The sequence below is a fragment of the Somniosus microcephalus genome, chromosome 12 (assembly GCF_052327205.1).
Source record: "Somniosus microcephalus isolate GS21.2 chromosome 12, FLI_Smic_1.0, whole genome shotgun sequence".
NCBI classification, from domain to species: Eukaryota; Metazoa; Chordata; class Chondrichthyes; order Squaliformes; family Somniosidae; genus Somniosus; species Somniosus microcephalus.
Window position 1 is genome coordinate 168,793,609 of NC_140998.1, and position 72,089 is coordinate 168,865,697.

Here is a 72,089-nt window from a genome sequence, read left to right on the forward strand (position 1 = left end):
ACGTTTTACTACGTTAAAGGCACTATATAAATGCAAGTTGTTGTTACTTCCATGGGGGGGGGGGGGGGGGAAGTTTCATTTCCAGAGACACGTTTCAGAAACTAAAAATTGACTGGCAACTTTTCTTTTATAAAAAAGACACACATTTTCCAGTGAGGCTAAAATCAGAACTGAACACTGAACAGAAACTGGATTTAAAATGACCAGCCAGACAGTGGATTAGCACTTTATTAACAACACTACCATGTAGTGGCAGGAATACAGTACTACAAGAGTACATTGTTTTCAGTTTCATATATCTTGCTGTTTGTTAAATTGACTCGGAGCACATTCACAATACAACCGCCCTGCAAACATTTGAAGCGATTACGCTCCACCCTCGACTGAAATTAATGCCAGTACAGGGTAAATCTTGCTGGTTTAATCTGGGAACGCCTGCAGCCTACTGTGACCCCCCCCCCCCACCCGGATCAAAACACAAACCAAGCCAACAATTTAACCAGTGCCTGGGCTGGGCAGACACGGGTCAATGTAGCTCCAGTCTCGGAGTTTAAACACAAACGAGAGGAGATTTGCTGCAGAACTAAACACAGAAAACGCTGATGGAAATGCACAGTGGGTCATTTGAAGGAGGCAAACAGATTAACGATTCAGGCAGGACATGACCATGCTCACTCTACCTGAAATACTCACCTGGGTTTCTCTTTCAGATGCTGACAGATCAACCGCACACACTCAGTTTTCTGCTTCCCAGGTTTTCCTTGTATTATTCTTTTTTAGAATAGGGGCTGGAAGTGAATGAAAACCCTATCTGGTTTAAGCAGCCAGGGGGTGGTGCAGGGTTCGAAGCTGGGGGGATATCTTAATTACACAAAAGGAGATATTTACAGGGCTCGAGTGATACAGTACTTACACAGCTCTGTGAATGGCAACGGACCCCTGGTACAAACACACGGCTCACTGGGTTACCACTGCATGGATCAGACAAAAACGTACTCTCGGCCAAAGTGAGCCCGAGTGCTGGTGTCACCATCTGAATTCATGAAGTGTTGGCTGCCTTTGTCACGCCTCAATGAGAAGCAGGGCCTGGGGCTTGCTTGACTTGTTTAAACACAGTCCCCTCAATCCAACAGAAACTGCCCCAGTGGCTGCCGCCGCGTGACCAACACCTTATTTACAGAACGGGTGAGCCGACCCATGGAGACTTCTGAAAGAAAACCACCAGGCAGCTCGTGGGAGGGGGTTAAACGGGTGACGGGAATCCGACACTGAAACTGGGAGGAAAACAATTACTTACCATCATTTACAGTGGCCAACAGGCCACATACACTAAACAACCTAGCAGCCAAAACAGGTGTGGCGGGGTGGGCCTCTGTATCCAGCTGTTCATAAATGCAGCTGGCCACCAGATGTTTTCTTCTGCTATGCACTTAAACTACATGTACAAAACACAGCTGTAGAAAAAAAGGTTTCCTGTATACAAGATGTTCTATTGGGAGAGCACTGCTTCAAACAGAGCTCATCAAATGCACAAATCAAACTGTCCCCTCAGATGAACTCTAGTCTCAATCCCCATTTAAAATTTAAAAAAAGACTGCAGACCTACTGAGTGGGATCACTTTGCAGCCAAGCACTAAAGAATGACAGAAAGCAGCACTCAACTTACTTTTACTAAAGGAAAAAAAAAAAAAATCACCAGGAGTTTTTTTTTATACAATGGCCGTCCTGCCTGATCAGAGACGGGCGGCCGGGCTCAGTCTTTCAATGTCCGCTTGCTGCACTCATCTGCTACCAGTGAGACACATGCAAAGAATTGCAGCAGCAGTCTGGCCATGCTCAGATCAGCCCTCGACGCTTCTTGTAGTCCTCCAGGTTTAGGGATCGCCTTGGGGTCCCATCTTTAACGGACGGAGTCTTTGAGCTCACCGACAACGACTTGGATTCTAGGCCAAGACAGAAAGGAAAGAGGGTCACTGTACAGCTACAACAAGAACAGCTTGCATTTATGTAGCGTCTTTAACATAGTAAATGTCCCAAGGTGCTTCACAGGAGTGTAATCAGATAAAATTTGACACCGAGCCACACAAGGAGATATTAGGACAGGTGACCAAAAGCTTGGTTAAAGAGGTAGATTTTAAGGAGCATCTTAAAGGAGAGGCAAAGAAGCGGAGAGATTTAGGGAGGGAATTCCAGACCTTACGGCAGTGGTGGGCAAAATGCGGCCCGCGGCCACACCACCAAGGCCTGGATTCGAGGCCGAGCATCCACTGCACCTGACCCCACCCCACGTAACGTCAGGAGACGGGTCATTGTCTCCGAGGCAGCAGGGGAGACATAACCAAAACCAGAGGCGAGCAAATCAAATCTGCCGCTCGCTGCATCAATGTGTCGTTGCTATAACCTCCCCTTTCAAGTTTGCAAAAATAAATTAACAATATTAACACTGTGCGGTGTAGGGGGCCTTCTGCTGTTTGCACTAGTATCTGCAGCACCAGAGTCGGAAACGTCTGAACCGATTACGGGAAAATAGAAACTTGCTGCATTATCTGCAGCTTCTAAATCAACAAAGTTATTCGCACCCGAAACCGCAGTTTCTGCTCCGTCACTGCAACGTGAAAGACGAGTTACTCACGGTTCGTGGGTTCAGTTTACGTAAATCTGTGCAAAGTTTCCAGATAAATACACGATAACAATATTTTATATAAAATAACACCACTGGCAGCATGACTCGGAATGGACACAATCCAATCGATTGGAAGATTGTTTACTTCGAACTTTTGTTAAAAACTTGCAGCGAGTTTTTAGTCTCAACTCGTCTCTGAAGGAATTTTATCGACTAATTCAAAATGAGTCCTTGGCTCGCTTTCATTCCAGTGAGTTATAAAATGCTATTTTTGTTTATTGGTGCAAGGTGTCTGAATTCAGCAGGGGTACCACCCGTTTCCTGGCGTAACTCTGGCACAGGCCCAGTTACGTCGGGGGTCCCTGCCGTTTCCTCCGTAAAGAGCGGGGCAGCTTCTAGCCCAGTACTGGGCAAAATATAGCCCGCGGGCCCGCTGGACGGGACAGAAATAGAACGCGAGCCTGAGCTCCGGCTGCACATTAATCCGAGTCGAGTCACGGCTGCTCATCTCAATGACTCTTACCGAAGAAAGAGTCATGTGCGTCTTTCCTCTCCTGGTACCCAGAGTACGATGGCAGGGGGTCCTCATCGCTGTCTTAGATACGGGAGTGGATCTCCGAGCACAAGGACTCCAGGTAAATTGAGTTGGCCTGTTTTAAATTTACCAATTTAACACTTTGCTCTCAACAATGGGTGCGTTCCCTTTAAATTTGCTGCGCGGTATCTCTTCCAGCAGCAGGAGCTGGTGTGCGGCCTGCACGGGGCCTCGCAATTAGTGCGTGACTGCGCACCTTAGGGGGAACATTGGTTTGCCGCCCTCAACAACTCACTAAAACTTGTTAAGTGGCCCTCCAGCCCAAATAATTGCCCACCCCTGGCTTCGGGCCTAGGTAGCTGAAGGCACGGCCGCCAATGGTGGCGTGATGAAAATCGGGGATGCGCAAGAGACCAGAATTGGAGGAGCGCAGAGATCTCGGAGGGTTGTAGGGCTGGAGGAGGTTATAGAGGTAGGGAACGGCGAGGCCACGGAGGGAATGAAGACACAGATGAGAATTTTTAAATCGAGGTGTTGCCGGACCGGAAGCCAATGTAGGTAAGTGAGTTACAGGGGTGATGGATAAACGAGACTTAAGGGGTCGGACCAAGCAGGCCTTCAGATTACAGTATGTGAATTTCGTGCTCAAGGCGAGTGCTGGGAAATGGGACACCATCCACTACAAGGGCTCAGTGTTACCATCACGATCACTCAGATACAGCACAGGTTAGATACAGAGTAAAGCTCCCTCTACACTGTCCCATCAAACACTCCCAGGGCAGGTACAGCACGGGTTAGATACAGAGTAAAGCTCCCTCTACACTGTCCCATCAAACACTCCCAGGGCAGGTACAGCACAGGTTAGATACAGAGTAAAGCTCCCTCTACACTGTCCCATCAAACACTCCCAGGGCAGGTACAGCACGGGTTAGATACAGAGTAAAGCTCCCTCTACACTGTCTCATCAAACACTCCCAGGGCAGGTACAGCACGGGTTAGATACAGCGTAAAGCTCCCTCTACACTGTCCCATGAAAACACTCCCAGGGCAGGTACAGCACGGGTTAGGTACAGAGTAAAGCTCCCTCTACACTTTCCCATTAAACATGCCTAGCACAGGTATGGGCATTGACTTTCACTGGCTTGACTCCCTGTAGGAAGAGGCCGGTGTCGGGAGCAGCAGCAAAGTAGTGAGTATTTAAACTCACTTTCGCGGGCTTTTTCTCAAAGGCCGGTCAATCTCGCAGTCCGGCAGCGGCGTTCCAGAGCCATGCCATGATTCAAAAAGTGACACGGGCAAGAGGAAGCAGCTGATTGGGTGAGTACAGCCAGGTGAGTATTTATACTACTCTATAGTTTGACAGTTAAAGGCTAATAGTTAATAAAGTTTAGACAGTCTTAATTTTTGTGGTTATAGTTTCTAAGGTCTCTGTTGTGTATTGGGGAGTGCTAGTAACTAAAGGTCCTTGAGTATATCATTTAATTGTAGTATAATTGGTGGTATTGATTTGATTTAATTGAAGGGCAAGTCATGACAGCACAGCTCGGCCCCGTGGCATGCTCCTCCTGCACTATGTGGGAAATCAGGGACACTTCCCGTGTCCCTGACGACCATGTGTGCGGGAAGTGTATCCAGCTGCAGCTACTGGAAGACCGCACTGCGGCGCTGGAGCTGCGAATGGATACATACTGGAGCGTTCGCGATGCTGAGGACATTGTGGATAGCACGTTTAATCAGTTGGTCACACCGCAGGTAAAGGCTGCACAGGCAGGAAGGGAATGGGTGACCGCCAGGCAGAGGGGTCCCCTGTGGCCACCCCCCTCTCAAACAGATATACCAATTTGGATATTGTTGAGGGAGATGGCTTATCGGGGGAAAGCAGCAGCAGCCAACTTCCTGGCACCATGGGTGGCTCTGCTGCACAGGACGGGAGGAAAAAGAGCGCGAGAGCTATAGTAATAGGGGATTCTATTGCAAGGGGGATAGGCGTTTCTGCGGCCGCAAACGAGACTCCAGCATGGTATGTTGCCTCCCTGGTGCAAGGGTCAAGGATGTCTTGGAGTGGTTTCAGGGCATTCTGGAGGGGGAGGGTGAACAGCCAGTTGTCGTGGTGCATATAGGTACCAACGATATAGGTAAAAACTGGAATGAGGTCCTAAAAGCTGAATATAGGGAGTTAGGAGGTAAATTAATAGGACCTCAAAAGGTAGTAATCTCAGGATTGCTATCAGTGCCATGTGCTAGTCAGAGTAGAAATAGAAGGATATTTCAGATGGATACGTGGCTAGAGGAATGGTGCAAGGGGGAGGGATTCAAATTCCTGGGACATTGGAACCGGTCCTGGGGGAGGTGGGACCAGTACAAACTGGACGGTTTGCACCTGGGCAGGACTGGGATGGATGTCCTAGGGGGGAGTGTTTGCTCGTGCTATTGGGGAGGGTTTAAACTAAAATGGCAGGGGGTTGGGAACCTGTGCAGGGAGACAGAGGAAAGGGAAGCAAGGATAGAAGCAAAAGACAGGAAGGAGGAAAGCAAAAGTGGAAGTCAGAGAAATCAAGGGTTTAAATCAAACATGGCCACAGTAAATAATAATTCTAAAAGGTCTAAGAGTGTTAAAAAAAAAAACAAGCCTGAAGGCTTTGTGTCTTAATGCGAGGAGCATTCGTAATAAGGTGCATGAATTAGCTGCGCAAATAGATGTAAACGGATAAGATTTAATTAGGATTACGGAGACATGACTCCAGGGTGACCAAGGCTGAGAATTCAACATCCAGGGGTATTCAATATTCAGGAAAGACAGGCAAAAAGGAAAAGGAGGTGGGGTAGCATTGCTGGTTAAAGAGGAGATTAACACAATACTGTCGTAAGGAAGGATATTAGCTCTGATGATGTGGAATCTGTGAGAAATACCATGGGGCAGAAAACGTTAGTGGGAGTTGTATACAGACCCCCAAACAGTAATGCTGAGGTTGGGGATGGCATTAAATGGGAAATTAGAGACATGTGCAATAAGGGCACAGCAGTTATCATGGGTGACTTTAATCTACATATAGATTAGGCTAACCAAATTAGTAACAATACTTTAGAGGAGGAATTCCTGGAGCGTTTACAGGATGGTTTCCTGGACCAATATGTCAAGAAACCAACTAGAGATCAGGCCATCTTAGACTGGGTATTATGTAAGGAGAAAGGATTAATTAGCAATCTTGTTGTGCGAGGCCCCTTGGGGAGGAGCGATCATAATATGATCGAATTCTTCATTAAGTGAATAAGTATTTGACTCAGAGACTAGGGTCCTGAATTTAAATAAAGGAAACTACGATGGTATGAGGCGCGAGTTGGCTAGGATGGATTGGGGAATGTTACTTAAAGGGTTGACGGTGGATAGACAATTGCAAACATTTAAAGATCGCATGGATGAACTACAGAATTTGTTCATCCCAGTTTGGCATAAAAATAAAACAAAAAAGGTGACTCAACCGTGGCTAACAAGGGAAATTAGGGATAGCATAAGATCCAAGGAGAGGACATATAAATTGGCCAGAAAAAGCAGTAAACCTGAGGATTGGGAGCAGTTTAGGATTCAACAGAGGAGGATAAAGGGATTAATTAAGAAGGGGAAAATAGAATGAGAGTAAGCTTGCAGGGAACATAAAAACTGACTGTAAAAGTTTCTATAGATATATGTGAAGAGAAAAAGATTGGTGAAGTCAAGCGTAGGTCCCTTGCAGTCAGAACCAGGGGAATTTATAATGGGGAACAAAGAAATGGCAGACCAATTAAATACATACTTTGGTTCTGTCTTCACAAAGGAGGACACAAATAACCTCCCAGAGATGTCGGGGAACATAGGATCTGATGAAAGGGAGGAACTGAAAGAAATCAGTATTTGTAGGGAAATGGTGTTAGGGAAATTGATGTGATTGAAGGCCGATAAATCCCCAGGGCCTGATAATCTACATCCTACGGTACTTAAAGAAGTGACCCTAGAAATAGTATATGCATTGCTGGTCATCTTCCAAAATTCTATAGACTCTGGAACAGTTCCCATGGATTGGAGGGTAGCTAATGTTACCCCACTATTCATAAAATTCTGACAGGACTAGACAGACTAGATGCAGGATGTTCCCGATGGTCGGGGAGTCCAGAACCAGGGGTCACAGTCTAAAGATAAGGGGTAAGCCATTGAGGACTGAGATGAGGAGGAATTTCTTCACCCAGAGAGTGGTGAACCTGTGGAATTCTCTACCACAGAAGGCAGTTGAGGCCAATTCATTAAATATATTCAAGAAGGAGTTGGATATATTTCTTAAGGCTAAAGGGATCAAGGGATATGGGGAGAAGTCAGGGACAGGGTACTGAGTTTGGATGATCAGCCATGATCTCATTGAATGGCGGAGCAGGCTCGAGGGGCCGAATGGCCTACTCCTGCTCCTATCTTCTATGTTACAGTAGTGTAGTGGTTATGTAACTGGAATAGTAAAACAGAGAACACGAGTTCAAATCCCACCACAGCAATTTGAGAATTCAAATGCAGTTTTGTCAAGTTGTCAGCCTTGGCTCAGTGGTAATACTCTATCCTCCAAGTCAGAAGGTTGTGGGGTCACTCCAGTTATTTGACTGCATCATTTTAGGCTGACACATGCGCAGTACTGATGGAGCACTACATTGTCAGAGGTGCTGTCTTTCAGCTGAGATGTTAAAACCGAGGCCCTGTCTGCCCTCTCAGGTGGATTTAAAAGATCCCATATAGTACGACAGCGCATTGTAATGGGACTTGAAACAGGCGACAGGCAGCCCAGTCAGACTGGATTGGAGCCATTTTCATTTGCACATTTGTCAATAGGTTAAAACTGGGCATATAGCACCATGTACAAGTCTCTCAGGGGCTCACCTGCATTGGGCACTTGCAGATCGATCTTGATGTCGAAGTCGTGTGCTTTGAAAAGGTCCTCGGAGAGGTCGGAATTGGATTTATTATTGCTGTCCTCCTTCTTACTGCCACCCTGGTCCTGCGAACAAGAACACACACCAGTTACAAACATAGGAATTGCTCAATGAAAAAAGACCATACTCCATTTAGTTTGCTTTCAACCATCCTGGTAGTCACATGATACAATGATAATGGAGTTGATGACTGATCACAGCAATCAATCTATCAATTAGTCTACAACAGACCCAGACATGAGGTGAGGAAAACCCCAGTGATGGAGAGCTTTGGGAACTATCGGTCCAAAGTCAGCTGTTGCTCCCAAACATACTACGCTTACCACACATTATGTCTCAAATTACTCAGATACTGGATCCTAAAATACTAACAAAACTGTGCCCCAGAAATCACTTCTGTTGGATCTCTCTTCTCACTATCCCCTTCCTAAAGTTTTGCCCCTTGCTGGGTACACCTCACAGTACTTGTGCAAGTAAATGTGTAAGACAGCACCGGTGGAACTGCACCCGAAGAGTCAGCACCTTCAGGGGAGATGGGAGAGTATTGAGAACAGAGTAACGTCTCCTTAGAACAGCTTGCGATTTTTAGAGAGGTGCAACTTACAGTTACAATACCAGATAACAGAAACAGCAGAATGGACTGTAGTGCTCCCTTAGAGACTAACACACCACTGATAGAGGTGTACTGGAGAGACAGATAGGACTCAAGGGACACTAAGGGAATCGAGGATTATGGGGATAGGGCAGGAAAGTGGAGTTGAGGTAGAAGATTAGACATGATGTTATTGAATGGCGGAGCAAGTTTGATGGGCTGTGTGACCTACTCCTGCTCCTATTTCTTATGTTCTACATAAGAAGGGTTGCCTGGCAACAACTGGTCCCCAGCAACACCTCAAGCCAGGCCACAAAATCACATGTGCCTGGAACTAGGGAGAGTCGGAACCCTGCTCCCTGACTGATACTCCCCATAGGACCACCCGTAACCCGACATTACTCCTCCTCATTCTCACCGGTTTGTTTAATTCCAGCGGCAGGTCGGTCGTGGATCCGGAGCCATACTTTGCATTCAGATGAGCAATGATCGCAGCCTGAACAGCAGGATCCCGGGACTGAGGGAAACACAAGCAGAGACAGCATCGTAAAGTATCGCCACAGAGAGACAGCAACGTAAATCCTCCCCGCAGAGACAGCATCGTAAACCCTCCCCGCACAGAGACAGCATCGTAAACACCCCCTAGAGAGACAGCATCGTAAACCCTCCCCGCACAGAGACAGCATCGTAAACCCCCCCTAGAGAGACAGCATCGTAAACCCTCCCCGCACAGAGACAGCATCGTAAACCCTCCCTGCAGAGACAGCATTGTAAACCCTCCCTGCAGAGACAGCATCGTAAACCCTCCCCGCAGAGACAGCATCGTAAACCCTCCCTGCACAGAGACAGCATCGTAAACCCCCCCCGCACAGAGACAGCATCGTTAAACCCCCCCCGCACAGAGACAGCATCGTAAACCCTCCCCGCACAGAGACAGCATCGTAAATCCTCCCCGCAGACAGCATCGTAAACCCTCCCTGCAGAGACAGCATCGTAAACCCTCCCTGCACAGAGACAGCATCGTAAACCCTCCCCGCACAGAGACAGCATCGTAAACCCTCCCCGCAGAGACAGCAGCGTAAACCCTCCCCGCACAGAGACAGCATCGTAAGCCCCCCCTAGAGACAGCATCGTAAACCCTCCCCGCACAGAGACAGCATCGTAAATCCTCCCCGCAGAGACAGCATCGTAAACCCTCCCCACACAGAGACAGCATCGTAAACCCTCCCCGCACAGAGACAGCATCGTAAACCCTCCCCACACAGAGACAGCATCGTAAACCCTCCCCGCACAGAGACAGCATCGTAAACCCTCCCCGCACAGAGACAGTATCGTAAACCCCCCCTAGAGACAGCATCGTAAACCCTCCCCGCACAGACAGCATCGTAAACCCTCCCCGCACAGAGACAGCATCGTAAACCCTCCCCGCAGAGACAGCATCGTAAGCCCCCCCTAGAGAGACAGCATCGTAAACCCTCCCCGCAGAGACAGCATCGTAAATCCTCCCCGCGGAGACAGCATCGTAAACCCTCCCCGCACAGAGACAGCATCGTAAATCCTCCCCGCAGAGACAGCATCGTAAACCCTCCCCGCACAGAGACAGCATCGTAAACCCTCCCCGCAGACAGCATTGTAAACTCTCCCCGCAGAGACAGCAGCGTAAACCCTCCCCTCACAGAGAGCATCGTAAACCCTCCCTGATCAAACAGCATCGTAAATTCTCACTGACAGCGCGTAAACCCTCAATGTTCAGACAACATTGTAAAACCGCACAGAGATAGCATTGTAAAACCGCACAGAGATAGCATTGTAAATCATGACCGCCGACAGCATCCGTCAAGCGGCCTTACATTGGAGACGATGGTGGGTTGACATTGGCGCCTGGTGAAGGGGTCCATCTGCTTGGTTCTCTCGCTCTGGACCTCAGCCTGCAGAGAAAGGGAGATAGCCTCCATTAAAGTTACCTCCTCACGTCAGAAGCTATTCCACTCACCACCCCGCCACCACTCATTAGATTCCAATGCGCCAAATGTTGAACCACTTGTAAAGCGCGAGTCAAAAACTTCTGTGCAGCACCAAGACGTTGGGAAAAATGTGCACTGGAACCTCAGTCATCGAGGCAAAGTACTCCAAAAGACATGACAGCAACTCAGCCTCAGGCCTTCCAAGTACTATTGCGCCATTCTTCTGTTGCTCACATTCTATGTAGCACCAGGTCCCTCCCACTCACCCATCACCACCCCCCGTCTTCGCTGACTGACATTGGCTCTTGGTCCCCCAACACCTCAGATTTAAAACTCCCATCCGTGTTAAAATCCCTCCATGGTCTCACCCCTCCCTATTTCTCTAACCTCCTACAACCCCTCCCCGTCCCCCAAACTCTGATCCTCCAACTAGCCTCTAGTGCACCTTCCCACACCTTTGCTCCACCGTTGGCGGCCGTGTCTTCAGCTGCCTAAGCTCCAAGCTCTTTAATTTACTCCCTAAAGCTTTCCACCTCTCTCTCTCCTCCTTCAAGACCTTCCTTAAAACCCACCTTTCTGACCAAGTTTTAGTCACCCCCAGTATCCCCTCCTTTGGCCCAATGTCCATTTTTTCCTTGTGCCTCTGAAGTGCCTGGGCACATTTATTTTCCCCATGTTAGAGACGCTATATGAATGCAAGTGGTTATAGAATCTCTCAGCACAGAAGGAGGCCATTCGACCCATCGTACCCGTGCTGGTTCTTGAAAGAGCTATCCAATTAGTCCCACTACCCTGCTCTTTCCCCATAGCCTTGCAAATTCTTCCTTTTCAACTTTTGAAAGGTGAAGATTGAATCTACTTCCTCCACCCTTTCAGGCAATGCAACTCACTGCATAAACAAAAGGTCTCCTCATTGCCCCTCTGGTTGTTGGGGCTTTATTAATTGCTTGCCTGGACAGACATTCTAAATGTGCTCCTCTCATCTTGGTGATCCAGCAAACAAGAGGAATATGTTACCGAGAGGACAATCAGCCCTCAATTACTTGCAAAGCTTGTGCGGTAAAGGCTGTAAGTACCCAAGTCACACACACAAAGCAGAAGACCACAAGCCAATCCTCAGTCGGGTCAACTAGGTCTTAGCCGGGAGGTCAATGTTATAAACGTCTGTGCTAGATATTCTCTCGGGTTCAGTGTCACCAGCCTCTCCCATAAGCGGACCTTGCGTTCCCTACGATCAGGCCTTTACCCGTACTGCCATACAACATCTGGTCATACACCAACGTGTCTCAGGGTTTTAACAATGAAATCCCTCGTTACACAAACTGGACACTGTGATCGCCTCAACCCCACATATATTTCTGGCACCCGCTGAAGGGCGGACTGATGAACACAAGTGGGACGAGGCCAGTGGTTAAACTAACATATGAACAAAACGTGTAGAGTAACTTTTAGCCTATTTAGTAACACTCCGTGTAATGTATCAAATAACAAAAGCACACAATATCCCTGCTAGTTGGCTAAATACACTTTTTTGACCAACAGTTTCTCAAACTCATCAGCATGAAACCGAAGCAGGGAGTTCCCGTTATCTGTGACTGGCTCTCTTTCTAGATTTCTGCAGACTGCGGCCTTTCCTAGCTGAACAGGAAGTCAAAGGTTTGGCTGCTGACTATCCTCTCAGCTCTCCATGCCAAAGTACTGGCCAGTCACGAATCCAATTAAAATTCTGCCCTCTGAGGTATGGGTCTTTGTCCACTTTCGTCTGCTGGGTTCACATGAATGAAGCCATTCCAACTAATTATGCGTGAATGTTTACTGGAATGTGTTAATGAACCCCCATTGTCTCAAGCTGATGTGTTGCAACGGGATTATAACTTCTATGCAAAATATAATTAATTAAACCCCTTCTCCCCCAACTTTCACCCCACCCCTTCTGAAAGTAATAATTGTTGCTGGGCACAGGTACCAGAGGTACTCATTGCCCTTTGGTACCTCAACCAAGTGGCCAGCCCTCATGAGCGAGTCTAGATAAGTGTTGACGGGCTGTTTGACTATGAAGGACATCACAGCACACGTCACTAGAAAGTGATCAGGGGGAACCCTGGTTGATTTTTTTCTCCGTAACCCAGTGGCACTGAGGTCAACTGTAGCCAATGTGAAATCAGCAATCTCAGCATGTAGTGGGGATCAAACCCGAGACCTTCTGGTCTTCAATATATCTCAACTTAAGTGCTTTCAAATCAGTAGCAAATAAATAGTTACCCAACAACAGCACTTACCAGCAAAGCCTTCTCAGACTCGACAATGTTCCACTCTCTGTTCCTCTGATTTATGTAGCTGAGAGAAAGGAACAACGGGGTTTTAATAGAGACACTTGTAAAACAAACCAACACTTGGCTGTTCTGTGAGGTGCACAGTCATCTCCAAGGCCAGTTTCAAATTCCGGTTGGAATGAAGGATGGTTTTGCGAGTAAGGTGCAAGCTTATCCCCAGACACATTTGGGCTCAGTGATCCTGAACCTGTGGAGCCTCGGGCCTTGCACATCAGCATTTGACCTGGGGCACAGGCTCAGGCATCTGCCAATCATAGGAAGGCAGCAGCCTGTGCTGGGCCCTCTCTAAAGCCTCAGTATCCTTCCGATAGTGTGGAGCCCAATGCACTCTAACCAAGGTCATAAGGTTTTAGATCAGCTCATCACGACCTCTTAGCTTTTATATTCCATCCCGCACAAGAAAGCAAAATATTGTCGGCACGGGCACAATGGCCTCCTTCTGTGCAGTATGATTCTATGATAATATTCTATTCATTTTTTTTTATGGCCTCATCAACTTGAGGTGGTGCTTTTAATGTCCAGTAAACCTGTACTCTCAAAATCCCTCTGCTCTTGCACACCACCGAGCCTATCATTCACAGTATAATTACTGCTTTTTTCAAACTCAATGCATCACCTCACATTTACTAACCATGGGGTTAATGTGGTGTGAGGAAATACAAAGATGAAGACTTGAAAAATTGAGTCTTTATTAGTTAATACAATGCAGATTACAGAGTGATATGAGAGAAGTTACTAATGAGGAAGGTCAGCTGCTAGGAAAAAAAAGGTTGAGCTAAAAATGTCATTAGTGTGTTAGTTGAACTGCATCTTGGAAAAGAGGTCATAGTGTGGTCAAACTGTACAGGCCCTGTACCATGGCCTGGAAATGCTCCATCCTGTCAGAGGTATTAACAAGATTTCCAGAGTGAGAAAGGATCATTTAACTCCTCCAGCCACTGGGTTATTCTATCGCAGACACACCAACTCCAGAACTGTACCCAGTGCTCCAGGTGTGGTCAGGTTAGCGTCTAGACTGTACCCAGTACCCAAGGTGTGGTCGGATCAGAGTCTAGACTGTACCCAGTACCCCAGGTGTGGTCGGGTCAGAGTCTAGACTGTACCCAGTACCGCAAGTGTGGTCGGGTCTCTGTCTAGACTGTACCCAGTACCCCAGGTGTGGTCAGGTCGGAGCCTAGACTGTACCCAGTAGCCCAGGTATAGTCAGGTCAGAACCCAGAACTATACCCAGTACCCCAGGTGTGGTCGGGTCAGTATCTAGACTGTACCCAGTACCCCAGGAGTGGTCGGGTCAGAACCCAGAACTATACCCAGTACCCCAGGTGTGGTCGGGTCAGAGTCTAGACTGTACCCAGTACCCCAGGAGTGGTCGGGTCAGAACCCAGAACTATACCCAGTACCCCAGGTGTGGTCGGGTCAGAGTCTAGACTGTACCCAGTACCCCGGGTGTGGTCGGGTCAGAGCCCTGACTGTACCCAGTAACCCAGGTGTGGTCGGGTCGGAGTCTAGACTGTACCCAGTACCCCAGGTGTGGTCGGGTCAGAGCCCAGTACCCCAGGTGTGGTCGGGTCAGAGCCCTGACTGTACCCAGTACCCCAGGTGTGGTCGGGTCAGAGCCCTGACTGTACCCAGTACCCCAGGTGTGGTCGGGTCAGAGTCTAGACTGTACCCAGTACCCCAGGTGTGGTCGGGTCAGAGCCCTGACTGTACCCAGTACCCCAGGTGTGGTCGGGTCAGAGCCCTGACTGTACCCAGTACCCCAGGTGTGGTCGGGTCGGGGTCTAGACTGTACCCAGTACCCCAGGTGTGGTCGGGTCAGAGTCTAGACTGTACCCAGTACCCCAGATAAAGCAGATTTTGATTCAAGAATTCAATCTAATTTTGCCGATAATGAGGGGTATCCTGAAAAAGTTTGCCCCCGTTCAGTTCAACCGTAAGAACTTCCACTTTTTGGAAAAAAGTCTCAGGATTTTCAGGCCAATTTTTCATGGCCTTACCAGGACTTGGGACAGTTAGCCCAACTGCAATGCACACATACAATGTCTCCACACATAGGAATATATGAACAGGAGTAGGCCATTCGGCTCCTCGAACCTGTTCAACCATTCAATTAGATCATGGATGATCTGTATCTTAACTCCATCTACCCGCCTTGGTTCCGTAACCCTTAATACACTTACTCAACAAAAATCGATCAATCTCAGTTTTGAAATTTTCAATTGACCCCCAGCCTCAACAGCTTTATTGGGGGGGGGGGGGGGGGGGGGTTCCAGATTTCCACTACCCTTTGTGTGTAGAAGTTTCCTGACATCAGCCCTGAACGGCCCAGCTCTGATTTTAAGGTTAGGCCCCATTGTTCTGGACCTCCCCCACCCCCCAGAAATATTTTCTCTATTTACCCCATCAACTCCTTTAATGATCTTAAACACCTCAATTAGGGATGTGGGACTTCAGTTACATGGAGAGACTAGAGGAGTTGGGGTTGTTCTCCTTAGAGCAGATAGAGGTGTTCAAAATCATGGTTTTGATAAGAGTAAATAAAGAGACACAGTTTCCTGTGGCAGAAGGGTCAGTAACCAGAGGATAGATTTATGGTAACTGACGAAAGAACCAGAGGCGACATGAAAAGATTTTTTACACAGCAAGTCATGATGATCTGGAATGCACTGCCTGAAAGGGTGGTGGAAGATTTATTAATAACTTTCAAAAGGGAATTGGATAGCTACTTGAAGGGGAAAGATTTGCAGGGCTATTGGGAAGAGCAGGGGAGCGGGACTAATTGGGTAGCTCTTTCAAAGGGCCGGCACAGTCACGATGGGCCAAATGGCCTCCTCCTGTGCTGTATCATTCTATGATTCTATGAATTAGGTCACCCCTTAATCTTCTATGCTCAAAGGAATACAAGCCTAGTGTATGCAACCTTTCCTCAAAATTAAACCAATTAAGTCCAGGTATCATTCTGGTGAATCTGCACTGCACCCTCTCCAAGGCCAATATATCCTTGGGGCAGCACGGTGGCATAGTGGTTAGCACTGTTGCCTCACAGCACCAGGGACCCGGGTTCAAATCCGGCCTCGGGCGACTGTCTGTGTGGAGTTTGCACATTCTCCCCGTGTTTGCGTGGGTTTCCTCCGGTTGCCTCCCACAGTCCAAAGATGTGCGAGTTAGGTTGATTGGCTATGATAAATTGACCCTTAGTGTTAGGGGGATTAAATACGTGGGGTTACGGGGATAGGGTGGGATATGTGTTGGTGTAGGGGTTACGGGGATCAGGTGGGATATGTGTCGGTGCAGGCTCGATGGGCCGAAATGGCCTCTATCTGCACTGTGGGGTTTCTGTGATTCTGTGAAGGTGCAGTGCCCAGACACAAACATTCCTCCTACCCCACCACCCACACACCAACCCCCATGGTGTTGCACACGTGGGGTCAAGACCAGGTGTAGTCTTTAGGTGAAAAGGGGTAGGGGTTGGGTTTGAAGGCTGGAGATAATTGGACCGGTGCAACACAGATAGAATTCAGTCCCCATTTAAAATTCCTACATTAATCTCATTTTTATACAATACTGGAACAAAACTGGCACCAATTTAGGAAGCAGAGCTGGTTGGAGCAAAGAAGCCTCTCTACATTGCAGGCCGAGGAGCTGGGAGATGCAAAAGAACCAGGGGCGGGGGTGGGGAGGATGAGCAGAATTATTTTTACAACAGTTTTACAGGTCCCACTCCAGCGACGAGCACAGAATCTACACGGACACTCCCAGTGTAGTACTGAAGGAGTGCTGCATTTTCGGAGGTGCCGTCTTTCCGATGAGACGTTAAACCGAGGCTACATCTGTCCTCTCAGGTGGATGTAAAAGATCCCATGGTAGTATCTGAAGATGATCAGGGGCGTTCTCCCCGGTGTCCTGCCAATATCACAAACAGATTATCTGGTCATTTATTTAATTGCTGTTTGTGGGAGCTTGCTGTGCAAACATTGGCTGCCGTGTTTCCTACATTATAATAGTACACTTTGGTGACATCCTGAGGTCGTGAAAGGTGTATATAAATGCAAGTCCTTTCTTTACCTTATGGCAGAAATGTTTTTGGTGCGAAGTCTATCGAGGGCCTCTGCCCGTTCTTCCAGTTCGTTCAGCTGATCCTGGATTTGTCGTGCTTTATCTGGCTCACCAGCTTCTTCTGCCATTGCCTTAAGAGAAATGGAAGGAATGACTTATTACTAGAGCAGAGAGAACGGGTTCAGGACAACACAAAAATAAAGACAGACTCTCACCACGAGAGCTGGTATTTGAAATGGCAGGGAAACTCTCTCGGGTCTATCCAAACAACAAAGATATTCTGAGGGCAGCACTGGGGAAACTGGCTTGAAGGGGTTTCTGTGCCCCAGTGTGAAGGGGGAAACGGCAGAGATGGCCATGAACTCTGACCTCCCCAGTGGCCACGGCCACTTCATGAGCACCTGATTTTAGCTCCTCCTCCCTCGCTGGCTCCAAAATTACTTTCTATATTTTTTAATGGGTTCTCAGAATTGATAATTCTTTACAATTTGCCAGCTCTTCCTGGGATTGAACGGGCTCCGATAGACCCCAACACCTTCTCTGCTGTGCGCTGATCTTAACCAGTGGGAACTTCTTACAGCACCCCTGACCTGACCTTGACTGAGTGGGACTGGGGTTCCATTAACATTCTCTGCAGAAAAAGATTGATTATTGAGAAACTCATCTCGAATTACAAGATTTCCCTTCAACAAACTGGATACCTAGAACAGACCTTCCTGCTGAACCTGCAATAAGGAAGTGTCTATGACAGGTTTTTCCAAGGCAAGTATTTTGTTAGAGCCCATTTCCTGCCCCTCGGACTGGTTCCTCGATAATCCATCTCCTGCCCCTCGGACTGGTTCCCCGATAATCCATCTCCTGCCCCTCGGACTGGTTCCTTGATAATCCATCTCCTGCCCCTCGGACTGGTTCCTCGATAATCCATCTCCTGCCCCTCGGACTGGTTCCTCGATAATCCATCTCCTGCCCCTTGGCCTGGTTCCCCGATAATCCATCTCCTGCCTCTCGGACTGGTTCCCCGATAATCCATCTCCTGCCCCTCGGACTGGTTCCCCGATAATCCATCTCCTGCCCCTCGGCCTGGTTCCTCGATAATCCATCTCCTGCCCCTCAGCCTGGTTCCCTGATAATCCATCTCCTGCCCCTCGGACTGGTTCCTCGATAGTCCATCTCCTGCCCCTCGGACTGGTTCCCCGATATTTGAGACTTCTGGTGAACATACCAACGACAGCGTCGGCGGGAATCTCGAGCGGCAGAGCGGGGCTATAAAAGGCCCCAGAGACCAGGTAAGGCCTCACAGCGTCGGCGGGAATCTCGAGCGGCAGAGCGGGGCTATAAAAGGCCCCAGAGACCAGGTAAGGCCTCACAGCGTCGGTGGGAATCTCGAGCAGCAGAGCGGGGCTATAAAAGGTCCCAGAGACCAGGTAGGTTTACCAGTCTCCGAACTCGGAGGGAAGGAGAGAGGTAAAAAGTAATCCAAGTGTGACGTCACCAGAAAGCGGGTAAGTGATTGGTTGGTAAATATTTCTCTCTTTTTTAAGCTTAAACTCTGTGGTTTATAGTTTCTACGGTGCGATATTCATCATCTAGAATCGGAGCAGAGGGTATTTAAAAATAATATTAAAAAATGTAATTAATTTCATAGAATGGGAGATCAGGTGATGTGTTGCTACTGCAATATGTGGGAGCTGGTGGACACCATTGATGCTCACGGTGATCACATTTGCAGTAAGTGTTGGCTGCTCGAGGAATTCCGGCTCCGTGTTGAAGAGCTGGAGTCCGAGCTTCAAACACTGAGACACATCAGAGAGGGGGAGAGTTACCTGGACTCTGTGTATCAGGAGGTAGTCACACCAATTAGATTAATTAATTCAGATGTAGTCCGTGGCCAGGGTCAGGATGGTGTGACTAGAAGTGAGGCAGGTACAGGGATCCAGCAGGTAGTGTTGGAGGAGCCGCAGCCCTTGCTCTTGTCCAACAGGTTTGAGGCTCTTACTCCCTGTGAGGATGGGAACAGGGACTGCGGGGAGGATGAGCAACCTGGCCACAGCATCGTGGAGTGGGGGGCCATTCAAGTGGGGGGGAGTTGAAAGAAATGTTGTAGTGGTAGGGGATAGTATCGTTAGGGGGATAGATAGAGTTCTTTGCAGCCGAGAGCGAGAGTCCCGAAGGCTGCATTGCCTGGGTTAAGGACATCTCCTCTGGGCTGGAGAGAAACTTGGAGTGGGAGGGGGAGGATCCAGTTGTCGTGGTCCATGTTGGTACCAACGACATAGATAGGACAAGGAAGGAGGTTCTGCTGAGGGAGTTTGAGCAGCTAGGGGCCAAATTAAAAAGCAGAACCACAAGGGTAATAATCTCTGGATTACTACCTGAGCCACGTGCAAATTTGGCTAGGGTAAATAAAATTAGTGTTAAATGCGTGGCTCAAAGACTGGTGTGGGAGAAATGGGTTTTGCTTCCTGGGACATTGGCATCAGTACTGGGACAGGAGAGAGCTGTTCCGTTGGGACGGACTTCACTTGGCCAGTGCTGGGACTAGAATCCTGGCGAATCGAATAACTAGGGCTGCAGAGAGGGCTTTAAACTAATTAGTAGGGGGGAGGTTTTAAGAGAGCGAAAAATAAAAATGACAGCGGAGAAGGCAATAGAGCAAGGTAGCAGTGGGGGAATTAAAAACCAGAGCGTGTCAGGAAGGGACAGAATGTATGATAAAGGTAAAGTAGTAAAAGCAGGAATAAATTGTCAGAAAACATATTTGAAAGTTCTTTATCTGAATGCACGCAGCATTCGTAACAAAATTGACGGTACAAATAACTACACATGGGTATGATCTGGTGGCCATTATGGAAACATGGCTGCAAGATAAATCATGACTGGGAACTAAACATACAAGGGTATTTGACAATTAGGAAGGACAGACAGGAAGGAAAGGGTGGTGGGGTTGCTATGTTAATCAAGGATGGAATCACTGCAATAGTCAGAAATGATATTGGGTCAAAGGATCAGGATAGTGAAACAGTTTGGGTGGAAATAAGGAATAATAAGGGGAAAAAGTCACTAGCGGGCGTAGTCTATAGGCCTCCTAACAGTTGCAACTCTGTTGGTCGGAGTATAAATCAGGAAATAGTTGGGGCTTGTAATAAGGGAACAACTATAATCATGGGGGATTTTAACTTTCATATTGACTGGACTAATCAAATTGGGCATGGCAGCATTGAGGAAGAGTTCATTGAGTGTATTAGGGACGGGTTCCTTGAGCAGTATGTAACTGAACCGACCAGGGGGCGGGCAGTCTTAGATCTGGTCCTGTGTAATGAGACAGGATTGATAAAAATGTCCTAGTAAAGGATCCCCTTGGAATGAGTGACCGTAATATGGTTGAATTTCAAATTCAGTTCGAGGGTGAGAGAGTTGGATCTCAAACCAGCGTACTGAGCTTAAATAAAGGAGACTATGAAGGTATGAGAGTAGAATTGACTAAAGTGGACTGGGAAAACAGATTAAAGTGTAAGACGGTACAAGAGCAGTGGTCTACATTCAAGGAGATATTTCACATCTTTCAAGATAAATATATTCCAGAGGAAAAAGGGGAGTAAAAGAAAAGACAGCCATCCGTGGCTTAGTAAAGTAATAAAGGATAGTATTCGACTGAAAACAAGGGCATATAAAGTAGCCAAATCTAGTGGGAGGATAGAAGATTGGGAAGCATTTAAAAGCCAGCAAATAATAACTAAAAGATTAATTAAGAAAGGGAAGATAGATTATGAAAGTAAACTAGCAAAAAATATAAAAACAGATAGCAAGAGTTTCTACAGCTATATAAAAAGAAAAAAGGGTGGCTAAAGTGAACGTTGGTCCCTTAGAGGATGGGACCGGGAAACTAGTGGTGGGGTACATGGAGATGACAAAGACGCTGAACAAATATTTTGTATCAGTCTTTACAATAGAGGACACTAAAAATATCCCAACACTGGACAAACAGGGGGCAATGGGGTGGGGAAGGAGCTAAACACGATTAAAATCACTAAGGAGATGGTACTCAGTAAAATAATGGGACTTAAGGCGGATAAATCCCCCGGACCTGATGGCCTACATCCTAGGGTCTTGAGGGAAGTGGCGTTAGGGATTGTGGATGCATTGGTGATCATTTTCCAGAACTCCCTGGACTCAGGAAAGGTCCCGGCAGATTGGAAAACTGCTAATGTAACACCCTTATTTAAGAAGGGAAGTAGACAAAAAGCTGGAAACTATAGACCAGTTAGCCTAACATCTGTGGTTGGCAAAATGTTGGAGTCCATTATTAAGGAAACAGTAACAGAGCATTTGGATAAACATAATTTAATAGGACAGAGTCAGCATGGTTTTACGAAGGGGAAGTCATGTTTGACAAATTTGCTCGAATTCTTTGAGGATGTAACATACAGGGTGGATAAAGGGGAACCAGTGGATGTAGTGTATTTGGACTTCCAAAAGGCATTTGACAAGGTTCCACACAAAAGATTACTGATCAAGATAAAAAAAATCACAGGATTGGGGGTAATATACTGGCATGGGTGGAAGATTGGCTATCTAACAAAAAACAAAAAAGAGTTGGGATAAATGGTTCGTTCTGGGGCTGGCAATCAGTAACTAGAGGTGTACCGCAGGGGTCAGTGCTGGGACCCCAACTCTTTACAATCTATATTAACGATTTGGAGGAAGGGACCGAGTGCAACATATCCAAGTTTGCCGACGGTACAAAGATGGAAGGGAAAGCAGTGAGTGAGGAGGACATAAAAACCCGCAAAAGGACAGACAGGCTAAGTGAGTGGGCAGAGATTTGGCAGATGCAATATAATGTTGGAAAGTGTGAGGTTATGCACTTTGGCAGAAAAAAATGAAAGAGCAAGTCATTATCTAAATGGAGAGAAACTGCAAAGTGCTACAGTACAAAAGGATCTGGGGGTCCTGGTGCATGAAACACAAAAAGTTAGTATGCAGGTGCAGCAGGTGATCAGGAAGGCCAATGGAATCTTGGCTTTTATTGCAAGGGGGATGGAGTATAAAAACAGGGACGTCTTGCTGCAGTTATACAGGGTATTGGTGAGGCCACACCTGGAATACTGCGTGCAGTTTTGGTTTCCATATTTAAGAAAAGATATACTTGCTCTCGAGGCGGTTCAGAGAAGGTTCACTCAGTTGATTCCGGAGATGAGGGGGTTGACTATGAAGAAAGGTTGAGTAGGTTGGGACTCTACTCATTGGAGTTCAGAAGAATGAGAGGCGATCTTATCGAAACATACAAGATTGTGAGGGGGATTGATCGGGTGGATGCGGGGAGGATGTTTCCACTGATGGGTGAGACTAGAACTAGGGGGCATAATCTTAGAATAAGGGGCTGCCCTTTCAAAACTGAGATGAGGAGAAACTTCTTCACTCAGAGGGTAGTAAATCTATGGAATTTGCTACCCCAGAGAGCTGTGGAAGCTGCAACATTAAATAAATTTAAAACGGAGATAGACATTTTCCTAGCAGATAAGGGAATTAGGGGTTACGGGGAGAGGGCAGGGAAGTGGACGTGAGTCTAGATTCAGATCAGCCATGATCCTATTGAATGGCGGAGCGGGGCCGTATGGCCTACTCCTGCTCCTATTTCTTATGTTCTTATGTACATTCAACTCACAGAAAACCCTTTTTCTGGGAAGTCAGAATAAGACTTTGAAGAAGCCAACTCAACAACGGAGCCAAGTTTAGCCCCCGTTCCTCCTTTTCAAAAAGGCAAAGTGTTGGTTAAGGAAGGGTGGTTAACCCAAGGGGCAGTGGGTAGGTGTTCACAAAACGTTGGGTAGCTATGAACAATTGTAGAGCATCTGTGCCAGAGGTTTGGACCCTCAGAAATGACGAACCACAATCTCAGGCACAGGGTAGAAGACAGAGAGACGGGAGTTTAGGGTTAACAAACAGCTTAAGAGAAAGGCTGGCTGTGGTACTTTGGTGGTTTTCCTGTACGTAACATCTATTTGCAGCTTACTCGAAACTGTACTGGCAAACTGTGGCCCTGCAGGAGCAGGGCACAGAAAGGAACAGGAACTCTGTCACAAACCACGTGACAGCTGGAGCGCAGTGAATCTTGAGACAGCTTAGTTTACTAACAATGCCTGGACCAAGACTCTGTGTAGATTACCAAAGCTAATCCCCCTCATTATTTGTGTACAGCTCGGCCTCCAGTAGAAATAAACAGCTCGTCACCTGAAGTGCAGGGAATGGAGGGCAAGAAGGAAAGGGGACATCATTGCACGAGATTTAACACACAAAATTACATTGGTTACATCCTCGGTCATCGTCCTGCTGTAAAAGCAAATTACAACTTGCATTTACACAGTATCTGCAATGTCCTGAGGTACTGCACAAATGGAAGCAGGTGGAAGGCAGGAATGCCAAGCTAGAGGGTGAGAGATTAGGAGGGATGCTCAAATATCAGGCTGAAAAGATGGGCTTCAAAAAGTTTTTGAAAGGACAAGAGAGAAGTGGCAAGGTGGAGGGGTTTAGGGAAGGAGTTCTAAAGAATGGGACCGAGGGCAGTGCACGGATGGGCTGTGTCAGGAGACCAAAGTTTGTGGAAAGAGGTGTAAGGCTAGAGAAGGGTGCAGAGATGGGAAGGAGTGAGGCTGTGTATGGATTTGAAGATGAGGCTTTTAAATTTAATGCATGGGGGACACAGACATTTATAATGAAAAAATATAAAAATTAAGAGTGATCTAATTAGCCCCTGGCCTCTAATCCCAGTTCACCTGAAGACAACACTTGGGATTGGAATCCCTGCTGATCTTTTTTGACCATAACTCCCAATCCCTGCTGAGTTTTCCAGCTATCCAAACCCCACTGAAAGGTTTCTTTTGAGACTGAGACAGAGTGACATACCATGTACAAAAAGTAATATACACATATCCATATATACATAGTGCTGCTCACCTTTTCTTTCATGAGCTGAGTCTTTTTCATGGCGTAATTGGAAGGTGCTTTCCTGAATCTGTCCTTCTCCTTCACAATCTGCAAGAACAGGACAGCAGTGCTCAATGACAAGGGCAAGAATGACTGTTACAGCTTTGGCAGTTCCATTAGGCATCGAGCTGCTCTCAGTTTTAGGGGTATGTTTCATGCTTCTGTATATTTAGACAGCACTGTACTTGCTGGAGGTGATTTTGTACAATACTGCCTGAATCTCCACTGTCCAGATGGTCTCCCATTAATACTCCACTCCCCACAATGCTCATCTGGGCTCCCTTCGCCCCTGAGTGTAAATTCGGTAGCGTGTTGGTACTGAGGCACAGACACCAGGAAAGTCCCACGTTCAATCCCCGGTCTAAGATAGTTAGTTACCATACATTAAAGTGCTTGTGTCAAGTCTAATAACACACTTTAATCTGACTGTCATTTGCTGTGCGCATGTTTCAAAATGTATTCCCAAGTATTTTATTTAATATTACAGTAGCCATTTTATATATGGATAGTTCACGCATCCTACTGGGCAGCTTGCAAGAAAAATGGAAATTCATGGAATTGTGAAACTGTATTTCCCCCCACCCAAGGGCTATACATTAAACACCGTCACCTTTGGAATCCGAGTTAAATCGATTCCAGACTGACGGGGTGAGAGTCGCTCTCCTCTGACTGCTGTCTGTATGGGACCAACGTGAAATGAACCACTCGTGAACATGGGCCCATAGCATGAAAATGCCCCGACTTTGGCATTAAATTCACAATTTCAGAGGCTGCAGAATGATTGGTGCGAAATATGGACCAGGGTCAGAAGAGGCTGGTAGTGCACTCTGGTGCTGGGTCCTTACTCTGCTCCCCATCCTGCTATAAGTGACGCGGGGGTCATTAAGTGACTCTATCCTCTAGCCCTGTCCAAGAGCGGGAAAGTCTGTATGTTCATCTGAGTGGAATATTTTAACCACAAAACAAACTAATTGACAATGGGGATGGAAAAAGGACATTCAGCGATTTTGCTCGACTGTTTGGCTCTTGCTGAGTGGCATACCTCTTCGATGTCACGGTCGTTGAATTTATACTCCAGTGCCTGTTTGATCTGCTGCTCCTTCTTGTTAACTTCATCCATGGTTGGTAACTGCATGCCTCCCATCATTATCTGAAACAATGGGAAGCACAGGTTAAGCTATCTCTACAAGACTCGGGACTTGATGCCCACCCGAGGCCCTGGGACAACCCCCACCACGGTGCTGCTTCAACCATGAGCAGGGCTGAAGCCCATTCGCAGCAGTTACCCTGCGAGCTTTCCACAGCCTTTGGAACATGGACCCCGATTCTGTTTGAGCCATTCAAATGTTGCAGGTACCAGAGCACATGGTCGCGCTAAGGCATCAGCCTTGCAGCTCATCAACTACCACACTGCCAGCATAAAACCAAAACCAACAAACCCCGCCCCGCCACACAACTCACCGTCTCCCGCCATTTCATGAACTCTGTTTCTGTGAACTCCTGGTTTGATACAAACTCGAGTCGAAACACCCGTTCATCTGAGCCGTGTCTGCAAAAAAAAAAAAAAAATCACACTTCTGTTATCGGAGAAAGGAAAACATGGTGGAAAGTAAAGCTCGTACCTTCACTGCTGCTTGCAGTTAATCTGGGAAATACGGGAACTTTTCACATCTCACAGCGTAATACATTTGCAGCTCCCTGACATACTGAGGGAAGGTATTGCGGCTGTAGAACAGAACCGAGAACAACGAGTAAGCTCCCCAAGTTCAGACCCCGGGATGTGCTCAGTTCCTTGATCTCAGGCAGCAGGGACGTCACATTGGACTCACTGCACTGGACCAGGAAATGAAGGGGGGTGGGTGGAAACACAGCTAGGGACCCTGCTTCCTGATCGCTGTCCAGTGTGCTTGCTGTGTGGGGTCGTACAAGGACAGGACCAGAAGTGACTCCCACCCGCTACCGACACCCAACCAACAATGCAGTAGATGTAATTTATCTAGATTTTCAAAAGGCCTATAAGGTACCATATAATAGACTGATGAACAAGGTCAGAGAATGCAGAGTCAGAGGACAAGTAGCAGATTGGATCGCGAGCTGGCTTCAAGACAGAAAGCAGAGAGTAGGGGTAGAGGGTAGCTATTCACAGTGGCAGAAGGTGGGTAGTGGTGTTCCACAAGGATCAGTGCTGGGACCAGTTACATTAACGATTTACACTTTGGAATCAAAAACACAATTTCTAAATTTGTGGATGATACCAAATTGGGGTGGGGGGGGGGGGCCTAGTCAATACCGAGGAGGGCTGCAACAAATTCCAGGAGGACATTAATAAACTTGCAGAATGGGCATATAATTGGCAAATGAAGTTCACCACAGATAAATGTGAGGTAGTACATTTTGGTAGGAAGAATAGGGAGGTCACTTATCACTTGGAGGGTGCGAGTCTAGGTGGGGTAGAGGAACAAAGGGATCTCGGAGTACAAATACACACATCACTAAAAGTTGCGACACAGGTTAGCAAGACCATAAAAAAGCAAACCAAGCACTGGGGTTTATTTCCAGAGATATAGAATTGAAAGGTAGGGAAGTTATGCTAAACCTGTATCGAACCTTGGTTAGATCACACTTCGAGTACTGTGTACAATTCTAGTCACCATATTATAAAAAGGATGTGGAGTCACTGGAGAGGGTGCGGAGAAGATTGACAAGGAGGATACCAGAAATGCGAGGGTATACATATTGGGAAAGGATGAACAGACTGGGTCTCTCTTCTCCTGAAAAAAGGCCGAGGGGTGACCCAATAGAGGTCTTTAAAATTATGAAAGTTTTTGATCGAGTGCATACAGAGAGAATGTTTCCACTTGTGAGGACGAGCATAACTGGAGGCCATCAATGTAAGATAGTCACCAAGAAATCCAATAGGGAATTGAGAAGAAACTTCTTTACCCAGAGAGTGGTGAGACTGTGGAACTCACTACCACAGGGAGTGGTTGAAGTGAATAATATAGATGCATTTAAGGGGAGGCTAGACAAGCATATGAGGGAACATAAGAAGTAGGAGCAGGAGTAGGCCATACGGCCCCTCGGGCCTGCTCCGCCATTCAATAGGATCATGGCTGATCCGAATCTAGACTCACGTCCACTTCCCTGCCCTCTCCCCGTAACCCCTAATTCCCTTATCTGCTAGGAAACTGTCTATCTCTGTTTTAAATCTTATTTAATGTTGCAGCTTCCACAGCTCTCTGGGGTAGCAAATTCCATAGATTTACTACCCTCTGAGTGAAGAAGTTTCTCCTCATCTCAGTTTTGAAAGGGCAGCCCCTTATTCTAAGATTATGCCCCCTAGTTCTAGTCTCACCCATCAGTGGAAACATCCTCACCGCATCCACCCGATCAATCCCCCTCACAATCTTATATGTTTCGATAAGGTTGCCTCTCATTCTTCTGAACTCCAATGAGTAGAGGCTCAACTCCTCATACATCAACCCCCTCATCTCCGGAATCAACCGAGTGAACCTTCTCTGAACCGCCTCGAGAGCAAGTATATCTTTTCTTAAATATGGAAACCAAAACTGCACGCAGTATTCCAGGTGTGGCCTCACCAATACCCTGTATAACTGCAGCAAGACTTCCCTGTTTTTATACTCCATCCCCCTTGCAATAAAAGCCAAGATTCCATTGGCCTTCCTGATCACCTGCATACTAACTTTGTGTTTCATGCACCAGGACCCCCAGATCCCTTTGCACTGTAGCACTTTGCAGTTTCTCTCCATTTAGATAATAACTTGCTCTTTGATTTTTTCTGCCAAAGTGCATAACCTCACACTTTCCAATATTATATTGCATCTGCCAAATCTCTGCCCACTCACTTAGCCTGTCTGTGTCCTTTTGCAGGTTTTTTATGTCCTCCTCACTCACTGCTTTCCCTCCCATCTTTGTATCATCGGCAAACTTGGATATGTTGCACTCGGTCCCTTCCTCCAAATCATTACAGGAAACTTTGGTTTATCTGGAGGTTAACTGTCCAGAATGCTCGAGCCACCGGCAAAAATCAGGAGCCGTTTCGTTAGGTTTTTTTTCTTTTTGTTGCTTTTTTTTCCCACCAGTCAGGCTCTGCAAGGTCTCGCTGAAGCTGTTGCTAAGCTACAGAGACGCTTGCAAGGTACGGCCGACTGTTTAGAAGCTGTTAGGGTTTGTTGCCAGATACGGAGCTCAAAATCTCCGTATGTTTCAACATTAGCGCTGGTTTGTCCAGCAGTTTTGATGGGACGGCAACAGCTCGGTCCCGTCGGTGCCGGATAGCACAAAGTTTCCTGTAATATAGATTGTAAAGAGTTGGGGTCCCAGCACTGACCCCTGCGGAACACCACTGGTTACTGATTGCCAGCCCGAGAACGAACCATTTATCCCAACTCTTTGTTTTCTGTTAGATAGCCAATCTTCCACCCATGCCAGTATATTACCCCCAATCCCGTGATTTTTTATCTCGATCAGTAATCTTGTGTGGCACCTTGTCAAATGCCTTTTGGAAGTCCAAACACACTACATCCACTGGTTCCCCTTTATCCACCCTGTATGTTACGTCCTCAAAGAATTCGAGCAAATTTGTCAAACATGACTTCCCCTTCACAAAACCATGCTGACTCTGTCCTATTAAATTATGTTTATCCAAATGCTCTGTTACTGTTTCCTTAATAATGGACTCCAACATTTTACCAACCACAGATGTTAGGCTAACTGGTCTATAGTTTCCAGCTTTTTGTCAAAATCTCCGTATGTTTCAATATTAGCGCTGGTTTGTCCGGGTGTTACATTAGCAGTTTTCCAATCTGCCGGGACCTTTCCTGAGTCCAGGGAGTTTTGGAAAATAATCACCAATGCATCCACAATCCCTACCACTACTTCTCTCAAGACCCTAGGATGTAGGCCATCAGGTCCGGGGGATTTATCCGCCTTAAGTCCCATTATTTTACCAAGTACCACCTCCTTAGTGATTTTAATCGTGTTTAGCTCCTCCCCCCCCCCCCATAGCCCCCTGTTTGTCCAGTGTTGGGATATTTTTAGTGTCCTCTACTGTAAAGACTGATACAAAATATTTGTTCAGCGTCTTTGCCATCTCTATGTTCCCTACCACTAATTTCCCGGTCCCATCCTCTAAGGGACCAACGTTCACTTTAGCCACCCTTTTTCTTTTTATATAGCTGTAGAAACTCTTGCTATCTGTTTTTATATTTTTTGCTAGTTTACTTTCATAATCTATCTTCCCTTTTTTAATTAATCTTTTAGTTATTCTTTGCTGGCTTTTAAATGCTTCCCAATCTTCTATCCTCCCACTAGATTTGGCTACTTTATATGCCCTTGTTTTCAGTCGGATACTATCCTTTATTACTTTACTAAGCCACGGATGGCTGTCTTTTCTTTTACTCCCCTTTTTCCTCAGTGGAATATATTTATCTTGAAAGATGTGAAATATCTCCTTGAATGTAGACCACTGCTCTTGTACCGTCTTACACTTTAATCTGTTTCCCCAGTCCACTTTAGTCAATTCTACTCTCATACCTTCATAGTCTCCTTTATTTAAGCTCAGTACGCTGGTTTGAGATCCAACTCTCTCACCCTCGAACTGAATTTGGAATTCAACCATATTATAGTCACTCATTCCAAAGGGATCCTTTACTAGGACCTTTTTTATTAATCCTGTCTCATTACACAGGACCAGATCTAAGACTGCCCGCCCCCTGGTTGGTTCAGTTACATACTGCTCAAGGAACCCGTCCCTAATACACTCAATGAACTCTTCCTCAATGCTGCCATGCCCAATTTGATTAGTCCAGTCAGTATGAAAGTTAAAATCCCCCATGATTATAGTTGTTCCCTTATTACAAGCCCCAACTATTTCCTGATTTATACTCCGACCAACAGAGTTGCAACTGTTAGGAGGCCTATAGACTACGCCCGCTAGTGACTTTTTCCCCTTATTATTCCTTATCTCCACCCAAACTGTTTCACTATCCTGATCCTTTGACCCAATATCATTTCTGACTATTGCAGTGATTCCATCCTTGATTAACATAGCAACCCCACCTCCCTTTCCTTCCTGTCTGTCCTTCCTAATTGTCAAATACCCTTGTATGTTTAGTTCCCAGTCCTGATCATCTTGAGGGAGAAGGGAATAGAGGGTTATGTTGATCGATTTAGATGAGGAAAGACGGGAGGAAGTTCATGTGGAACGTGGGTGCCAGCATGGACTGGTTGGGCCGAATGGCCTGTTTCTGTTCGTATATCCTTTGCAATCCTATGTGAACAAAGTATTGGAAGGCTGCCTTTGCCCATGGAACTGCAGCCTAGGAAAAGTAGTCACTTGTTGGAGAGCAGAAAACAAAACGTAGGGGTGGGTGAGGGGTAGTTTGTTTCTTCACTGTGATTTAATAAACTGTGTTTAATATGTAGAAAAGATATTTCTACTTGTGGGAGTGGGGGTACCAAAACTAGAGGCCATAAATATAAGATAGTCACTAATAAATCCAAGAGGTAATTCAAGAGAAACTTCTTTACTGAGTGGCAAGAATGTGGAACTCACTACCACAGGGAGTAGTTGAGGCGAATAGTATAGACGCATTTAAGGGGATGCTAAATAAGTACACGAGGGAGAAAGGAATAGAAGGATATGCTGATAGGGTTAGATGAAGAGGGGTGGGAGGAGGCGTGCGTGGAGCATAAAAACCAGCACAGACCAGTTGGGCCAAATGGCCAGTTTCTGTGCTGTAGACTCATTGTAATGTAAAATCTTCAGCTGGGTTGAAGCAAGACATCACAAATCACATGGCGCAGTCACTGAACAGGATGGCACAGTAGTACAAGCTCCTCTCCAGCGCTAAAACCAACTCTCAACTAATTCGGCTGGTGCTTCACAATCAATCCACCAGCATCCCGATAGCCTACTGAGTACATGCACCACCGAGGTGGTTCTGAACTATACTGACCAGATAGTCTTGGAGTCAGTCCCTGGTCAGTTGGCTGACTTTAGGCGGGGCAGTGGTGTGGCATTACGACTGATCTCATTATCACCAGGTTAAAGGAAATGAATCAGATAGGGGGTCTGACCAATTTCCAATAATCTCATCGGAACAAGAGGAGGCCATTCAGCCCCTCGGGCCTGCTCAGCCATTCAATTAAATCATGGTTGATCTATACCTCAGCTCCATCTACCCGCCTTGGTTCCGTAACCTTTAATACCCTTGCCTAACAAAAATCTATCAATCTCAGTTTTGAAATTTTCAATTGCTCCCCAAACTCAACAGCATTTTTGGGGGAAGAAAGTTCCAGATTTCCAATATCCTTTGTGTGAAGAAGTGCTTCTTGACATCACCCCTGAACAGCCTAACTCTAATTTTAAGGTTATGCCCCCTTGTTCTGGACTCCAGAGGAAATAGTTTCTCTCTATCTACCCCATCAAATCCTTTAATCATTTCAAACACCTCAATAAGATCACCCCTTAATCCCAGCTGGAAAGAGCCTGTGCCTGCTTCTGGTAAGGATAGGGTCCAGTTAGGCAGCAACACTCCATGTAGTAGAGCAACTCCGGTGATCACCATTTTGGCCGACTTATTTGAATACAGTATCGGAGGGTTGGTTCCAACATCGAACCACACTCCAACAGTAGCTACCGCCTTCAGGTGAGTAATTTGGGGCAAGAGTGAAGGAAAGAAGCTGGCAGAATAAAATGTGTTCAACAGGGTAGAGGGGCATTTGCCCTTTTCACCAACTGTAAACAAATGGATGGGCTCAGAACAACAAACGACAAGCTCAATTCACAAAAGCAAAATACTGCGGATCATAACCTTGGTGAATTTTACCCATGCAGGTGCTGGTAATGGTTCTGCTGTTGCCAGTTACACCTCCTCTGGACCTATCTTTTGTTTCTATACTTGTCTCATTATCTCCCCCTTTTGCCTTGCACCATCATCTCATCACTCCTGCCCTCCACCCGATCACAGACCTTGCCCTTTGTTTTTTCCTCCCCCCCCCCCCCCTTTTTTCCTAGCTCTGTACTTGCTTATAAACTGTTCATTTCTAACTTCTCCCAGTTCCGATGGAAGATCATCGACCTGAAACGTTAACTGTTTCTCTCTCCACCGATGCTGCCTGACCTGCTGAGTATTTCCAGCAATTTGTTTCATTTCAGCTCAATCCGCAGCCTTCTTACAACAACTATTTATATAGCAACTTAAACATAGTAAAACGTCCCAAGCAATGTTCCCTGTAATTTTGTTTTGGGCTGCGTGGCCCATTCAAAATTCCACGCATGCGCTGTTTTTATCAATTTAAAAGCTGGCCCATCGGCTGCGCAGGAGCTCAAGAGCGCTGCGCAGTCATGCAGCTTAAAGGGAATGTTGGTCCCAAGGCGCTTCAAAGGAGCAATTATCAAACAAAATTTGACACTGAGCCACATAAGAAAATATTAGGGCAGATGACCAAAAGCTTGGTTAAAGAGGTAGGTTTTAAGGAATGTCTTAAAGGGTGAGAGAGAGAGACGGAGGGGTTTAGGGCCTACGCAGCTGAAGGAACGGCCACCAATTGTGCAGTGATTAAAATCAGGGAAGCACAAGAGGCCAGAATTGGAGGAGCGCCGATATCTCCCGGGGGGGGGGGGGGGGGGGGGATGAGAATTTTAAAATTGAGGCAAAACACTCCACATGTTTTTGAAATCAGAGTTCCACTACAATCGCATGACTGAATTGGTCCAGATCAAACAACATTTCATAAAATCTTGTGACACCAGTGATGTAGGGAGTATATTAGACAACTGGCCAACCACCACTCAATGCTCTGGCAACCTTGGCGTTGACTCTTTTCATTCTCTGGTACCTACCGTAACTGCAGGCCTTTGTTTGTCCTTGAACTGCCCAGTTGATAGACCTTTCCAGTTTCCACAACACCAGTGATTTCGGCGACCTGGAAGCAGAGAGAGATATTTAGAACCACCAGCCACACACATCGGATAGTACTTCTGTGGCATTGAGACACCTAAATGAAGGACCAAGGCCTATACAAGGCAGGACACCAAGGATGACAACTGGAGAAGAGATGAGCTGAGCCAATGCCAAGCTTGGGTCTTAAAAGCCTGCAGAGCACGTTAAAAGGGAGTTCTTCAGTTTTGAATCCCTATGAAGGAGTGAGTTAGCAGAGAAATGATGCAATGAGTCTTGGTTACAACAGAGTGAGGATGCATTCGGGAGGAAGTGTGATATTGAGTCTAGAAGGGAAATTCAGACAAGCATTGACCATAATATTAATGAAATGGCTGTGACAAAGAGCAAGGGGTGGGAACAGGGTGAAAGGTGTGCAGGAGCTGCTACAAAAGCCTCCCCCTGATGGGGAGTAGTGTTCAAGTTTTGGATGGACTTTCGAGCTGCGGGGAAAGAAGTGTTCAGCACACAAGAGGAAAATGGAAGAGTGAGGGACGAACAAAAAAAAACTAAGGGTGGAGCTGCAAGGGAAGAGGTGGAAACTCGGTTGGATTGCGACAGATTATTTTAAAAACTGTCGGAGAAGAATTGAAACAGAGTTTCAATGCATTGTTCAAGGGTGTGCACGAGATCTAGATGTAGTCGGTCAGTCAGAGAGCACTGGTGGTTATGTGCACCGTGCACTTTATGAATGGAAAATGGAATCATTGGCTGAAGCACAGATTAGGGTGGATGATGAGGGGACCTAGCCTGCATTACGCACCCCTGGTAATCTGCTCTAAGATTTTGGCCACTCCACACACGAGCGTGTACAAATGGTCTTGGCAGAGATTGACATGCAAGCTTGTTCCAGGCTCTCTTAGTTCCTTTAAGAATCCTGGTCAGGGCTTACCAATATCAAGGTACAACACTGCTCCTGCTCCCTGAGCTGCCACAGCACGAGGGGTCAGATTATTTTTCTGTTACTATCGATGTTGGATAGTCCTCCCCAATAGTATTACTTTGCTTTTTTTTTTTTTCGTTCATGGGATGTGGGCGTTGCTGGCAAGGCTGGCATTTATTGCTCATCTCTAATTGCCCTCGAGGAGGTGGTGAGGAGACGCCTTCTTGAACCACTGCATTCCATGTAGAAAGGTACTGCCATAGTGCTGTTAGGAGGGAGTTCCAGGATTTCGACTCAGTGACGATGAAGGAATGGCAATATATTTCCAAGTCAGCATGGTGTGTGACTTGGAGGTGATGGTGTTCCCCCTGTGGCTGCTGCCCTTGTCCTTCCAGGTGGTAGAGGTTGCGGGTTTGGGAGGTGCTGTTGAAGAAGCCTTGGTGAGTTGCTACAGTGCATCTTGTAGATGGTACACACTGCAGCCACGGTGTGCCAGTGGTGGAGGGACCCTAAACATCTAGTCACTCCTCCACATTGACTCTAAACATCTGTAGTCATCTCCACACTGACCATAAACATCTGCAGTCACACCTCCGCACTGATCCTAAACATCTACAGCCACACCTTCATACTGACCCAATACACCAGTAGCCACACCTCCATACTTACCCTGTACACCGGCTTCCCATTGCTGTTTCCAATGCCAATGCGGACAAAGCAACCAACCGCCGTTTTGGAAAAGAAGGGCATATGACACCATCGCTCCAGTTTATACCGTGAAAGCCTGATTTTGTTGAGTTCCTCTGGCAAAGTGACCGGCAGTGACTTGGCTGGAACTTCCTCCTTTCTGCCCAAATAAAAAATAATCAAAGTTAATCTCAGCGACAATGAACTATCAGCACTAGACAGCAAACGTCTCAATACATCTCCAATCACGGGGAAATCAGCCAGGGTTCCTGCTCCCAATTGCTATCCATGAATCCACCAAACGTACGAGGTGAGGACAGGTTTGGGGTCAGCTGCAATCCCTTGTGTTCGAACTTGTCCTGACACTAACTGCCCATTTACAATTTTTAAATCTAAAACCATTAACTAAAGCCACATCACTGCTTCCCCAAATTGCACACAAAAATCATAGAAACATCACTAGGGTTCTTTCTTCCTACTCTCCTGTCGCCATCCCAGGCTTGAATCCCCCTTTAAGAGAATAGGTTCCCCCCCCAACTCGGCATTCTCCCAAGGGCCGAGCCTTTATATCGTCCTCTCACCACCATTCCCACCCAGCGCACCCGCTGGGGGCTAGCCTCAACAACCACATTCCCATCCCTCTCACCCCACCCACGACTACCTCCTTGGACTCTGCTGGAAGATCAACAAGTCTCCAATCCCTTTGGAGCAAAACTCTTCAACACATCAGCAGTAAGGCTGTGGATTGTAAGTGAAGCTTGGCTAACCTTGGCCTTTACTGAAGCCTCCCCTCCTGCCTATACGTTCCACCACCTGCCCTGCCCCACCCAACCCAAACCACTGTGGCGAGAGTGACCTTCACCACCAAGTCACACCTTGGTCTCTCCCCTTTCTGGCATCATCTCCTCCTTTGAGCATCTCAATCTGTTCCACTTCTCTCAATTCTCCTTTAAAATCCTCACTGTTTATCAGCCCCCAGATATCCTTGTTCATTTCCTCTATCAGCCTCTGCACTGAGTGACGAACGGTCCTCGACAATTTCAATTTCCGTATCAGCTCCCCTGGCCCCTTCTCCTCTGGATTCACTGCACTCCAGTCTCCCTAAACCTCCCCCTCCATATAAACTCTCCCATCCACATTCATGCTCAGCCCCTTGACTTCCTCATTTCACTTGGTCACAATCACTGACGAGGCCATCTCCAACCACCTACATCCCTCAACGCCCCCTCGAACCCCATCTGCCCTGGAAAATCTCTCTCCCCCAAGTCACTTGCAACCTTTAAACTCCCAAATGCCCATTCTGTGGCCATCCATTCACCAAAATATCTCTGTAGCTGATGATTTCCTCAAGCACTTCCTCATTTCCACCTCTGATGCGGCTGCCCCCAGCAAAGCATTCACCCACCCAGCACACGTTCACTCACGTCCAAGGCTGCAGAATTGAATGCATCTGGTGCACAACTGTTCATTGCCAGATCTTGCTGAACCGCATCGCTGGCACTGCTGGTACCTGCTCCGTGGCTGATCAGAGATTTACATGCCCGTTTACTCCAGAACTTTAGGCAAAGGGTCAACGTTCATTCCAAAGCAGGGAAATATGCCATAAAGACCACTCGTGTTAAAAAGAATGTAATAACCCACGACAATTCAGGTTAAGAATCAAAGATGGTCACTGTAGATAGGTCGCGTTCGCACTAACAAGAACTTACTCTTCCTCTTCATCAGAAGACGACGACCTGGACGACCGATCACTCTTCACACTAGACTGCTCCTCCTCCTCTTCCTCTTCATCGTCGGAATAAACCTCGCTGGCTTTCAGAGGCTGTTTCCTGGCCAACAGTTCAGCTGAAAGAAACAACAGGTCAAACCCCAGACTTGTCACTTCCATGCACCATCTAATGAAGAGCAGTTTCCTCTTCTGCAGATGCTCACCGTGTCACCCAGTCACGTCACCTTTCCCTCGCACCCCCTCTTGGGTAAATGCCGCAGGTTTGAAACCACCTGGATATGCCCACATCCACCCTCCATGCCTCTTGACATTCTCAGATGGGTCCATTGAAGTGGCTGCCCCATCCTCCTCTTTCACTGACCTTCCCATCTAGCATACCTGCTAGGGTCTAAGCTCACTAACCTCCATCGCGTCCTGCTCATCCCTCCGACCACTACCAGCTGGACTCTGCTGGGGTAGAGAGGGGGAGGGGGGCCAGGAGAGGAGCCCCCAAGAGGGGGAGCGGGAGGGCGAAGGGAGTCAGGGGAGGTGGGGAGCCCAGAGAGAGGGAGAGGATGGTGTGGGGGGGGGGGGGGGGGGGGGGGGAAAGAGAGTCCAGAGAGGGAGGGAGAGGGGAAGAGAATTCAGAGAGGGAAGAGAGTGGAGTCCAGAGAGGGAGGGGGGAGGGGGAGAGAAAGAGTCCAGAGAGGGGGGGGGGTGGGAAAGAGGGTGGATAGAGTTCAGAGAGGGAGGGGGCGGGGGGAGAGAAAGAGTCCAGAGAGGGGGAGGAAGGGGGGGGGAGAGAAAGAGTCCAGCGAGGGGGAGGGGTGATGAGAAAGAGTCCAAAGGGGGCGGGAGCCCAGAGAAGGAGAGTGAGTGAGATGGACTCCCCCTCCTTTGAACGTGCTATAATTTGCAGAGACACATTCAACGTCACTAAAATAAGTCTGAAAAACAAAGGTCCCACGGTTGAGTCTTCACCAAAACCTCGAGCCCATTGGATCTAATCGTGGACTATCGGCCCTGCCACTGCTTTTCCTCACCAGTTTTGTTCTTCTTTTTCTCTCGTTCCGCTTTCAGCTCCTCCATAGCCTGAGACTTCTTGTCCTGTTTCTCGTCTCTTCTTGATCGCCGCTCTTTGTTGTGTGACATCACCTGGGGTGACAAAAACACTTCAGCCTGGTCCAGGAGATGTACTCATCCCCGTTGTTACCTACTTCTACAGATTGCTATTCAGTTACAAATCCTCAGCAGCACACCTCCCTTAAAAATAACTCTCCAATCCTTACATGAAACTAACTCTTTCTTTGGCTACTTTTACCCTGAAGGCACTGCCTCCTATTGGGTAACAGTCCCAGAGGAGCCCACCACCCTTCAGTGTCTTGCCCGAGTGCTCATCCTCGATTTGCAAGCCTGGGCACTACTGGCAGGCTGATCTACCATGAAGGCATGTTGCAGCAGAGGCAGGTACACGGAGCTAACTTACCACCTTCCTTTGGCCAAGCACTGAGGCCAACAGTGTTGGCCAACATCTTAGCACCTGGCTAAGATCACAGAGGACTGAGCCTGGGGCCGCCTGACACATGGGGCTCAGGGCAGCTGAAGCAGCTCATCTCAATTGCACTAACTCAGCCCCTCAGGAAGCTCCAAGTGTCTCGACATGCAGAAGACAGGGCCGAGCCACCTTGGTCAGCAGATCTGGGGGCAGGTGGAGGGGGAAAAGAAACTCGAGACACACCCAACTGTTGTCCTCTGCCCGATTCCATTGCCTGCCATGGGTGGCTGCATGGTAACTGAGGGAAGCACAGCCTACCACCTACAAGGCACAAGTCAGGAGTGTGATGGAATACTCTCCACTTGCCTGGATGTGTGCAGTTGCAACAACACTCAAGAAGCTTAACACAAAGCAGTCCACTTGATCAGCACCCCATTCACCACCTTAAACCTCCACTCCCTCCACCACCGGCGTACCGTGGCTGCAGTGTGTACTATCTACACGATGCACTGCAGCACCGCTCAAACCTGCAACTTCCACCACCTAGAAGGACAAGGGCAGCAGGCGCATGGGGAACACCACCACCTCCAAGTTTACCGCCACGTCACACACCATCCTGACTTAGAAGTATAATCGCCATTCCTTCATCATCGCTGGGTCAAAATCCTGGAACTCCCTCCCTAACAGCACTGTGGGTGTACCTTCACCACACGGACTGCAGCCGTTCAAGGCGGCGGCTCACCACCACCTTCTTAAGGGGAATGAATGCCAACGACGCCCATATCCCAAATTATTTTAAAAATGTGTCATGATTTGTTACTAAAGACAAACCCTCACTGTCCTTGAGAATGACCACTTAAACTGAGAATGTATAAAACCACATCCCAACAACAGGCCAAATATTCAGCAATATTCTTCTTCAACCACATCAAGTACCATAACAAATGAGTCAGAAAAACAATCCAGTGATGGGATGTAGGGAGATGGGAGGGAGGGAGGGGAAAGAGGGTGGCACTTCTTGTGGAAACATGAGCCGCTATCACCGGTAAGAGGAGTGGTTAAACATCAACAGCTGCGACTTTGAACAGCACTGAGCCAGAGACCAGACCGCACAGTGAACACAAGGGCCCAGGGTGGGCTCCCAACCTCTCTCTGCACTGAGCCAGAGACCAGACCACACAGTGAACACAAGGGCCCAGGGTGGGCTCCCAACCTCTCTCTGCACTGAGCCAGAGACCAGACCGCACAGTGAACACAAGGGCCCAGGGTGGGCTCCCAACCTCTCTCTGCACTGAGCCAGAGACCAGACCGCACAGTGAACACAAGGGCCCAGGGTGGGCTCCCAACCTCTCTCTGCACTGAGCCAGAGACCAGACCACACAGTGAACACAAGGGCCCAGGGTGGGCTCCCAACCTCTCTCTGCACTGAGCCAGAGACCAGACCGCACAGTGAACACAAGGGCCCAGGGTGGGCTCCCAACCTCTCTCTGCACTGAGCCAGAGACCAGACCGCACAATGAACACAAGGGCCCAGGGTGGGCTCCCAACCTCTCTCTGCACTGAGCCAGAGACCAGACCGCACAGTGAACACAAGGGCCCAGGGTGGGCTCCCAACCTCTCTCTGCACTGAGCCAGAGACCAGGCCACACAGTGAACACAAGGGCCCAGGGTGGGCTCCCAACCTCTCTCTGCACTGAGCCAGAGACCAGGCCACACAGTGAACACAAGGGCCCAGGGTGGGCTCCCAACCTCTCTCTGCACTGAGCCAGAGACCAGGCCACACAGTGAACACAAGGGCCCAGGGTGGGCTCCCAACCTCTCTCTGCAGTGGGCTGCACAGAGATCAGCAGGAGCAACAACCGCAAAGGGGGAAAAGACTAAAACAGGATACCTGCGACTCCTGAATCTGCTGCATCTTCTTCTCTCGCTCTTCCTCCATTTTTTTCTTCTTCTCTTTCTTTTCATTCTTCTTTGCTGCCTTCAGCTTCTTTTCAATTTCAAACCTGCCAAAGATTGGAGGAACCCTTTGAATACCGGCTGAAATTCAGTTCAACTTCCAACTTCACACTGAGGTGAGCTAATCTGTGCCCCACACAGAACAGAGCAAGAAACAAATCTCAACAGCAGCCAGGTTGATAACTCTCTCGCGCCTTTCTCCCTTCTCCTCGCAGTTTCATTCCAGCTCAATTAACCCATTCCCACTGCACACACTTTACCTTGACATCACCAAAAAAAACACCGTTCTAGAAGGCTAACTTTTGACGCCTGATATCATTGGTGTAGGAATGGTATAACTGAGGCACACAGACCAGCCTGTCCCAGGTCAGACTTTCATCCTGCGCTGAGTTAGGTAAACACTCAGCAGTAGCCCGTCCTCTCTATCACCAAGACCACTTACTTCCACCTCTGTAATTTTTCCCTCCCCGGTACAGGGACAAGTGTAGAGCTCAAACTGCTACCTGGGAGAGATCAGCTCCCTCAGCAGAGGATCAAAGCTGGGACTTTGTAATATGCTTCAGTGTCATGCAGATCATCATTTGCTACATGCCCAAGTGTCAGTGCAGCTGAATGTGGGGTTCACTGTGAGCTGGCCAGCTCGACACACTGTGCTTCGGTGAGATGTTCCCTTCCTTACCATCATAACTCAATACTCGCTACCATCATTCCATGTTACATCCTTGGGAAGCTTCATTAAACATTAAACCTTCTAATGGGGACAACGTTAAATAATAACTGATGTTTGTGTAACTACAAACGAGAAAGAAAAATTTAAGAGGTCCCAGGTATCAGAGATAAAGAAGTGCCTGTACCAAAGACTACAAGGAGTGGTCAGAGTCCCTGGTACAGAATCTCACCTCCTCTTTAGCACCTCTCTCTTCTCTATCCGGTTGTAGAGTTCCTGCTCCCGTTCTTTCTCAGTCATTTGTTCCAACCTTGCTCGGTCCTCATCATCACCCATGTAGTCGTCATCATAGCCATCGTGGAACTCCTCCTCTTCTGATGAGGATGAAGACTCGGAGCTTGAAGACGAGCTACTGCTCTCCGAATCAGAAACCTCCCCTGAAATTTCAAACACGACTCACTCATTCACCAAGTACTATCTACACAAGGGAAACAGAGGAAGGGAGACAAGGAGGAAATAGACAACAACGTGCATTTATATAGCGCCTTTAATGTAGTAAAACAATGGCCTGGAATTTGCAGTAGTAATAACGGTGAGGCTGTCAGTTAAACGTGGAAATCCAGAAGTTGGTGTCAGCGACACCCTGCTCCTCCACAGGGTGCGCTGTTGGGAGTCTTTGCAGATGGAATCCTTAGATATCACTGATTTGTCCTGAAGATCAACTATTTACGCCCTATGCTCGCTGTAAAAACCAATGAAAATGTTAAGCCTTGTTTAATGAGTAACTGAGTTTCTAACAGCACACTAAGTCATAATTACAAAGGAACAACCTCTCTGGCCCTGAAAAACTAATTTTACAACTGAGGAGTCTCATTCCCTCAGAAGAACATTTAAACATTGCAGATTTTTTTTTTTTTTTTTTTAAACTTTTTTATTCCAAGTTTGTGTTCCAAGATTTACATTTCTCCCTTAACTGCCCCCTCCCACCCACCAGTGTATGTCCCAATCTTTATTTTGATTTCTGTACAATGATTTAAATATGATTTATATTTCCTGCTTTTTACTTCCTGCTTTGCCATTTGTGAGAATTCTTCAATCTGATTGGCTGATCAGCTTACCTGTTGCCTGCCCTGGTACTGGACTCAACAGATCCCCTGTAGAAGGCGCCAAATTCCAAGTGACGTCAGAATAGATAAAGTCTGTGCTCTAGAGCCCGCTAAGACTTTCTGGGCTGCTTTTTGAGGTCAGCAGTGAGCGCCGTCCCTTCGCCACTGACCGCAAAACCCGGGCCATTATCCCTACCTCTGTAATCTTCTCCAGCCTTACAACCCTCAGATAGCTGCGTTCCTCCAATTTTGGCCTCTTGCGCTTCTAATTGAATTTTATCCCTAAACCTCTCCGCCTCTCTTTCCTCCTTAAAACCTATCTCTTTGACCAAGCTTTTGATTATCTGCCCTAATATCTCATGTGGCTCGGTGTCAAATTTTGTTTGGTAACACTCCTGGAGACGTTTTACTACATTAAATGCGCTATATAAATGTTGTTAAAACATCCAAAGACGTTCAATATTGTTCCTTAAAGGTCAACACCATTGAGAGGGGAGGGAAGAAATAAAAGGCACCCTCAAGAACATCAAATTGCCAGAGGGGGCTTTATGCAGATTTTAAATATGTTTTATGAAAGAATTTGATTCTAAGGCAGTAATCAACTGCTGGCTGCATGAACTGAGGGATAAACCGCTTCAGTGTGACTCGCCTGGTTAGTGACATCAGTTGGACACGCATGGTTCTCCTGAAGGTACTGACTCCTACTGGAATACAGATCTAACAGGGCACACACGATTCTCCTGCAGACGGTTGAACTCTCAAATCTAACAGCACTGTTTCACCTCGCTCTGGTAGCAGCAGAGATGAACTCTTCCATGGTTTGGTGAATTGCTGCCATCAATGTACTCCACTGGCCTATAACCCCTTCCATTCACTCCACTGTACCCCAGTGCTACCTCTAGTGATGGAGGGTCGGAAATTAGTACGCAACTGCTCTCCTGAAACCAGACCGGCAAGTTAATAGCACCGTAGCCTGGCACAGATCAGGGATGGAAATCTGCATGGGTCAATAGCACTGCTGCACTATATGAATTGTTCTCATTAATTGAAGTACAAAGTGGGAGACCCCTATTCAGGAGCAGAGAGGGAGGATGCCTGAATTAATACATCCATTAGACAAGCAATGGCTAGCATTTAAAGAATACATACATAATTTACAATAAATATACATTCCTTTAAGGCACAAAAACCCCCACAGGAAAAAAGTGGTCCAACCGTGGCTAACAAGAGAAGTTAAAGATAGTATTCGATCAAAGGAAGAGGCTTATCATGTTGCCAAAAAGAGCAGTAAGCCTGAGGTTTGGGAGGATTTTAGAATTCAGCAAAGGAAGACCAAGAAATTGATAAAGAAAGGATAAAGAGAATGAGTGTAAACTAGCAAGAGACATAAAAACACATTGTAAACGTTTCTATAGGTATGTAAATAGGAAGAGATTAATGAAAGTGAACGTGGGCCCATTAGAGGCAGAGACAGGAGAAATTATAATGGGAAATAAGGAAATGGCAGAGACATTAAACAAATACTTTTTATCTGTCTTCACGGTAGAAGACACAAAAAGCATTCCGGAAATAACGGGGAACCATGGGTCTAGAGAGAATGAGGAGCTTAAAGAAATCAGTATAAGTAAAGACATGGTACTGGAGAAATTAATGAGACTAAGTGGCGACAAATCCCCTGGACCTGACGACCTGCATCCTAGGGGTTTAAAAGAGGGAGCTGCAGAGATAGTGGATGCACTGGTATTAATCTTCCAGAATTCCCTAGATTCTACAACAGTCCCCAAGGTTTGGAAGGTAGCAAACATAACCCCGCTATTTAAGAAAGGAGGAAGAGAAAAAACCGGGGAACAGTTAGCCTGACATCAGCAGTAGGCAAAATGCTAGAATCTATTATTAGGGACGTGGTAACAGGGCACTTAGAAAATCAGTTTTTTGAAGATGTAACTAGTAGGATGGATAAGGGGAACCAGTGGATGTAGTGTATTTGGATTTTCAGAAGGCATTTGATAAGGTGCCACACAAGCATTTATTACACAAAATTAGGACTCATGATATTGGGGGTAATATATTAGCATGGATTGAGGATTGGTTAATGGACAGAAAAGAGAGTAGGAATAAATGGGACTTTTTTGGGTAATTAGTGGGGTACTGCAAGGATCAGTGCTTGGGCCTCAGCTATTTATAATCTATATTAATGACTTAGATGAAGGGACAGTGTAACGTATCCAAGTTTGCTGATGATATAAAGTTAGGTGGAAAAGTAAGCTGTGAGGAGGGCATAAAGAGGCTGCAGAGAGCTATAGACAAGTTGACTGAGTGGGCAAGAACATGGCAAATGGAATACAATGTGGGGAAGTGTGAAGTTATCCACTTTGGTAGGAAAAACAAAAAAGCAGAATTTTTTTGAATGGAGAGAGACTGGGAAATGTTTGCACTCAGAGGGACCTGGGTGTCCTTGTACATGAATTACAGAAAGTTAACATGCAGGTACAGCAAGCAATTAGGAAAGCAAATGGTACGTTACAAAGATTAGAGTACAAAAGTGAAGAAGTCTTATTACAATTATACAGGGCATTGGGTGAGGCCACACCTGGAGTATTGTGTACAGTTCTGGTCTCCTTACCTAAGGAAAGACATACTTGCCTTAGAGGGAGTGCAGCGAAGGTTCACTAGACTGGTTCCTGGGATGAGGGGATTGCCCTATGAGTAGACTAGGCCTATATTCCTTAGAGTTTAGAAGAATGAGAGGTGATCTAATTGAAACATACAAAATTCATAAGGAGCTTGACAGAGTTAATGCTGGGGAAATCTAGAACACACGGTCACAGTCACAGAATAAGGGGTAGGCCATTCAGGACTGAGATGAGGAAAAATTTCTTCACTCAAAGGGTTGTGAATCTTTGGAATTCTCTACCCGAGAGCTGTGGATGCTTAGTCGTTGAGTATATTCAAGACAGAGGTCGATAAATTTTGGGGAACGAAGGGAATTAAGGGATATAGGAATAGTGTGGGAAGGCGGAGTTGAGGTAGAAGATCAGCCATGATTTTGTTGAATGGCGGAGCAGGCTCAAGGGGCCAAATGGCCGACTCCTGCTCCTATTTCTTATGTTCATCCATCCTTGGGGTGCAGGTTACTGTAGAATGTCAATGGTTTACCTTCCTCTGGCGCGGAGCTATCTCCAGAGCTGTCTTCGGCTGAGCTGCCGGATGACGCCGCCTTATTCACCGCTCTCTTGGTGGCTGGCTTCTTCTCCCCACCCTTGCCTTTTCCCTTCTTTTTGGTCTTGCTGCCTCCCACTGTCCACTGGAAAGGAAAGCACACTGTTAAATAAACCTTCTCCATTACCGACACAAGCCTCCTTCAATACAGGCCCCAGGCAGTGCGCCCCTGGTAGTTGCACAGCAAGAATCGCTTCTGTGTAGAAACCACGCTTCAATTTCCTGTTACTGGGATTTTCCACACAGCAACATAAAACTGCTTTGACATCACAGCTGCAATGTTAACAGAGGCAGTTACAATCGCACTCCTGGAATAGAAGATTTAGTTAGGGGATAGTATGACAGCATTGTGCACTGGATCTCAAAGTCCTGTTCTGAGTGGCCTTGTACAGGTTAAATCTGTCAACTTTCATATATCATGAAACACGTCAAGAGAACACCAGGCCTTTCCTTGTGCCCAAACAACCCCCTGCTCCGGTACAGCACGGGTTAGATACAGAGTAAAGCTCCCTCTACACTGTCCCATCAAACACTCCCAGGGCAGGTACAGCACGGGTTAGATACAGAGTAAAGCTCCCTCTACACTAACAGTTGGTGGGCCAAAGCAGCCTGGGACTTGAATATTTCCCTCCTGCATTGGAAGAGAAGGCAGTGTGGAGAGATGAGAGTACTAGGTCTCTGATTAGTGGCTCTACTAGCAGCACAGTAACCCCAAGGGTCATAGAAACATCCCACAGCATAATCTCTGTGACAGCCCCCCCCGACACTAACACAGCCCCAGCGTCGCCCCGGACATGACTGGGTCGACTAGGTCTGTATTCACTAGAGTTAAGAATGAAAGGGGAATCTTATTGAAACGTATAAAATTCAGTGGGGAAAATGCTAGCGTCCATTATAAAAGATGTAATAACAGAGCACTTGGAAAACAGTGACAGGATCGGACAAAGTCAACATGGATTTACAAAAGGTAAATCATGCTGAACAAATCTACTGGAATTTTTTGAGGATGTAACTGGTAAAATAGATAAGGGAGAACCAGTGGATGTGGTGTATTTGGACTTTCAGAAGGCTTTCGATAAGGTCCCGCATAAGAGATTAGCGTGCAAAATTAAAGCACATGGGATTGGGGGCAAGGTACTGACTTGGATAGAGAACTGGTTGGCGGACAAAAAGCAAAGAGTTGGAATAAATGGGTCTTTTTCCGAGTGGCAGGCGGTGACTAGTGGGGTACCGCAGGGATCGGTCCTAGGACCCTAGCTATTCACAATATATATTAATGATCTAGACGAGGGAACTAAATGTAATAGCTCCAAGTTTGCAGACGACACAAAGCTGGGTGGGCGTGTGTGCTGTGAGGAGGATGCCGAAAAACTCCAGTATGATTTGGACAGGTTGGGTGATTATACTGCATCTGCCATGCATCTGCCCAATGTAGATAAATGTGAGGTTATCCACTTTGGTGGCAAAAACAGGAAGACAGATTATTATCTGAACGGCAATAGATTGGGAGAAGGGGTAGTGCAACGAGACCTGGGTGTCCTTGTGCACCAGTCGCTGAAGGTAAGCATGCAGGTGCAGCAGGCGGTTAAGGCAAATGGTATGTTGGCCTTCGTAGCGAGAGGGTTTGAGTACAGGAACAAGGCAGTCTTGCTGCAGTTGTACAGGGCCTTGGCGAGACCACACCTTGAGTATTGTGTGCAGTTTTGGTCGCCTTATCTGAGGAAGGATGTTCTTGCCATGAAGGGAGTGCAGCGAAGATACACCAGACTGATACCTGGGATGGCAGGAATGTATGAGGAGAGATTGGGTCGATTAGGCTTATATTCTTTAGAGTTTAGAAGAATGAGAGGGGATCTCATTGAAACTTATAAAATTCTAACAGGACTAGATGTTCCCGATGGCAGGGGAGTCCAGAACCAGGGGTCACAGTCTAAGGCGAAGGGGTAAGCCATTTAGGACTGAGACGAGGAGGAATTTCTTCACCCAGAGAGTGGTGAACCTGTGGAATTCTCTAACACAGAAAGCAGTTGAGGCCAATTTATTAAATATATTCAAGAAGGAGTTAGATATATTTAAGGCTAAAAGGATCAAGGGATATGGGGAGAAGGCAGGGACAGGGTACTGAGTTTGGATGATCAGCCATTATCATATTGAATGGCGGAGCAGGCTCGAGGGGCCGAATGGCCTACTCCTGCTCCTATCTTCTATGTTTCAGACAGGCTGAATGCAGGGAGGATGTTTCCCCTGGCTGGGGGTTCTAGAATGAGGGGTCTCAGGATACAGGGTAGGACATTTAGGACTGAGATGAGGAGAAATTTCTTCAGAGGGTGGTGAACCTGTGGAATTCTCTACCACAGAAGGCTGTGGAGGCCAAGTCACTGAATATATTTAAGAAGGAGATAGATAGATTGCTAGACACAAAAGGCATCAAGGGGTATGGGGATAGAGGATCAGCCATGATCATATTGAATGGCGGAGCAGGCTCGAAGTGGGCCGAATGGCCTACCCCTGCTCCTATTTTTCTATGTTTCTAACGCAGCCCCGGCGTGTCCCCTCCACTCCCCCCCCCCCCCCCCCGACACTAACGCAGCCCCGGCGCCCCCCCCCCACCCCGAGTGCAGCCCCGGGGAGGGCATGCGAGAGGCTGAAGGTTGTACCGGGTGAGATCAGCTTGCTGAAGCTGATGGTCTAGGCTCACCTCCTTTACATGTTTGTAACACTCCAAAAGGAAACATCCTTACAAATATTCACATTCAGCTGTTTATATCTTTCTTGACATTTGTTCTGGGTTCAAGTCACACTTTAGTGACTAGAGCACAATCATCTAGGCTGACTCTCCAGTGCAGTGCTGAGCGAGTGCTGCACTGTCGGAGGTGCTGTCTTTCAGATGAGATGCAAAACCGAGGTCCCGTCTGCTCTCTCAGTAAAAGGTCCGACGACACTATTTTTAGGAAGACCACGGGGAGTTCTCCCCAGTGTCCTGGCCAATGTTTATCCCTCAATCAACATCACTAAAAAACAGATTATCTGGTCATTATCACATTGCTGTTTGTGGGAGCTGCCGCGTTTCCTACATTACAACAGCGACTGCACTTCAAAAGTACTTCATTGGCTGTAAAGCACTTTGGGACGTCCGGTGGTCGTGAAAGGCGCTGTAGAAATGCAAGTCTTTTTTTCTTTATTTATTGGAGATAATAAGGTTAAATGGGTCACCTCATCGCCGCTATCCGAGGTTTCCGAATCTGATGATGCTGATGGTTTGCTTGCCTGCTGCTCCTGCTGCTCTGGCTCACTCCGCTTCCTCTTAGCCAATGACAGCAACTCCTGAATGGGACAAGGAGACAAACAAGGTCACTTAATACTATTGCCTCTTGGTAATTAACTAAACCCTTGCCCGACCCACCAAACTTAAATGGGAATGAGGGACTTTAGGTTCCAAATAATGCTCTATGGCCCCACCCATTGAAAGCATACTGCAGCTGTTTATAAAATATTCAACTTTAAAAAAAAATATTTGCCCCCTGTGGTAAACCACCGTTTGTATTCCTGTTTGTCCTGTTTGTATTCCACTGTGTATATGCCTGGACATGCCTCGGCTGACTCCTCCCACAGGTCCTAGTATAAAGGTGACTGCTCCCCAGCCCTTTGTATCCTGGACCAGTCGACCACGCGAGGCAGACCTCCATTCTGTTGTTAATAAAAGCCTTTAGTTACTCTTCTAACTCTCAGTCTTTTATGAGTAATTGATAGCGCATCAATTTTATTAACAACATTTTTATAATGGAGAAGATCCTCACACCAGCATGCCTGGACTTAGATCATCGGGAGGCGGACTCATCCACCAAGTTTACTCACTGGCTTAAGTGTTTCGAAAAATTCCTGACCGCCTCCGAAGCAATCAAATCGGACGAGGACAAACTGGATGTCCTGACCTCCAAAGCCTCCAAAGTGAACCACCGAGTGTACTCGGTCATCCAAGACGCGACCTCGTACGCGGACGCTATCAAGCTCCTCAAGGACCAGTACACGCGCCCAGTGAACGAAGTGTACGCCAGGCACCTCCTGGGGAGTCGTAAACAACAACCTGGGGAATCGACCGTGGAATACCTTCAGGCACTGTCTGTGCTTGGCCGGGCCTGTGGTTGTAAGGATGTAAAGGCCGCCGTGTACACAGAGGAACTTATCCGGGACGCTTTTGTAGCGGGCCACAGATCCAATTACACCCGACAGCGACTGTTGGAGCAGAGTAACCTCGACCTCAACAAGGCCTCTGAACTCGCACTATCGTTGGATGCAGCCTACCAGGGCATGGATGCCTACTCCTCTGCACCGTGGACGCCGCGGGGAATGACAGCCTGGGACACGGTAGGACCGCCTCATAGCGCCGTGCCACCCCAGCCACGGCCCAACTACCGCAGCAGTGTCCCAAGGCCAGACAGCAGTGCCCCAAGGCCAGAAATGCTACTTCTGTGGCCAGGCAAAACACCCCAGTGCGCTGCCCGGCGAAAAACGCGATCTGCTCGGGCTGCGGGAAGAAGGGACACTACGCTAGCGTCTGCAGGGCCAAAGCCACCCCGAACCCCAGCAGCGCCGCATGTGGGCCATGCGGGCCGCCATCTTGGACCTCCCCGGCCATGTGCGAATCACCGGTACAGCAGCCATTTTGGACGCCTCCAGCCACATGGGGATCATGGATGCCGCCATCTTGGACGACAGCCGGGACGCAGCAGGCCCCCGACACCGCCTCATCTGATACCCGCAGCGACACACCGACCCCTACGCTGGCATCCGTTACACTGGACCAAGCGAGACCGCACCAACTGGCCAGTTCCACAATGGACATTAAGGTAAATGGTCACGATACAATCTGCCTTTTTGACTCTGGGAGCACGGAGAGCTTCATCCACCCCAACACGGTGCGGCGTTGCTCTCTCCCAGTCCTGCCTGCGCAACAGCGGATTTCTATGGCCTCCGAGTCCCAGTCGGCGGACATCGGCGGCTACTGCGTGGTGACACTCGTAGTAGACGGGACCGTGTACGATCATTTTAAACTTCTGGTCCTGCCTGACCTCTGCGCTGCCGTCCTGCTGGGGTTAGATTTTCAGTGCCACCTTAAAAGTGTTACGATGGCGTACGGTGGACCCCTACCCCCACTCTCAGTCCGCAGCCAGCAGCTTCCAAATTGCCCGCCGCGCACCAGGTGCAACCTCTCCACACTCAGAGTCACCCCCCCACCACTGTTTGCTAACCTCACCCCCGACTGTAAGCCCATCGCCACAAAGAGCAGGCGATACAGTGCCGGGGACAGGGTTTTCATTAAAACCGAAGTGGAGCGGCTCCTGAAAGAAGGGATTATTGAGGGCAGCACCAGCCCCTGGCGAGCCCAGGTTGTGGTCGTTAAGACCGGCGAGAAGCAGCGCCTGGTCATCGACTACAGCCAGACAATAAATCGCTACACCCTGCTGGACGCCTACCCACTCCCCCGTATAGCTGATATGGTCAACCAGATCGCGCAGTACCGCGTCTTCTCGACCATTGACCTGAAATCAGCGTACCACCAGCTCCCCATCCGCCCTGAGGACCGCCAGTACACTGCCTTTGAGGCAAACGGCCGCCTCTATCACTTCCTTAGGGTTCCCTTTGGCGTCACCAACGGGGTCTCCGTCTTCCAAAGGGAGATGGACCGGATGGTAGATCAAAATGCGTTGCAGGCCACTTTCCCATATCTGGACAATGTGACCATCTGCGGCCGTGACTTGCAGGACCATGACGCAAACCTCGAAAAATTCCTCCGCACCGCCCAACTCCTAAACCTGACATATAACAAGGAGAAGTGCATATTCCGCACAAACCGCCTCGCCATCCTTGGCTGTGTTGTGGAACACGGAGTCATCGGCCCCGACCCCGACCGGATGCGTCCCCTTATGGAACTTCCACTGCCCCACTGCCTCAAGGCCCTGAAGAGGTGCCTAGGGTTTTTCTCCTATTACGCCCAGTGGGTCCCCTACTATGCGGACAAGGCCCGTCCGCTGATCAAGTCCACCTCTTTTCCCTTGACGGCAGAGGCCCGCTTAGCCTTCCACCGTATCAAGGAGGACATTGCCAAAGCCACCATGCACGCAGTGGACGAATCCATCCCCTTCCAGGTGGAAAGCGACGCGTCCGACTTTGCCCTGGCCGCTACCCTCAATCAGGCGGGGAGACCCGTGGCCTTCTTTTCACGAACCCTCCAAGGCCCGGAGACCAGACACTCCGCTGTTGAGAAGGAGGCCCAGGCGATTGTGGAGGCTGTGCGTCATTGGAGGCACTACCTGGCCGGAAAACGATTTACCCTGCTCACTGACCAGCGTTCAGTTGCTTTTATGTTTAACAACAAGCAGAGGGGCAAAATCAAAAATGACAAGATCTTGAGGTGGAGAATCGAACTTTCCACCTACAACTACGAGATCTTGTACCGGCCCGGGAAGCTAAATGAACCCCCGGATGCGCTATCGCGTGGCACCTGCGCCAGCGCGCAGATCGATAGACTGCGGGCCCTCCACAATGACCTCTGCCACCCGGGGGTCACCAGGTTCTTCCACCTCATCAAGGCCCGCAACCTGCCTTACTCTATTGAGGAGGTCAGGACCATGACCTGGAACTGCCAAGTCTGCGCTGAGTGCAAACCGCACTTTTATAGACCAGACAGGGCCCACCTGATAAAAGCCACTCGCCCCTTCGAGCGCCTGAGCGTTGATTTTAAAGGGCCTCTCCCCTCCTCCGACCGCAATGTGTACTTCCTCAATATTATTGATGAGTACTCCCGTTTCCCGTTCGCCTTCCCCTGCCCGGACATGACCAGTGCCACGGTCATTAAATGTCTGAACAACCTCTTCACCCTGTTCGGCTTCCCCAGCTATATCCATAGCGACCGGGGCTCATCGTTTATGAGCGACGAACTCCGTCAGTACCTGCTAACTAGGGGTATTGCCACAAGCAGGACCACCAGTTACAACCCCCGGGGGAACGGACAGGTGGAAAGAGAAAATGCGACAGTTTGGAAGGCCGTCCTGCTAGCCTTAAAGTCTAGGGGCCTTCCAACCTCCCGCTGGCAGGATGTGCTCCCCGATGCACTCCACTCTATTCGGTCACTGCTCTGCACTGCCACTAACGCCACCCCTCATGAGAAAATGTTTGTCTTCCCAAGGAAGTCCACATCGGGGACATCGCTACCGCCATGGCTGACGTCCCCAGGGCCGGTCCTACTGAGAAGACACGTGAGGACCCATAAAATGGACCCCCTGGTCGAGAGGGTCGACCTCCTCCACGCCAACCCCCAGTATGCTTACATCGCATACCCGGACGGGCGGGAGGACACAGTCTCCATAAGAGACCTTGCACCCTCGGGGGCCGCAGTAACCCACTACCCACTACCACCCCCCCCCCCACGATACGATATCCAGCCCCAGCAGACGGCAGGCCTGGGCCCCGCGACCCGCTCGACATCTACGAGGACGACACGCCTGTGCCACAGCCTACGCTGGACTCGACGCCGGAAGCTTCACTACCCCTGCCGTCGCCACGCCGATCACAGCGGCAGACAAGACCTCCGGAGAGACTCCAATACACTAACTTTTAATACACTTCACCCCGCCGGACTCAATTTTAAACAAGGGGTGAATGTGGTAAACCACTGTTTGTATTCCTGTTTGTCCTGTTTGTATTCCACTGTGTATATGCCTGGACATGCCTCGGCTGACTCCTCCCACAGGTCCTAGTATAAAGGTGACTGCTCCCCAGCCCTTTGTATCCTGGACCGGTCGACCACGCGAGGCAGACCTCCATTCTGTTGTTAATAAAAGCCTTTAGTTACTCTTCTAACTCTCAGTCTTTTATGAGTAATTGATAGCGCATCACCCCCTACCTCCTCCCCCCAGACAGTCATATGATCATCTCCCAACCTGTCTGAAATTGGGTCCCCACCAATGTTCCCTCAAAGCTACACAGCCGCGTAGTAATAGGAATGGTCCTGCGCAGGCCACTCACCGGTTATTACACTGGAAATACCGCGCATCCGCAGAAATTTTTAAGGACCGCGTATTAAAAGAAACAGGTCGCACAGAACAAAGTGCAGCTTACAGGGAACATTGGTTCCCCACTCCAATCAACGCAGCCACTCCAGAACTGCGCAACAGGAGAATCGCTGGAACTCCTCCCCTAACCATCGCCCCCTCCTCCAACCCTCTCCCCCGCCCCAAACCTGCAGCTTACTGGAATTACCTACAGATGAGGAGCCCCGTTTGAAGTCAAGACTGCGCATGTGGGGTTAAAAGCTGGACTCGCACAGAATACGGCCTGTCCTTTCAATAAACAAAACCTCAAAACCCAGGTGGATTGCTTGAATGGGTATCAGTTGGGTATGAAAATGTAAGTAGTAATCCTAGAATCGGTTCCTCCTGCTAACAGTTTTGTGTTAAATGTGTAAAAGGCCCAACCTATTCACTTGAGACCTACTGACCCACAGGATCTTCAGGCTTGTCCCTCAGGCATTGCCTCTGTTTGAAGACCACCCTTGGATGTAAATAAAAGAGTTACAGTTTAACATAAATAACAACAGGAATCGCTGGAAAAACTCAGCAGGCCAGGGCAGCATCCGTGGAGAGAGAAAGTCAACGTTTCAGGTCGATGACCTTTCGCCAGAACTGGAAAAAAAGCAGGAAATGGAAAGTAAGTTTGGGGGCTGGGAAAAGGGGGAGGGGATGAAAGAACAAAAGGGAAGGTCAGTGATGGGATAGAAAGCAGGAGCGATTAAGAGACATTGAGAGACATTCAAGGCAAGGGGAGGTGGTAATGGGACAGGTTACGGAACAAAGGATGGCTCTAGATGGGGTGTGAATTGCGCTGGCAGAATGAAGGACAGCTGAAGGGAGGGAAGAAAAAACAAAAAGTGTGAATAAAAAAAAGAAAATATATATATGTGATAGGGGTCGAGGTTATAATCTGAAATTGTTGAACTCGATACTGAGTCAAGAGGGCTGTAGAGTGCCTAATCGAAAGATGAGGTGCTGTTGCTCGAGCTTACGCTGAGCTTCCGTGGAACAATACAAGAGGCCGAGGGCTGAGTGGGAATGGAGCGGAGAATTAAAGTGACAGGCCACCGGGAGCTCGGGGTTCCCCTTACGGACTGAACGGAGGTGTTCCGCAAAGCGGTCACCCAGTCTGCGTTTGGTCTCCCCAATGTAGAGAAGACCACATCGTGAGCAACGAATACAGTATACTAGATTGCAAGAAGTACAAGTAAATCGCTGTTTCACCTGGAAGGGGTGTTTGGGGCCCTGGACAGTGGGAAGGGGGGAGGTATAAGGGCAGGTGTTGCATCTCCTGCGCTTGCACGGGAAGGTGCCAGGTGAAGGGGAAGGGGTGCTGGGGGTGGTAGAGGAGTGGACTAGGGTGTCTCGGAGGGAGCGGTCCCTACAGAATGCTGAAAGGGGAGGTGAGGGGAAGATGCGTTTGGTGGTGGGATCACGCTGGAGGTGGCGGAAATGGCGGAGGATGATCCGTTGAATGTGGAGGCTGGTGGGGTGTTTAACATCTTTTGTTCGGACAGATTCTTGAACAAGGTCTAGGTTTCTCGCTCAGATCACTACAGCAAGGCACCCTGGGGTGCAGGTTTGCTCAGTAACTGTAGCTGTGATGGCAAGGTGAGTCAGAGCTGTGGGAGGGGGCAGGGTTATTGACGGTACATTCCCAATGTCCACTTGGGATGTCACTTCCTGAAAAAAAGTCAAAGAGACAGTCATGTAACATCAGTTCCTCTGAAACCATGTTGGCCGTCACTTAAGAGCTTAATTTTCATATACTGATACTCCTCAAATTTAGCCCTAAATTCATTCCAATATTTTGCTAGTTACCAGTTATTGACGCATGAGAAGGCAAGCACCACCTTCCCAAACGCTAGAATCACTATTTCCACACTGTTGCCGAGAAAAGACTTTCACCACAGAACAATCCACAAGATAAATGCCAGCATAGCACGATACTGTGAACTAAAAAACGTGCACCTGGCCCAACACCCCACCCTAGATGTGAAATGTCTTGAAGACCACGTCCATCTCTACAAGGAGCTAGTACCGGTCTTTGCTAAGGCCCTGAAGGATGTCGCTCTTGACCGGGTTCACACCCAGACTCCAAGAGGAACAGGACACCCCCCCCAGCCATCAGAGACCAGCGAGGTACAGCCCAGGACCAATACAGAGACCACCACCACACCAACCAGGACCAGAGAGGATCCCCACGTACACGCCATATGAGCACAGCACCAATGCCCGACCTGCACCACTCCTGCCCCTCAGGAGAGCAGGACCACCACAGCAGCAAGAACCCCAGCCCGACGGAGTGAGATGGGCACAGGACGTAAGCAATAAAACAGGCAGAGACAATCCATTGAGAGACATAAAGCAGATGCTCAGCATCATCTGCTCCCGCCTTATGGATCAGGAAGCATAATGACCAGCCCTTTTCACTTTTTCACACCTGAAAAAAAAAAAGGGGTCTGACTGTTGGAAAGAGTTGCAGATATATACTGTCAGTATTTATAGACGCTTGAGGTGTTCTTTTTTCCCCCATTTAATACGACAAAGACACACACACCTATCACAGTAAAAGACCAAGCTAAACATGAAATCCTTGTGCATCTCAACCTGGAATATCCAAGGCCTACACTCTTCTGTGCTTGGCCTAAAGAGCAGTTCCCCAGAGTTCCGAGATGAAATCAAAGATCTGGGCATTATCATTTTGCAAGAGACATGGTGTAGAGGAGAAGGGCCCACTGGCTGTCCCCCTGGGTACACAGAGCTAGTGGCCCCCTCCAATAAACTGCCAGGAGTAACCCAGGGCAGAGACTCTGGAGGCATACTGATTTGGTTTAAAGCAGAGCTTAGGAATTACATCAAATTTATAAAAAAGGGCGAAAACCACTTATGGCTTAAGATTAAGAAAGACATAATTTCTAGCATGCAAAATGTTTTCATTTGCGCAATCTACATCCCCCCTATAGAATCCCCGTACTTCAAAGAGGACACCTCCAACATTGAGGGAGATTAACCATTACCAGGCCCATGGGAACGTGTTGATCTGTGGTGACCTCAACTCAAGAACTGGTGAAGAACCAGACTTTATCAGTACTCAGGGGAATAATTACATATTTGGAAATAACCACTTTGATCTCCCTTTGCATTCACACAGGTGTAACTACGACAAACAGATAAATGCAAAACGGAAAGCAGCTCCTGCAGCTCTGTCGAAGCCTGGGTCTGTACATCGTCAATGGTAGGTTCATAGGAGACTCCCTAGGAAGACCGACCTATTCTTCACCTCTTGGCATCAGCACCGTAGACTATATGATTACAAATCTGGACCCATCCTCTTTCAGAGCATTCACAGTCAAACCACTAACACCACTGTCAGATCACAGCCAAATTACTGCGTATCTTAAAAGGACAGAAACAACCAACACAGAAACACAGCCCAGTAAGCTGTACAACATTAAAAAATCCTACAGATGGGCCCAAAACAGTACGGAAAAATACCAGAAAGCAATTAGCAGCCAATCAACTCAATCCCTCTTGGACAACTTCCTGGAAAACACATACACTCACAATAAAGAAGGCGTAAACCAGGCAGTGAATAACCTAAATAATATTTTTGATAATTTGGCAACAATGTTGAACTTGATATCTCACAAGAGTAAACACAAAACACAAAACCATGAAAAATGGTTTGATTCAGGCTGTCATAACATGAGGAAAAAACTCAGAAAAATATCAAACCAAAAACACAGACAACCAGAAAACGAGGAACTACGCCTTGCTTATTGTCAGGCACTAACACAATATAAAAACACACTCAGAGCCAAGAAAGAACAGTATATTAAGAATAAACTCAGCTCCATTGAGGAATCTATCGATTCTAATTGTTTCTGGGACAACTGGAATACATTACACAAAAAGCAACGCGAAGAATTGCCCATTCAAAATGGAGACATATGGGAAAACCATTTTGAAAAATTATACCAGAAAAACACACTAAGCCCAGAGCAAGATCTAATATGCAAAGAATTGGAAAAACTCAAACTGGCCATAAAAGACCAACAAAACCCATTAGACCACCCAATAACTGAAAAAGAGCTATTTGAAAAATTCAAGGATCTGCGACCAAGAAAAGCTTGCGGTGCAGATGGCATCCTAAACGAGATGATTAAACACACTGATGATAAAATGAAATTGGCTATCCTAAAACTCTTCAACTTGGCTCTGAGTGTCGGTTACTTCCCTGATATCTGGAACAAAGGACTCATAACGCCCATATACAAAAGTGGAGACAAAGTTGACCCAAATAACTATCGAGGCATCTGTGTGAACAGTAACCTGGGGAAGATATTCTGTAGTATCATAAACCAAAGACGTATAAATTTCCTTGAGGAGCACGATGTCTTGAGTAAAAGCCAAATAGGATTCTTACCAAATTATAGAACATCGGACCATATTTTCACCCTACACACCCTAATTGACAAACATGTTCACCAAAACAAAAGCAAAATTTTTGCCTGCTTTATAGGTTTCCAGAAGGCTTTCGATTCTATTTGGCACGACAGTCTATTCTTGAAACTTATTGAAAGTGGGGTAGGGGGAAAAACATATGATGTAATTAAATCAATGTATACAAACAATAAATGTGCAGTTAAAATTGGAGACAAACAAAATATTTCTCACCGACACTCTTTAATATTTACATAAATTAATTCGCAAAACTACTTGAACAATCTACAGCACCTGGCCTCGCCCTATATGACTCCAAGGTTAAATTCCTCCTCCATGCAGATGACCTGGTTCTGCTCTCACCAACTGAGGAGGGTCTACAGCGGAACCTGGATCTGCTAGAGTCATTCTGTCAGACCTGGGCCCTGACAATAAACCCCGAAAAAAACAAAGTTCTGGTGTTCCAGCAAAGATCCAGACATCAGGGACCCAGAATAAACTTCACACTTGGAGCAACTAAAATCGAACAAACTACAAATTACACATACCTAGGCCTAAAAATCAGTTCTACGGGAAACTTTCATTTGGCTGTGAATGAACTGAAAGAGAAATCCAAATAGAAATTCCAATTGTCATTTGGCTCAAAATTTTAAAATCAGTAATTGAACCAATTGCACTCTATGGCAGTGAGGTGTGGGGTCCGCTAACACAACAAGAATTCGCAAAATGGGACAAACACCCAATTGAAATCCTGCATGCAGAATTCTGTAAAAGTATCCTCCGGACTCAGAGGAAAACCACAAACAATGCATGCAGGGCAGAACTAGGCCAATATCCACTACTAATTAATATCCAAAAACGAGCCATCAAATTTTGGAAACACCTAAAAATGAGCAACCCCCACTGCTATCATTACGATGCCTTGAAATGCCAAGAGATGATCATAGAGAAGAGTCCCCTTAAGTCAACTAGTCCTGGGACTCCGTGAAGTAACTACCAACACTAATAATAACCAGCCCCAGGACAGTGACACCCTAGCACAGAGAATTCAACCCAACACAATTATCACTAAACAAAAGGAAAAATATTTGACCTGTTGGACAGAAACAACAAAAACCCAAAACAAACTCTATTGCTATTTGGCCCTAAACAGACAATACACTATGGCTGAATACCTGACCATGGTAAAGGATAGCAAACTGAGAAAAACCTTGACAATGTACAGACTTAGTGAACATAGCCTGGCCATCGAAAAAGGCAGACACAGGCAGACCTGGCTGCCAAGAGAGGACAGGATATACTCTCATGCAGTCAGGGAGTGGTGGAGACAGAGATGCACTTCCTCACAACTTGCGGAAACTATCAGGACATGAGGGAGAATTTCTACCCAAAATTCACAAAAATATGCCCCGAATTCAAAAATTTGAATGACCTCCAAAAACTCCCATATCTATTGGGGGAACAGAGAAAATGTGTAACTATAGCGGCAAACTATGTTACAGCTTGCCACAAGCAGAGGGACAACCAGTGACACATTAAATCTAAAAGATTCTATGCATATTATATGTGTATATATCTATGTATACATGGGTATACTTGTCTATACACTGTATGTCTAGATCGGTGTTTATGTGGTCAATCATACATGTATTTCTGTGCTTTGGCAACATAAGATGTATCTTGTCATGCCAATAAAGCAATTTGAATTGAAATGGGTCTGTAGTAACCTGGGTTTGTTTTTTCTCCCTCTTGTTTTTGAAAATACGCTCTTTGGCTTGTTTTCAACCCAGCGCGACCTCCCTGTATCTATCAATTCTCTCAATGAGTTTTCTCTCGCCTCACTAAGCACATTACGATCGATACACAGTGCCCGTCCAGGGGGATATATTGCCTTTGATTACTTAGTTGAAATCTGTCCAGGTCGTCTGTGCAAGTGATGTCGAAGAGATTGTTTATTGTAAAACCTCTTTGGATGCTACTGGTACTTTGGCTATTTATTATTTGTTATCTGATTTCCGATCAATCTATCAATACTACCACGGTAAGTGAGTTTCTGAACTTCCCGCTCTTGTTTCTCGAGCTCCTGATGCTCCCCTCCCTACCCTCACTGTGTTGAAATTAAGACTCCTACATTAACTCTCAAGAACTCAAAGCTACACAACTCCCTACCCCATCTGGCTTTCCTTCCTCTACAACCTGCAGGCTTTTAAAATTGATCTCTCCTATTCATTTCAACCTTGCCCTGCTCTATGAGGCATTGCCCCATCACCTAGATTTCTCAAATTAAAAATTACAAGACACCAATGCACTGGCAGGGCTCAGGCCACTGCCAGTTTTTAAAAAAAACTTTCTACAACCTCCTCTGAAGTTCTTGTTTAGAGTTGTTACCGTGGACCAACTGCAAGGTCTGGTTATTCTATATAATAAACAGATTTACATTCCAAAGACCATTTACTTCCTCCTTAACGTCACCCGCCTCCATCCCTACCTCTGCCACTCCGTCACTGAAAACCTTGTACGTGCTTGAGCCCATAATCTAGGCTGACACTTCAGGTCAGTACTGAGGGAGTGCTGCATTGTCAGAGATGCTATCTTTCAGATGAGACGTTAAACTAAGGCCCCGCCTGCCTTCTCAGGTGGACGTAAAAGATCCCATGGCACTATTCGAAGAGGAGCAGGGGAGTTCTCCCTGGTTTCCTGACCAATATTTTTCCCTCACCCAACATCTGAAACAAATAATCTGGTCATTATCTCAGTGCTGTATGTGGGATCTTGCTGTACACAAATTGGAACCTGCATATCCCAACACCGCAACAGTGACTACACTTCAAAAGTACTTAATTGGCTGTAAAGCGCTTTGGGACGGCCTGAGGACATGCAAGACGCCATACCAGGTGAAACAGCGATTTACTTGTACTTCTTGCAATCTAGTATACTGTATTCGCTGCTCACGATGTGGTCTCCTCTACATTGGGGAGACCAAACGCAGATTGGGTGACCGCTTTGCGGAACACCTCCGTTCAGTCCGTAAGGATGACCCTGAGCTTCCGGTCGCCTGTCACTTTAATTCACCGTTCCATTCCCACTCAGACCTCACCATCCTCGGCCTCTTGTATTGTTCCACGGAAGCTCAGCGTAAACTCGAGGAACAGCACCTCATCTTCCGATTAAGCATTCTGCAGCCTTCCGGACTCAATATCGAGTTCAACAATTTCAGATCATAACCTCGGCCCCTATTATACTTTTATATTTTTTATCCACACTGTTGGTTTGTGCCTTTTCTCTCTCTCTCCCACATGGCAGCTGTCTCACATTCTGCCGGCGCATTTCACATAACATAAGAAATAGGAGCAGGAGTAGGCCAATCGGCCCCTCGAGCCTGCTCCGCCATTCAATAAGATCATGGCTGATCTGATCCTAACCGCCAATCCACGATCACAGAACCATCTCCTGAATCTAACAGAATTAGACACACGAAATAGGAGCAGGATCAGGCTACACAGCCCCTGGGCCCGCTCCGCTACCCACAGGGCCATGACCGATCCGAACCTAGACTCATGTCCAAATTCCTGCCTGCTCCCCGTAACCCTTAATTCCCTTTACTTCTAGGAAACTGCCTATTTCTGTTTTAAATCTATGTAATGATGTAGCTTCTACAGCTTTTTGGGGCAGCATATTCCATGGACCTACCACCCTGTGAGTGAAGTAGTTCCTCCTCATCTCAGTTTTGAAAGAGCAGCCCCTTATTCTAAGACTATGCCCCCTAGTTCTAGTTTCACCCATCATCGGGAACATCCTCCCCGCATCCACCCGATCCAACCCCTTCACAATCTTATATGTTTCAATAAGATCGCCTCTCATTCTTCTGAACTCCAATGAGTAGAGTCCCAATCTACTCAACCTCTCCTCATATGTCCATCCCCTCATCCCCGGGATTAACCGAGTGAACCTTCTTTGTGCTGACTCGAGAGCAAATATGTCCTTTCTTAAGTATGGACACCAAAACTGTATGCAGTATTCCAGGTGCGGTCTCACCAATACCTTGTACAACTGAAGCAATACCTCCCTATTTTTATATTCTATCCCCCTAGCAATGAAAGCCAACATTCCATTGGCCTTCTTAATCACTTGCTGCACCTGCATACTAACCTTTTGAGTTTCGTGCACCAGGACCCCCAGATCCCTTTGTACTTCAGTACTTTCCAGTTTCTTGCCATTAAGATAATAACTTGCTCTACGATTTTTCCTGCCAAAGTGCATAACCTCACACTTTCCAGTATTGTATTCCATCTGCCAAATCTCTGCCCACTTACTTAGCCTGTCTATGTCCCCTTGCAGGTTTTTTATGTCCTCCTCACTCACTACTTTCCCCCCCATCTTAGTATCATCTGCAAATTTTGATATGTTACACTCGGTCCCCTCCTCCAAATCATTAATATAGATTGTAAAGAGTTGGGGACCCAGCACTGACCCCTGTGGAACACCACTAGTTACTGATTGCCAGTCTGAGAATGAACCATTTATCCCAACTCTCTGCCTTCTGTTAGATAGCCAATCCTCTATCCATGCCAGAATATTACCCCCAATCCCGTGATTTTTTATCTTAAGCAATAATCTTTTGTGTGGCACCATGTCAAATGCCTTTTGGAAGTCCAAATACACTACGTCCACTGGTTCCCCTTTATCCACCCTATATGTTACTTCCTCAAAGAACTCCAGCAAATTTGTCAAACATGACTTCCCCTTCATAAAACCATGCTGACTTTGTCCTATTAAATTATGATTATCCAAATGTCCTGTTACTGTCTCCTTAATAATGGACTCCAAAATTTTACCTACCACAGATGTTAGGCTAACCGGTCTATAGTTTCCAGCCTTTTGTCTACTGCCCTTTTTAAATAAGGGTGTTACATTAGCAGTTTTCCAGTCTGCCGGGACCTTTGCCGAGTCCTTTGCCGAGTCCAGGGAGTTTTGGAAAATTATTACCAATGCATCCACAATCCCTACCGCCACTTCCCTCAAGACCCTAGGATGTAAGCCATCAGGTCCAGGTGATTTATCCGCCTTGAGTCCCATTATTTTACCGAGTACCACTTCCTTAGTGATTTTGATCGTGTTTAGCTCCCCCCCCCCCCTTTAACCCCTGTTTATCCAGTGTTGGGATATTCTTAGTGTCTTCTACTGTAAAGACTGATACAAAATAATCATTCAGTGTTTTTGCCATCTCCATATTTCCCACCATTAATTTCCTGGTCTCATCCTCTACGGGACCAACATTTACTTTAGCCACCCTTTTTCTTTTTATATAACTATAAAAACTCTTACTATCTGTTTTTATATTATTTGCTAATTTACTTTCATAATCTATCTTCCCTTTCTTAATCAATCTTTTTGTTATTTTTTGCTGTCTTTTAAAGTTTTCCCAATCCTCTATCCTCCCACTAGATTTGGCTACCTTATATGCCCTTGTTTTTAGTCGAATACTATCCTTAATTTCTTCACTTAGCCACGGATGGCTGTCTTTTCTTTTACACCCTTTTCTTCTCAGTGGAATATATATTTTTTGGAAGTTGTAAAGTAACTCCTTAAATGTACACCACTGATCATGTATCGTCTTACCCTTTAATCTATTTTCCCAAGCCACTCTACTCAATTCTGCTCTCATACCTTCATAGTCTCCTTTATTCAAACTCAGCACGCTTGTTTGAGATCCAACCTTCTCACCCTCTAATTGAATATGGAATTCAACCATGTTATGGTCACTCATTCCAAGGGGATCCTTTACTAGGACATTTTTAATTAATCCTGTCTCGTTACACAGTTCATCTAGAGCCATCCTTTGTTTCCTAACCTGTCCTATTACCATCTCGTCTCGCCTTGAATATCTCTTAATGTCCCTTTACTTCTCACAGACCTTCCCTTTTGTTCTTTCATCCCCTCCCCCATTTCCCAGCCCCCAACTTGCTTTTTCATCGGTTTCATTTCCTGCTTTTTTCCCCTCGGTTCTGAAGAAGGGTTTCGACCTGAAACGTTGACTCTGTTTCTCTCTCCACAGATGTTGCCTGGCTTGCTGAGTTTTTCCAGTTTTTTCTGTTGTTATTTCAGATTTCCAGCATCCGCGGTATTTTGCTATTGCTATAAAAGGCAATTCCTTTCTTTCATCACCGCCAGACTTAACCACTCCAAATCTCTCCTTGCCAGCCTTTCACCCTTGATCATCTTAAACTCCAATCTATCCAAACCTCTGCTGACCGTACCCTATACGGCACCAAGTCCTACTCAATCACCAGCCTGTCCTCACTCACTTACGCTGGCTCCGCATCCCCCAATGCTTTGTTTAAAATCCTCGTCTTTAAATCCCGTGGTCTTGCCTCACCCGATTTACACACCCTGCTCCAGCCCAGTACTCCCTCCCTTCACCCAACCGTTGCAGGCAGAGGTTTTAGCCGACCTGGGTTCTATTCTCTGGAATTCACTCTCTCAGGCCCTCTCGTTTATGAAAATCCTCTACAAAAACCTTGTTTATCAAGACTTCAGTTCACCCTGCCCAACTTCTCCCTTCCTGGCTAGGTATGTGTTTTCTTTACACCTATCTGTGAAGTACCTTGTGCCTTTTTTATATTAAAGACACTACAAGTTGTTCACTATTGCACAGTGACCAGTGCCACAAAGAACTTTGTTTCTCACACAGTGACAGTTATTTGCCTATAGCTGTGACAGGAAAGTGCTTTGTGCATGTGGTACAACCTGCAGCAGCACAAAGAAATATTCTAGCTTGACACAACTTTAAACAGATACATCAAACCTGAGAGTAAGGAGGCCAGTCCCTCAGTGCCTAAACCAGCAAAAAATCATACAGCACAGGAGGCCGCCATTCGGCCCATCGTAGCTTTGCCGGCTCTTTGAAAGACCTATCCAATTAGTCCCACTACCCCACTCTTTGCCTTAACCCTGCAAATTTTTCCCCTTCAAGTATTTATCCAATTCCCTTTTGAAAGTTACTATTGAATCTGCACCCACCAAATGTTCAGGCAGTGCATTCCAGATCACGTGTGTAAAAAATTCTCATCTCCTCACTGGTTTTTTGCTGATTATCTTTAAAATCTGCGTCCTCTGGTTACCGACACTGCCAGTGGAAACAACTTCTCATAATTCTGAGCACCTCTATTAAATCTACCCTTAACCTTCTCAGCTCCAAGGAGAACAACCCCAGCAATCATTCACAGAAATCCAGCAACAGCCCCAGTCTTATGATGAGAACTTACATCCAAGCACCAACACTTCTTCCCGCACATTTGAAAACAGATTCCTCTCCTCCTATTCCAAGTTTCTTCCATCACCAACACTACCACCACCAACTTGTACTTATATAGCGCCTTCAACGTAGTAAAACGTCCCAAGGTGCTTCACAGGAGCGTCATCAAACAAAACATGACACCGAGCTACATAAGGAGACATTCGGGCAGATGGGGGTAGTTTTTAAGGAGCGTCTTAAAGGAGGAAAGAGAGGTAGAGAGGCGGAGAGGTTTAGGGAGGAAATTCCAGAGCTTAGGGTCTTAGCAGTAGAAAGCATGCCCATCAATGTTGGAGCGATTAAAATCAGGGATGCTCAAGAGGCCAGAATTAGAGGAGTGCAGACATCTCGGAGGGTTGTGTGTCTGGAGGAGATTACCGAGGTGGGGAGGGGCAAGGCCATGGAGGAATTTGAAAAACAAGGATGAGAATTTTAAAATCATGGCGTTGCTTAACCGGAAGCCAATGTAGGTCACCAAGCACAGGGGTGATGGGTGGACGGGACTTGGTGCGAGTTAGGACACGGGCAGAGTTTTGGATGACCTCAAGTTTACAGGAGGTAGAACATGGGAGGCCGGCCAGGAGCGCATTGGAATAGTCAAGTTTAGAGGTAACAAAGGCATGGATGATGGTTTCAGCAGCAGGCGAACTGAAGCAGGGGCAGAGTCGAGCCATGTTCCCTCCGACCCGACAGCACAGATCATTGATGGGCTATAGTTCAAGGGTGATAAGAAGCAGGCGGTACGTCACCGAGACGGACATTCACGTGTGAGGCCAGACAGCAAGGGCTATTTAACTACAGGGAGCAGAAACCCTGGCTGATTTTCTCTCTCGGTTAATTACAGCATCACAATGTTGCCAGCTGAGACCAGCTAACTCTGCGCGAGCTAAAGTCTGATCTGTATGGTTCATTTCAATCCACTTAACAACAGAGCTTTTGGGGAGCTCTTCCCGTGTTTATACATTCAATACCTCTCTTCACACTGGTAACAGAGATGGTGGTACTGTGGAACAGGGCTGATAACAGTACCCACAGTATGGGCTGGAAAAGACCTGTACCCACCAGTACTGTACCCCAGTGTCCCACTCCAGGGACTTGAGCACATAAAGCTAGGTTGACACTCTAGTGCAGTGCTGAGGGAGTGCTGCACTGTCAGAGGTGCTATCTTTCAGATGAGACGTTAAACCGAGGCCCTGTCTGCTCTCTCAGGTGGACGTAAAAGATCGCATGGCACTATTTCGAAGAAGAGCAGGGGAGTTCTCCCCGGTGTCCTGGCCATTATTTATCCCTCAACCAACATAACAAAAACAGATTATCTGGTCATTTGCACATTGATGTTTGTGGGACCTTGCTGTGCACAAATTGGCTGCCGCATTTCCCACATTATAACAGTGACTCCACTTCAAAAAGTACTTCATTGGCTGTAAAGCGCTTTGAGACGTCCGGTGGTCGTGAAAGGCGCTATATAAATGCAAGTTTTTTTATATATACGGCGACAGACCTGTACGCACCAGTACTGTACCCCAGTGTTACACAATGACAGACCTGTACTCAGCAGTACCGTACTTCGGTGTAATACAGCTCAAAATGCTTTCTGGGAATTTTCAGTTACGTGGACACAGTGTAAGAGTGTGACAGACCCAGTGTTATACTGCAGTGAGATTCGAGTAACTGATTGCTGTCCCCATAGACAGGATAGGGAGCTGTAAAATATTTTACAGAAACATACTGGCTTAAAAGTCCCTACCCAGTACTTGCCTTATCATGAAACACGACAAACTTGCAGTCCTCTCCTGGTTCTCTCTTCAACCTACCACACACTTACTGACAGCCACAAGCCACATTACATCTAACTCCAGTTACCTCTTAGAAGCACAAACTGGTCCATCTATCCATGTTTAATATATTAAAACACTTACATCTGCGTGCACTGCCCGTCTGCAAAACCTTATTGCCTATTGTCAGATTTGTGTTAGCCTCCCCCCCCGCCCTCCCATTATGTCCACATTTACAGTGGAAACTGCCTATATAAACTTGTCACACCGTAATTACACACTTCCACCAGCGGGTGCTGCTGTACTACTCCAGTTTTGCATCGCCCAGTTCCTCAGCCTGTACTGCAGGGAGACTCCTCTGCTCCAACCAACTTCGCTTCCCAAATGCCTTAAGTTTAGTTATTTAACTTTAAATAAATATAAAACTGAAGTATCACACAAAGATGACAGAAAGCAGGACTTCAGAATGGGAAATAACAACAGAAAATGCTGGAAAAACTCAGGTCAGGCAACATCCGTGGAGAGAAATTAGAGTTGACGTTTCGGGTCGAAACCCTTTTTTAGAACCCTGTTTTGAAAAAGGGTTTCGACCCGAAACGTTAACTCAAATTTCTCTCCACGGATGTTGCCTGACCTGCTGAGTTTTTCCAGCATTTTCTGTTGTTATTTCGGATTTCCAGCATCTGCAGTATTTCGCTATCGTACTTCAGAATGGGAACTGAATTACGTCAGCGCCCTTGTCCAATTATGCACTGCCCTCTAACCCTGCTTCACCCGACGACATCACTTGGTCTTCACTCCTTGCGGCAACACCACAGGAAATCAACCAGCACTAGATTAAAAAGCTGGCGTCTGCATGCACTGCCTGTCTACAAACCTGACTTCCTGTTGTCATGTATTTAGGTTAGACTTGTGGCAACTTTTCCTATGTTTGCATTTTCCATTTACTTTTCTTATGTAAACTGCCTGACACTGTAATTACAGGCTCTGGCCATCAGGTGGCACTGTATTGTGTTCCCCATAAATCACTCAGAAAGGAATCACACGGTAGTCTCATGACAAAGATTAGGGCTGTGGCATCTTTTTTGATGTATTTTGTGTTATTGGGAGTGGAGCGAAAAGGAAAAAAGGTTAAAGGAGAGTTAGAGCCAGGTCTAAGCACGGCACAGTGAACTCCAGGTCCCATTACTCTATTCTTTTGATGAAACAGGCTCCGAGGCAGAATGGCCTACCATGGTTCCTTTGTGGAAAGGGGGGGGGGAGGGGGGGAGAGAAGAGAGTAGAGAGACAGAGAAGGTGCCAGAGAGCGGGACAGAGAAGGCGCCAGAGAGAGAAAGAGCCAGAGAGAGATTGAGAGAGAAAGAGCGCCAGAGAGAGATTGAGAGAGAAAGAGCGCCAGAGAGAGATTGAGGGAGAAAGAGCGCCAGAGAGAGATTGAGAGAGAAAGAGCGCCAGAGAGAGATTGAGAGAGAAAACGCGCCAGAGAAGGATTGAGAGAGAAAGCGCGCCAGAGAGAGATTGAGAGAGAAAGAGCGCCAGAGAGAGATTGAGAGAGAAAGAGCGCCAGAGATTGAGAGAAAGAGCGCCAGAGATTGAGAGAAAGAGCGCGAGAGAGATTGAGAAAGAGCGCCAGAGAGATTGAGAAAGAGCGCCAGAGAGATTGAGAAAGAGCGCCAGAGAGATTGAGAAAGAGCGCCAGAGAGAGATTGAGAGAGAAAGATTGAGAAAGAGCGCCAGAGAGATTGAGAGAGAAAGAGCGCCAGAGAGGGATTGAGAGAGAAAGCGCGCCAGAGATTGAGAGAGAAAGAGCGCAAGAGAGATTGAGAAAGAGCGCCAGAGATTGAGAGAGAAAGAGCCAGAGAGAGATTGAGAGAGAAAGAGCGCAAGAGAGATTGAGAAAGAGCGCCAGAGAGAGAAAGAGCCAGAGAGAGATTGAGAGAGAAAGAGCGCAAGAGAGATTGAGAAAGAGCGCCAGAGAGAGAAAGAGCCAGAGAGAGATTGAGAGAGAAAGAGCGCCAGAGAGATTGAGAGAGAAAGAGCGCCAGAGAGAGATTGAGAGAGAAAGAGCGCCAGAGATTGAGAGAGAAAGAGCGCCAGAGAGCGAGAGAGAAAGAGCGCCAGAGAGCGATTGAGAAAGAGCGCCAGAGAGAGATTGAGAGAGAAAGAGCCAGAGAGAGATTGAGAGAGAAAGAGCCAGAGAGAGATTGAGAGAGAAAGAGCCAGAGAGAGATTGAGAAAGAGCCAGAGAGAGATTGAGAGAAAGAGCACCAGAGATAGATTGAGAGAGAAAGAGCGCCAGAGAGAGATTGAGAGAGAAAGAGCGCCAGAGAGAGATTGAGAGAGAAAGAGAGCGATTGAGAAAGAGCGCCAGAGAGAGATTGAGAGAGAAAGAGCGCCAGAGAGAGAGAAAGAGCGCCAGAGAGAGATTGAGAAAGAGCGCCAGAGAGAGATTGAGAAAGAGCGCCAGAGATAGATTGAGAGAGAAAGAGCGGCAGAGAGAGATTGAGAGAGAAAGAGCCAGAGAGAGATTGAGAGAGAAAGAGCGCCAGAGAGAGATTGAGAGAGAAAGAGCGCCAGAGAGAGATTGAGAGAGAAAGAGCGCCAGAGAGATTGAGAAAGAGCCAGAGAGAGATTGAGAGAAAGAGCGCCAGAGAGAGATTGAGAGAGAAAGAGCACCAGAGATTGAGAGAAAGAGCGCCAGAGAGAGATTGAGAGAGAAAGAGCGCCAGAGAGCGATTGAGAAAGAGCGCCAGAGAGCGATTGAGAGAGAGAAAGAGCGCCAGAGATTGAGAGAGAAAGAGCGCCAGAGATTGAGAGAGAAAGAGCGCCAGAGATTGAGGGAAAGAGCGCCAGAGATTGAGGGAAAGAGCGCCAGAGAGATTGAGAGAGAAAGAGCGCCAGAGAGCGATTGAGAAAGAGCGCCAGAGAGGGATTGAGAGAGAAAGATTGAGAAAGAGCGCCAGAGAGAGATTGAGAGAGAAAGAGTGCCAGAGAGAGATTGAGAGAGAAAGAGCCAGAGAGAGATTGAGAAAGAGCGCCAGAGAGGGATTGAGAGAAAGCGCGCCAGAGAGAGATTGAGAGAGAAAGAGCGCCAGAGATTGAGAAAGAGTGCCAGAGATTGAGAAAGAGCGCCAGAGAGATTGAGAAAGAGCGCCAGAGAGAGATTGAGAGAGAAAGAGCCAGAGAGAGATTGAGAGAGAAAGAGCGCCAGAGAGAGATTGAGAGAGAAAGAGCGCCAGAGAGGGATTGAGAGAGAAAGAGCGCCAGAGATTGAGAGAGAATGAGCGCCAGAGATTGAGAGAAAGAGCGCGAGAGAGATTGAGAAAGAGCGCCAGAGGGATTGAGAAAGATTGAGAAAGAGCGCCAGAGAGAGATTGAGAGAGAAAGAGCGCCAGAGAGAGATTGAGAGAGAAAGAGCGCCAGAGATTGAGAGAGAAAGAGCGCCAGAGAGAGATTGAGAGAGAAAGAGCGCCAGAGAGAGATTGAGAGAGAAAGAGCGCCAGAGAGAGATTGAGAGAGAAAGAGCCAGAGAGAGAAAGATTGAGAGAGAAAGAGCGCCAGAGAGAGATTGAGAAAGAGCGCCAGAGAGAGATTGAGAGAGAAAGAGCGCCAGAGATTGAGAGAGAAAGAGCGCCAGAGAGAGATTGAGAGAGAAAGAGCGCCAGAGAGAGATTGAGAGAGAAAGAGCCAGAGAGAGAAAGATTGAGAGAGAAAGAGCGCCAGAGAGAGATTGAGAAAGAGCGCCAGAGAGAGATTGAGAGAGAAAGAGCGCCAGAGATTGAGAGAAAGAGCGCCAGAGATTGAGAGAGAAAGAGCGCCAGAGATTGAGAGAGAAAGAGCGCCAGAGATTGAGAGAGAAAGAGCGCCAGAGATTGAGAGAGAAAGAGCGCCAGAGATTGAGAGAGAAAGAGCGCCAGAGATTGAGAGAGAAAGAGCGCCAGAGATTGAGAGAGAAAGAGCGCCAGAGATTGAGAGAGAAAGAGCGCCAGAGATTGAGAGAGAAAGAGCGCCAGAGATTGAGAGAGAAAGAGCGCCAGAGATTGAGAGAGAGAGCGCCAGAGATTGAGAGAGAAAGAGCGCCAGAGATTGAGAGAAAGAGAGCCAGAGATTGAGAGAAAGAGCTTATTAAATCAATGTATCTGAAAAACAAATGCGGGGTCAAAATTGGAGACAAACGCACCGATTTCTTCACCCAGAGAAGAGGCGTCCGGCAGGGCTGCAATTTGAGCCCGACCCTGTTCAACATATACATAAATGAATTAGCAGACATGCTGGAGCAAAGCGAGTCACCAGGTCTCCGTCTCCTAGATGGAGAAGTGAAATCCCTGTTCTATGCGGACGACCTGGTTCTGCTGTCTCCCACAGAACAGGGATTACAGCAACAACTAGACCTACTCGACAAATACTGCCAAAATTGGGCTCTAACAGTAAATCTAAAGAAAACCAACATCATGATTTTTCAAAAAAGGCCCAGATGTCAGGAAAACAAATACCAGTTTACCCTCAGTGATATCACTATAGGACACACTATGAGCTACACCTACCTTGGTCTAACTATTACAGCATCAGGGAGCTTCAGCATAGCAGTGAATGCACTAAAAGAAAAAGCCCGAAGAGCCCTATATGCAATAAAAAGAAAATTCTACAACATCCAAATCCCAATCAAAATCTGGCTCAAAATATTTGACAGCATAATCCTGCCCATTGCACTGTAGTGAAGTATGGGGCCCGCTAAATCACCAAAGCTACACTAAATGGGAAAAACATACAATAGAAGCCCTACATGCAGAATTCTGCCGAAGCATCCTTCGCACCCAAAGGCAAACGCCAACAAATGCATGCAGAGCCGAACTAGGCAGATACCCACTGATAATAAACATCCAAAAACGAGCACTAAACTTCCTAAATCACCTCAAATCTAGCTCCCCAGACACCCTTCATTTCAAAGCCTTTCAGACCCAAGAGCTAAACCCAGAAAAGAGTCCCCTGAGTCAGCTGCTACGGAAACTAAGTACTCAGCCGGACCCTGACCAGCCCCAGACCAACACAGCCGTCCAAACACCAATCCGAGTGAACCAAATCATTAAAAAATGCAAAGAAACCTACCTGGAACATTGGAACAAAATAACCGAAAGCCAAAGCAGATTAGAATGTTACCGGGCCCTAAAAAGAGAATATAAACTGGCAGACTACCTCACGACCATCAGAGACACAAAACAGAGACAGACCCTCACCAGGTACAGACTAAGCGACCACCAACTGGAAATTGAAAAAGGCAGATACAAGAAATCCTGGCAGCCTAGAGAGAATAGAATATGCGATCAATGTCTGGCTGGCGAGGTTGAAACAGAAATGCATTTCCTCCTAAAATGCGAAAAATTCAACACATCAAGAAACATATTATTCAACAAGCTAAGCCAAACAACCCCAGATTTCAAGGAATTGGATGATCTGTCAAAATTGAGATTAGTCCTAGGAGAAGGAGACAGACCATACCTTGGGGCCAAATATGTAACAACATGTCACAACCTGAGGACTGTTTAAAATTAAGACTGTTTAAAATTAATATTGAACGTACCAAATGAAGTACAAAGACTGTTTAAAATTAATATTGTTTAAAAGTAATATTGTATGTACCCAACAAATGTCAAATCGATTGACACCTACAGAATGTTGGAAAACTGTACCTTTTTGCTATGTAAGCTTTGGCAATATGGTTCTCTGTACACTTTCATGCCAATAAAGCATTTTAATTGGAATTGGATTGGAATTGGAGCACCAGAG

General features: G+C 47.1%; 1 protein-coding gene across 1 annotated transcript; it reads right to left on the reverse strand.

The window, feature by feature from the left end:
• Window positions 1–214: 214 nt before the first annotated feature.
• On the reverse strand, window positions 215–48,051 carry rtf1 (RTF1 homolog, Paf1/RNA polymerase II complex component; the record flags this gene model as incomplete). The annotated part of the gene is made up of 17 exons (XM_086003815.1): window positions 215–1,943; window positions 8,053–8,170; window positions 9,116–9,214; window positions 10,548–10,625; window positions 12,941–12,998; window positions 17,060–17,181; window positions 24,005–24,082; window positions 25,077–25,184; window positions 25,496–25,583; window positions 32,904–32,986; window positions 34,553–34,730; window positions 36,280–36,415; window positions 37,322–37,433; window positions 39,665–39,776; window positions 40,629–40,833; window positions 44,659–44,806; window positions 47,935–48,051. Coding segments are annotated over 17 exons (1,947 nt in total), but the record flags the coding sequence as incomplete, so codon positions are not given.
• Window positions 48,052–72,089: the final 24,038 nt, after the last annotated feature.